Source organism: Cornus florida, unplaced genomic scaffold (assembly GCF_030987335.1).
Source record: "Cornus florida cultivar Cherokee Brave unplaced genomic scaffold, ASM3098733v1 CherokeeBrave_3.0.0_Hap2_Chr01, whole genome shotgun sequence".
Classification (NCBI taxonomy): Eukaryota; Viridiplantae; Streptophyta; class Magnoliopsida; order Cornales; family Cornaceae; genus Cornus; species Cornus florida.
The window spans coordinates 103,742,486-103,814,574 of NW_026775571.1; the positions used below are offsets into that span (position 1 = coordinate 103,742,486).

At 34.3% G+C, this 72,089-nt stretch overlaps 3 protein-coding genes and 1 long non-coding RNA gene across 4 annotated transcripts; 3 read left to right on the forward strand and 1 right to left on the reverse strand.

Moving 5' to 3' along the window:
• The first annotated feature begins 2,432 nt into the window (after positions 1-2,432).
• On the forward strand, positions 2,433-17,302 carry LOC132279474 (subtilisin-like protease SBT5.6). Its single transcript, XM_059781464.1, has 10 exons — positions 2,433-2,733; positions 2,953-2,969; positions 11,022-11,214; positions 11,594-11,782; positions 13,849-13,960; positions 14,813-15,374; positions 15,498-15,595; positions 15,676-16,030; positions 16,330-16,543; positions 16,770-17,302. Exons 1-10 carry the CDS (start codon positions 2,685-2,687, stop codon positions 17,300-17,302), a joined length of 2,322 nt encoding a protein of 773 aa, XP_059637447.1. The 5' UTR covers positions 2,433-2,684.
• Positions 17,303-18,629: 1,327 nt separating this feature from the next.
• Positions 18,630-33,654, forward strand: LOC132310741 (subtilisin-like protease SBT5.6). The gene is made up of 9 exons (XM_059808707.1): positions 18,630-19,017; positions 19,101-19,293; positions 25,308-25,496; positions 26,274-26,385; positions 29,402-29,963; positions 30,111-30,208; positions 30,293-30,647; positions 31,891-32,104; positions 32,366-33,654. Exons 1-9 carry the CDS (start codon positions 18,946-18,948, stop codon positions 32,893-32,895), a joined length of 2,325 nt encoding a protein of 774 aa, XP_059664690.1. The 5' UTR covers positions 18,630-18,945; the 3' UTR covers positions 32,896-33,654.
• Positions 26,812-28,462, reverse strand: LOC132310757 (uncharacterized). The gene is made up of 2 exons (XR_009482697.1): positions 28,093-28,462; positions 26,812-27,060 (listed from the first exon to the last, which is right to left on the reverse strand). It is a non-coding gene; the product is annotated as an uncharacterized LOC132310757 (long non-coding RNA).
• Positions 33,655-41,276: 7,622 nt separating the features above from the next.
• Positions 41,277-42,066, forward strand: LOC132312447 (protein S40-1-like). The gene has a single exon (XM_059810858.1). It carries the CDS (start codon positions 41,360-41,362, stop codon positions 41,753-41,755), a length of 396 nt encoding a protein of 131 aa, XP_059666841.1. The 5' UTR covers positions 41,277-41,359; the 3' UTR covers positions 41,756-42,066.
• The last annotated feature ends 30,023 nt before the right edge of the window (positions 42,067-72,089 follow it).

A 72,089-nucleotide genomic window follows, 5' to 3' on the forward strand; every position in this document is an offset into this window, starting at 1 on the left:
GAAGGAACTGAGTAAGGGATTGCATGAGCATTCAAGTCATTTTGAGCATTTAGGCATAATTTCGATCGATCCAAGTTTTGGTTCGATCGATCCAACTATGGACTTGATCGATCCAGCTCTCATTTTGCACCCAACACTTAGAAAAATTTTGGACCTACATCCAAATTCCAAAATGCATGCTCTCAGGATCTCTAAATTTTCAAAAGTTCGATCGATCGTAAACCATTTCGATCGATCGAACTACCTTTCGATCGATCCAACATGTGGTTCGATCGATCATGAGTCCCAACACTTAGAAAAATTTTCAGGCTTCATCCATTTTTCAAAAATGTATGCTCTCGGGACTTTTCAAAATTTTTCATGTTCGATCGATCGAATTCCAAGTTCGATCGATCCAAGGTTCCAACACGTGTCAACTCTTGAGCCCTTAAACTTGTACATTCTTTATCCTCTTCGATCGATCGAAATCTTTCTTCGATCGATCGAAATATTGCATCTCATTAATTTAATTTCCTTTGATTTTTCAAAATTCAAAATTCAAATTCAAAATAAAAAAAAATAAAAAAATTTAGAGTGGAGACTTAGGTTCGATCAATCGAACTCGATCGAACTCTGCATATCGTGCTTTTAAAATAAAACCGAGTTGGATCGATACACTTGGATCGATCCAACCTCTAAACAAACCCTAACCCTAAGTCTCCCTTTCTCTCAATCTCAAGCTCAATCCAGCCAACCTCCATCCCAATCATCTTCCCCATTTCCGGCGAGGCAATTCTGCCAAGGATAAGCTCCATTTTCATCGCGGCTTTGCCCCTTCTCTCTCATCTCATCTCTCTCGGTTTAGAGGTAAACCGAATGCAATTTTCTTGATTCCAAGCTTAAATTGATGCATGTTATTGATTGTTTATGTTAAATCATGTTCAATATGTATGAATCATTCATTGTTGAAGCTTCAATTTCATGATTACATGCTATATAAACACACATGCATTCAGCCGAACCAAAATTGGGGGTTTTTGATTTGATTTGAAGTTGGGGAGTGTTTGGATGTTGTTGATTATATGAATGGTGTGTAGATGGGCCCTTAAACACGTTTGTGTGGGCCCCGTACTCTAGATCTCACAGATCTGCGACTTTTCAAATTCGGCATTCGCACAGTTCGATTGATCGAACTTGTGCTTTGATCGATCGAAGTAGTGAACTTCATTTCACTACCTTCGATCGATCCAATCTTGTGTCGTCTTCATGCTATCTTTATATGCACAATGCCTGTGATATTCCATATTGGATGCATTTCATAGATTCATGTCATCTATATTTTGTCTATCTTATTTGACATGAATATTTCTATATTATGCTTCAAATTATTTATTCTGGTACTGATTTCCATTGCAAGTTTTTCTGTTTGCAGACCATGGATACAAATGCCACTTCTTCTGCTTCTGCCATTTCTGAGCCTCATGATCCGATGCCTCGCTTTGAAGAGCGATTTTAGATTCTTGAGGATATGCTAGTTACCCTTAGAGCTAACTTTGCTACCCTTCGTCTGACTCTAGTGGCTGCCCTCAGGAATGAAATTGCTTGCCTGCGTGGAGAGATACTGACTGCTATTGAGGGCCTCACCAGCGAAATCCACACAGTCCACCTTACGCATCCCGCTCCCTCTATCTGATATCTTTCTATGCTCTATATCTCTGATATGCCTCTGCCACATTTGTGATACTTTTATTTTTGTAGCCAGACCTATCGGCTTTGACTCTGGATGTACACCATAGTGACTTCAGTGAGAGAGTGCTGCCCAATTTTTCAGGACCACTCTTACACCTCTCTCTCTATTCTCTATTTATCCCATTTTACACTTGCATCCCGATCATTCATGTCTAAAGCACTGGTATATTCTTTCCTTTATTCTCTTCACACATTGAGGACAATGTGCAGTTTAAGTTTGGGGGTATTGGTGGATGTTTCAGTGTTGCTTTAAAATTCAAAATTTGAGCATGTCTTGTGTATTTGAGGGATATTTCTATACTTGGTCCATTTCTAGCTATGATTTTGATCTTTTGAGGACTATATTGCTTAAAATTTAAAAATTACTTGACTTGAGAGTCCAATACTCCTTGTATGCCTTTTGAATGCCATTTAGGAGTAAATTTTTCAAAAAAAAAAAAAAAAAAAAAATTACTATCATGCTTGCACTTGTGGTCCACATCATCTTGATTCTGTGATTGTTTTGAGATTCATTCTAGGATTCTACACTAGCACCGGCGCACGCTAGCATTTAATTGTGGGGTACATGCTTTGTTGATTATTGAATTGGTTATATCCCAATTGGGCTAGTAGTGCATTGAAAGCTTTCATTCTTGATAAAGGTGGATAACAACCCCTTTTCATTGAGTAGCCGGGATTCTTGCTTCATTAAGCAGTGAACTTCTCGCGCCGAAAGGTGGAGGGCCCAAACTCTAGGTTAATAATTGAAAAAAAAAGAAAAAAAAAAGAAAAAAGGAAGTTGCAAAAGCAATAAAAGTGAGGACTTCTCCCAAAAGGCGAGAAGTGGGAAATGATTAGATGGTTGTTGTCTTGATTTGTAGCCTAGTTGATTTGAGTTTGTAAGTCCGTTGGGGTGTTTTAACACCTAATACCCTAAAGCCATCTGGTTTGGGAGTCATTGACCTAAAGCTCGCTACATGAATCTTCTAGAAAGCTTAAGAGATCAACACATTATACAATATTTCCATCTTTGATCCTCAATAAAAAAATTAAAAAAAAGAAAGAAAAAGAGTGAAAAGAATAAGCGCACCTAGAATAATAAAGCTTTAATAAAAGGTCCACTCTCTTATCTTGATGATCGGTACTAGATTTGTGTGCTAGTTTGAGGGTAAGGATGTGATTACTTCTCTAGTTGGCTAAGATAGGAACACACTTGATGCCGGACCTCTCACATGGATTCTAGACTTGTTTCGATTTTCATGATCATTTTCTTGATATGTAGAGGACCATACTTGCTTGCTTGATATTGAAATTTTGGGAGATTGCTTAGAAACGATTGAAAAATTGCATACTTGAGGTAGTTTTTTCCTAATGCTTGTTTGCAATATTGGTGCCTCTTTTGAAAGAATGAGCTTAATGTTTGTGGGTACCATTTCTGGAAACCCTCACGAGACTTTACTCATCCACTAGGGGTAACCTAGGGGTTTAAAAGGCTTGTTGCATATGCTAAATGCAATCGTGTTCCCTAGGAAAATGGTGTTATCATTTTACTTGCTTTCCAGTTTATACTTGTATAGTTGTTTATTTCATTCCTTTACTTCTTAGTTCATTGCTAGGGACTAGCAATATTTAAGTTTGGGGGTGTGATGAGCACTGAAAAGTGCGTATTTAAACCCGTTAAGCTTAAGCATTCTAGTACCTTTATCTATCTTACTTTGCCGTTTTAGACTTATTACGTGTTATTTATATTTTCAGGCACTAATCCCAAAATTGAGCTAGCTCAGCCAAATAAGAGCTTAATTGAAACAATCCTGAGATAAACCAAAGGAGGGAGCCAAGTGGAGAAAGAAAGGAGCAAAAAGGAATCAAGTTGTGCAGCTGAAAAGTTCAATCGATCCAACTTAGAGTTCGATCGATCAAACATCTATGATCGATCACAGTACTTCTCGATAGATCCAACATTGGCCTTTGCTGAAATTCCAAGTTCGATCGATCGAACATCACCTTCGATCGATCGAACCCTATGTTGTCCTATTCAAATGATTGATCTTATCCACAGTTGTACGCCTACCAACCACTTTTGTCTTTTTCCCCATAAATATCTTGAAAATATCCCAGCCTTGTCATTATCCGGAGGAGTCAGACCACTTCGATCGATCTAAGATGCAGTTCGATCGATCGAACCCATATTCGATCGATCCAAGTTAAGGTTCGATCGATCGAACTTCCTCCAGCGAGAAAAAGTTAAAGTCCAGCTCATTTATTCCGTCCTTCATCCAATGATTGGAGAATATGGCTTGCACGACCACAGCTCATCATGGGGTGTATTTGACCTACCTATATAAGGAATATGATACACTTTTTGAGGGAATCTCTTGTCACACATTGAAAATCATCTTGGAGGCTATTCTTGGAGAGGAAGAAGGGAGGAAGCTAGAGGAACCTTTGGAGGAGACCTTCATCATCAAGGAGCAGATTTTCACCATGGATTTAGCCCTTGAGGGTTGGAGCTTCATCATTATGAGTGGCTAGACATCCTTTTGGGGCTAGAGTTAGCCCCAAACATGCTTTCTTTACCTAATCTTGTGTAATTTTGAGGGATTTGTGTTGTAATGCATATTTTGACTCTTGAACTTATGAAGATCTTGATTATTCATTGAGTTCTATGGATTAATGCTTCTAATTTATCATTTTCTCTATCTATATGTCTATGTATGCTAGAGTAGATGCTCACCTCTAGATTTAATGTTATTGATGCATGTCTATGTGTATTAATGCCTTTAATCTTGAGATTGTCAAAATATGAAGTTCTTAATGTAATGCTCTTGTTATGTCTCTAGATGGTTCATACTTATTCCTTGATGGATTGTGCTTCTCTTTTAAGTAGTGTAGTGTTAGTTGGTGAAACAATTCATGCTTGTTCTTTGATGTTCCATGCTTTTGAATGCAAGAAGCATATGCTCTAATATTGTGGTGTAATGGAATTTTGAGCTTAATGAAGGATTAATGACTAGTTATGATATGTTGTATCTTTCACATGTGTTTAGACAATTTATTCCTCTCCCAATAGATATTTTGTACCTCTCACATGATGTTTAGATAATGCATGTTTAACTAAATCATCCTTATGGATTGCTTGGACTATGAGCTTAATGAAAGATTCAATGACTTGAATTGTTATTTTGTTATCTTCACATGATGTTTAGACAATATATTCCTCTACCAATAGATATATTGTGGCCTCACACATGTTGATTGAGACAATTTGCACTTGTTGAGTCACCCTTACCAATTGAATGTCTTTTACACACACAACATTGTTGCAACACATTCATTTCCCTCATTAGTCACTTGATTATGGTTTGAAATAGTATTGTTTGGTGGTGATCTCTAAACCCCAAGACCTTTCCTTCTTACTTACTCTTTATCTTATTGCATTGCTTTATTATAGTTTAGCTAATTTAGTATAATCAACCAACCAATCAATTGTGTGATCACTCGACCTACTAACTCTAATTACCATAGTTTCACAATTCGATACACCATCAAATCCCTTGGGACGATCCCTACTCGCCCTATCTATATTTTATATAGAGAAAGGTAGTAGTGGCTTTCTATAAATGTAAAACTTGGCCACCTCCTAAATTCACAACTCTTCAAGCTTTGTTGGTTGTGGCGACTCCATCAAGGAAGCCAACAACAGAACACTATTATATGACCTCTATTCTTGTGTCCAGCAGGGCTCTGCCAGATACCACACAACGAGATAGGTTGAGAATATACAATAAACCATTACATCTAAGACAAGGGAATAACAATTTATAATCTACTAAAGCATGAAAACCAATTGAGTTGTCTCAATTGCTCATAGTTATATAATCAAGAAAACATTATATATTAAAATAAAATCTTAGAGTTAAAACAATCAAACCATAATATCAGATTGGGTTACATCAGTGCCCTAAGAGAAAGATTAGCTACTTATGACGATGTTGGATGTCATCTGTGTTGGAGTTATCTCCATCGTCACGGACGGTACTTTTCTTTTCAGCATCTTCACTTTCAAGGTTGTAGAAACCCTAAAAGTCACCACGGTACCAGCCTTCTGAATAACACCGTAAGAAGAACTGGAAATTTTTGGACCTCTTCTATTAAGGTTTACGCCTTCTTTTATAGAAGAAAATAAGGATCTGGTGGGCTTTTAGGTCTTCTGGCCCATCTGGGATAAGATACGGCTGATAAAGAGAGTAATCCCGTACTTTAAATCTGACATGTCATGGAAGGCTCGAGTTTTAGGAACAGAGGCTCGAGCTTTAAGGTTCAGGCTCGAGCTTCTTTGGATTGATGCTCGAGCTTCAAGAATTGGTGCTCGATCTTCACATTGACACTTAACCAATTTTCTTCTACTATTTTCTGAAGCGTCTTTTTCTTCAACACTTAGAATATTTTTTGGATTGAAATCAGTTAACATTGCTCGATCCAAGCTTCATGGGCTCGAGCAATAAGTACCAAGCTCGATCATTTGGGACTCCAGGCTCGAGCTTCAATGAATGGTGCTCGATCCTGAAGGTAAGGCACGAGACCTGGGAGCATAGCCTTTCAATTAAAATCAACTTTTCAACTTCCGATGCCTCATGCTTGAGCTTGAGGGTCAAGGCTTGAGCACCCTTAGGTAGGGCTCGAACATCCTAAGGTAAGGCTCAAGCACCAAGGTACAAGGCTCAAGCTTTAATGCCTTGTTGACTTTTCTTCTTTTCTTTGTTGTGATGCTCGAGCCTTAACACTTGGGTTCGAGTTCCGGGGCTTGAATTTCTTCAAACTTCACCATTTAAGCTCTCGGCTTGCTCTGAATGACTGGCAACGACTCTGTAAGTTTCGATATCATTATAAAGTTCCGGTTTTAACCATTTCTCTGGGAAAGCACCTGTAAACATACATTAAACATAAATCAGTCTAAATATGGATAGAAGTATCACTTTAGGCCTTAACATACGTATATTTAGGGACTCGAATATGCATATATTCAGCGCTCATCACACCCCTAAACTTACATATTATGTTTGGGCTCGAATATGCATATATTCTTATCATTTTACAATTTTTCTTGAGCTTGGCATGCCTTGCCTTTTATTTACAATGAGAATCAGCCAAATCTATGATGTTTTATTACAATCAGAATTCAAGAGCAAGGATAGGATGCCCTTTGTTTTGACAAGAGATGAGTACATGAAAAAGCAAGGAATTCAGATACTTGAAAAGAGATGGCAAGTGAAATGATCAGTTTTGAAAGAATTGAGAGTTCTAAGTTCCCTAATTACGACATCACTAATCTATATATAGTATATTTTAGCAAGTCATGCTTTATACAAACTTCTGGTGAAATTTAACTGCAAAGGTTATGGATAATGAATGTGACTTTGTTATGAGTTTATTATATTTGGGAACAGATGAAAATCAAAAGTGGAGAGTTTACACCATTGGAGACAACATCATTTGGTTAAAAGTTCGTTCTCCTGACTACTCACATAGATATGTATGGACTTCACGATATGATGAAACCCACACATGCTCATGTATGTGATCGGAGAGTAGGTTGTCGTCAATTACATATTTTTTAATTTGAAAGATAAAACTTGAACAAACAAGAGTTTAAAGTAACTTTTTGAAAAAAGTATCCAATGAGTATTTAGGATTCTTGAATAACAGTTACTAGTACATGAAAACTTTTGTTCTTTTCCTTTCTTCAAAATGGTGGTGATAATTACTTGAAAAAATTTCTCTCATGTATCGAATTATTATTTGAATTTTTTTTTTGAATGTTCTCACCTGATTTTCAAACTCTTTAGCAAAGATGTGAGATGAGAGTCTTTGTCCTTAGACTTGTCCTCTTCGTTGAAAACTTATAGTTCATTGCACAAAATAAGAGGTTAATTAAAGTATTTACATTAAAATTTATTGTTACTGACCAAACTGCCCTTTAGCCTTTAAGAAATGGTGTGCATACGTAGTGTAATACTACAACAATTGTAAATTTGATGAGATGGGATTTTTAATATAATTGTAAATGTTTTTCTTAAAGCTTCAAGTTTACATTTTAGATTTTTCTAATTGCGGATTTGAGTAGTTTTTCATTTCTTTTTAAAAATGCTATACAAGCCGAGTGGGCATGGTCCAGGTTTTTTTAAAATCAAGTGAAGTAATATTAAAAAAATTACTAATTAAATAAACTATTCAGTGTGATCTCAAAGTTTTTCGTTTATTTGAACTATAAGCTCCACATCGCATCGATCAACAAAGGTGGAATTAATTTGACTAAACATGTCAATCTATAAGAAAACTTGAGTTTTTTTTTTTTTTTTGAAAGGTAAGTATATTAAATAAGAACAAATGTACAGACCCATTGTTGGGCCGGGAAACAAAATAAGGCCTAAGCCCATTCTGATTACAATAAGCCGAAGCTTAGCCCAAGTTAAGTGAACCCAAAGCTATTTAGGACAAAAATATGATTTTTTATTTTTAATTTTTTTACCCCACCAAACTATATATTTATAGTGGTCGATAATTAACATCTATAATCAATTTAGAAGTGTGCCAAAAAAAAAAAAAATTATATCAGTCAATTTAGAAGCAACATTAATTAAATTATTTGGAAGCAATATTATTATTATTATTATTATTTTGGAAGTTAAATTATTTGAATGTTGGTTGCAATGGAGAGCTTGAGTTCATTTGACTTGCAAATGGTATATGTTTTAAATAATCAAATTTAAAATATTTTCTAAACCAAATCCAATAATTATCTACCAATGCTTCAACTTTTTGTGAGATAATTGAAGCTTCATTGCATGGAGTTGCATGCATGGGACTAGTGAGGAGTAGGTTTTTTTTTTTCCTTTAAAAAATATTATTGCTAAATATTGGTACTCCAGACAACAAATATATATATACACACACACACACACTTTTTACATAAACATGTCTCTCTCACCCACTCATGGTGTTTATAGAACATTTAAAGAAACGACACTATGGCTATGGCTTTGGTAATTAAGAGGAAACAGTATTTATATTTTCTTTTCATGTGCAGGTGCAATATATATCAATATACTGAGCCTTTTTGTCAACACTCGTTTCATTATCACATGAAACAGTTTTTAGAATCCATATTATACATTAATATATACGTTAGCTAGGTTCTCCCTCTCTTCAACTCACTATTGATCTGAAACCCTAAATATTAATCATCTCTTCCTTCAACTGACCTTTACCACCTTCATTGCTTGTCACCTCCTCCATTCTCAAATCCTAATATATTACATCCAATCTTTAGAGATAGTTCTAGCTGCCTCATTCGTTGCTTGCCATCTTTGTTGCAACCCCATTTCCAAAATGATTTAAGAGGCCGACCAATTAAATACACTATAGGAATTCAAAATTTTGAAATTTATCATCACATGTTACAATCTAAAGCCAAATTGATTTCCTTAAACTCCATTGATAATTGGAGTCTTACAATTGTGGTTAATTAACTATGTTTGGGCTAATTGTTTAGCTTCTTCTTTGTAACGGATTGTAATATGAAGGATTTGCAATAGAAAATCTCAAACGTATAAAGAAAAAAAAAAAGAAAAAAAAAATCCTTTTGGATGATCCGCAAAAAGATCCAAACAAATTTTATTAATTATTTAAAAAAGTTTTTGACACGTGTCATGTTTTTATTAGTCCATGTCAGCATCAGAAGGACATTCATACTTATGCGGCCTGAGGCAAGTATTGTTCTAATTAATATTTACATAAAAGAAAAGATAATAAAAATAATTTAAATAAGAGATGAAATTTTTAATAAAAAAGAGTAAAATAGTCTTTTGTGATGGAGTTGTCCTTAATTGCAACAAATCAATAGTTCAGGAAGGTAATTTTTAGTTCATGAAATTATTTGCAAAAGGATAATAAATTAGGGTTTTTTTTTTTTTTTTTTGCTCTTAACCCTATTAAAAAGTAATACTACTACATAAACTATTCAATGTGATTTTAAAGTTTTTGCATTTGTAAATTATAAACCTGGCCTACTTCGACTTGATCCACAAAGGTGGTATTAATTCTAACTAAACATGTCAATCAAAAAGAAAACTTCAGCTAAAAAAAATTGATGGTGAAGAAAAGTATTTATTTATTTATTTATTTTTATTACAAGACAAAAAAATATTAGAAGTTAGATTAATAGGTGCAGAGAGTCGAAGTTTGGCACTCCAAAATTCATCGGAGACACTAACTCACTAAACTATCAAAGCATGTACATAGTCAAGAAAAGATGACTATAAGAAAATTCGCTGTCTTTTACCAAACCAAGTCATTTCTAAAAAAAAAAATTATCACTAAATTTGGGCTTCATCTACAAAAATCCTTCCTAATTTGGTGGTACGAAGGATCCTTCGCACACTTATCAATCTATATTATAGTGATAATTAACTTCTATAATAATTCTACAAGCAACAATTAAATTATTTGGATGTTGGTGGTATGACAAAGCTTGAATGCTACAGATGAAAAGAAAAAAAATTAACGGCTGAATCATTCAAGGGGCGGAGTTCATTTGACTAGGAAATGGTAAATGATTTATTAAATAATCAAATTAAAAATATTTTCTAAACCAAATCTAATATTTATCTACGAATGGTTCAACATTTTGTGAGATAATTGAAGCTTCATTGCATGGCGTTGCATACAACTACTAACGAGTAAATTTTTTTAAAATATATTATTGGTACTCCAAACAACAATATAATGTATATATACGTGTGCGTGTTTTTACATCAACATATCTCACGCACTCATGGACATGGTTGGTGTTTCCATACCATATAAAGAAACGACACTATGATTTGTTAATCAAGAGGAAACAGTCTGAAAGATTTATCAACATTTTCTTTTCACGCGCAGCTGCGCAGACATATATATATATAAATGTACGTTTGTTGATTAGTCATATATGTAGTTTCTATTTGAATAATTAACCTACACATATTGGCAAAAACCCAAGTTTAATTGTTTATATAAAGGGCATATTTATAAAGTTAAGAACAAATTATCAAACCGCTAAACCAGTCTCAGCTTGTCAGATCAAAATGATGAAACATTCCATTGTATTTTGTGTTCTCTTCTTTCTTCATGTTTTTGGCTCATTTGCCCAACGCCAGGTTCAATATTGCTTCTTTATATATATATTTTTCAATACCATATATATATATATATATATATATATATATACATATACATACATACTTTAATTTTGTGATATATACATGTAATTGCAGGTTTATATAGTATATGTTGGAGAACATAGCGGGGAGAAAACGTTACATGAAATTGAAGAAGCCCATCACTTGTATCTTCTCTCAGTAAAGAATTCTAAAGAAGAAGCAAAAGCTTCCCTTATTTACAGTTACAAGAACATCATTAATGGCTTCTCAGCATTGCTCACCCCAGACGAAGCTGCAAAGTTATCAGGTATATATGTACTTGTTTTTCCCGGGTAAACAGATATATATATATATATATATGTACTGACATATATGTTAATTTATGTAAAGTAGTGGTCAGAATATCTCTGTTTGTTCTTCACATGGTGAAATTTCTTTGTCCATCTTTACTGTAGACATAGACCATACGATCAAACCAGTAAACCTTTGTATATTATGCGGTGCATGATTTACATATTTATGTCATTTCTTGACTACAATATTTGTGCTTGTGGCAACAGTATAATATATATGAATGTTTATATATGCTATATATGTACATATAATGTGTGCTTTGTGCATGTATTTTATACTTTATGTGGTTAGAATTCAATTATTTATGTGCTTAATTAGTGCTTGTTTAACAGAAAAGGAAGAAGTGATTTCAGTGTTTCGAAGCCGTCCAAGAAGATACAGTCTTCAAACCACAAGATCATGGGATTTTGTAAACTCACTTGAAGCAGCAGGAGATTCATTGAACAATGCAAATAATTTCGGAGAATTACAGCATAAAGCAAATTATGGAAAAGATGTCATTGTTGGGGTCTTGGATAGTGGTAATCTCAATTGAAAGAACTTACTGCATTTATATATTCTTCAATTTATTTCGATCTATCCTTTTTTTCTTTCAGTGAATCATCAATTCTATTTTATGATCATTCTTTTAATACCAGAACGCAGTTTTTTTTTTTTTTTTTTTCCTCTAAAGAAATTAAAGAAGGGCTATTTTAGTATTAGAGACTTTATAGGGTCACCGGAGTTGGTCTTAAGAACCCATAAACTCAAGGCAGAACCCATAAACTCAAGGCACAATACGTCAACTTTATCATTACTCCCAAAGTCAATCCTTGTGTGTATTATTTTTTATTTTGTTTTTATAAAACTATCAACTATTATACATAATAATAATAATAATAATAATAATAATAATTTGAAACAAACTTAAATTAGACCTATTCTATTCTCTTAATTATGCCCTGTATTTTTTGTTTGGGAAATTTTTAGATATGTTATAAAATACTATATAACAACAATCATCAAATTTAATCCAATAATGAGCCTAGAATTTAAATAACATAAATAACTCAATAATAGAATATTAACTTAATAATATAAAATTTATATGACAATAGAATTTAAGAAAGTAAAAGGACAATAGTAAAATAAGAATGAAAGAGCCAGCTTGATGAGGCAATGTTTAAACATTGACTTAAAGTTGATAATCCTTCATTTCATGCAGGTGTCAGCTCCAAGAAACAATCAGTTTACATTGACATCTCTACTATGTGCACGACCACATAAAAATTAGGTCTAAATCTATGTGTATCAAGTTAATAAGTAAAACACAACTCCTCCTTTCTACCGTGTATGGGAGTGTAAGTGACTTTGATAAACTTTAACAAGGGATTTAAAAGAAATAAACACTATACTATCTAATATATTTAATATAACCTTAATATAATACCTTATTATTATATTAAATCCTATTTATATTTTATATTAAAATATCTATAACAGTTTTTACAGACACCCACTTGCCCAACATGAAACTAAGAATGGGAATTTGTATTCACGGGTTATAATTGCATCATGTCAATATAAGGATATTCTATTAGATAGATAAACCCAAATTCGACCTATTTAATAATTATGTTAGGAACCCTTAACACTAACCTGATCTATTTATTAAATGAGTTAATGTGTTAACCTATTTAATGACCTGTTAATCAAAACGAGACATTTAATATTCAATCAAATAATAAATACTAAAACAATTTGTCACAATTAACCCAAATATTCAAAATAAGAAGAAAAATCATAAAGCCTAGTCAATGTTTATGTTAAAACGGTTTAAGTATCCATATTAATTGGGTTTAAGCAGGTAACATATTACATAGGTCATATTCATAATTATGACATGTTGAGTTAAATATGTATAAATGGATTACACGTGTTGAACCCCCTTAATCCCAACCCGATACGGTTAACTAAACGGGTTAATTGTATCAATCCATTTATAACTCGAGTCTGTTTAAGATCAACTCAAGCCCACTTATTTTGAGTCGTGTTGACACGTCATGTTATAATTTGTCACCCCAACAAGAATCCTTGACTTTATATATATATATATATAAATTGTCAAAAAAAAAAAACCCACTTACTCATTTCTCTTGTGAGGACTCGACCCTTACCTCCCCGTTCCCAACTCATTTGTCAATTTACCGGCGGCTTAAACTTTCGAATCAAAGTCTCTCCAGTGGAATGGTAGTTCGGTTCCATCGCATTAAGAAAGCACCTTACAAAAAAAAAAAATTTGTGATGTTCCTCATTTCATTTTTTTTTTTTTTTTGTTAACTTAAAACTTCAATAAAACTTGTAAAAAAAAAAACTCATTTACTCATGCTCATTTTGCTCTGTAGGGATTCGAGCCCTCACCTCCCATGCAACCCATATTTGCCTATTTGTCCAAAACTCAAACCCTCACCTCAAAAGGAAGAGAAGATACCACTAATTGTAATATAAAAACTCACTTTTAACCTTTGTCCAATGGGGGACTGGATTCATCTCCTAACTCCCAACTCAAGAATTTATATTACTCGTTGACTGTGTGTTTTTGTACCAGGTGTATGGCCAGAGTCGCAGAGTTTCAGTGACGAAGGGATGGAGCCAATTCCAAATTCATGGAAAGGAATCTGTCAACATGGAGTTGCCTTCAACCAATCTCATTGTAATAGGTGATTTTCCATTCTTTCACACGCACACACATATGTCTCATTTTAATTCTTATTAATTAGCCATAGAACAGAGATTGCTATTTCATTTTTCATTAATAATTAGTTGGGTGTTCAAGGACCATTATATTTTTTCCATTCTTTTCCCTTTTTCCTTTCCTGTAGCATTTTGTAGATATGAGACATTAAATGTTTCTTAAACTACCGTTCCCATTCTCAATTAGGGCACAATTAACAAAAGATCAATTTTTAAGTGCAAAAAGTTCATAGAAAGTTTGCATGGTATTTAGAGGTAGAGTTAAAAATACACAGATAAATACATCTGAAGTGTTGTAATTTGATGTAGTATAATAGAAGATTTTGTAAGATGAACTATATGTGAATATTCTTAATTAAATTGATGGATAACAAACACGAAAGTGGGAAAACGAAATGGGTAGAGTCAGATTATCTGTAATAATCGTAAGTAACATCAATCAAGATAACCGTCTGTTACGAAGCACCCTATTGGCTCCTAGGAATTTGGAATTGGAAAAAATTCAGTTTAAACTTTGATGCTAATGGAAGGTACAGATAGCCTATGATGCATGAAATTAAAGACACAGTTGTAGATGGACAAAAGTATCAAGAAGAATAAAAGGTTAGATCAAATTTGTTCAGTTGCCCCAATTAGTTGAGTATCATGTTCTACTGCATCACACAGGTCGAAAATTACTTTCTATGAATCCCTGCAGCTAACATATGATCTCAAGCTAATATGATGAAATAAATTACCACCTTTACACCTCTTGTAAAAGATGACTTTGTTGTTCATTTACATTACAAACTTTGTTTTTTGTGTGAATATCATTGCAGAAAATTAATAGGTGCTAGATACTATTTAAAGGGTTATGAAGCATACTATGGTCGTCTCAACGATACAGAGGACTATAGGTCACCCCGTGACAAGAATGGCCATGGAACCCACACAGCTTCTACAGTTGGAGGCCGACAAGTTCCTAACATTGCAATGTTTAATAGATTCGCCAATGGTACAGCCTCCGGTGGTGCCCCACTCGTGCGTCTTGCCATCTACAAAGTATGTTGGCCGATCCCAGGGAAGCCTAAAGGGAATGGAAACACCTGCTTTAATGAAGACATGATTGCAGCCTTCGATGATGCCATTGCCGATGGTGTTGATGTGCTTAGCATCTCCATCGGGGCATCCAATCTTACTCCATACACAGAAGATGGGATTGCAATTGGGGCATTACATGCCATGAAGAGAAACATTGTTGTGGCATGTAGTGCTGGCAACACTGGCCCTGCCTCATCAACTGTCAAAAATGTGGCACCATGGATCCTCACTGTTGGGGCAAGTAGCATAGACCGAGTCTTTAGCTCGCCTGTTGTGTTAGGAAATGGCATGAAAATTGAGGTAACACTCACTCATGGAACAAATTCTAAACTCCAATAGAAAAAGAAAAGTACTTTTTTGAACATTTTGTTGATTTTCTTTCCTAGATTTTCACCATCTTATTTGTTTTGTAACCTGTTATAGGGACAAACGATAACCCCATATAAGTTGCACAATATGTACCCACTGGTCTATGCAGGAAATGGAGAACTACCTGGCACAGTTACGAATAGAACAACGGGGTAAATATTCATTTGCCTTTGTTCTTGATTTTTGGATTGTTATTTTGTATTCCTAATGACTTGAATTTGTTAATCTTCAGACAATGCCTTCCTGGTAGCCTCTCCCCAGATTTAATGAAAGGAAAGATTATTTTTTGCTTGAGTGGAAACATTGGAAATGCTGAAAAAGGTTTGGTGGTGAAAAGAGCTGGGGGTGTTGGTATGATTGTAGAGAACCCTGAGAATGGCATCGGAATATTAGTTAATGCTCATTTACTTCCTGGAACAACAATATTTTCCAACGATTCAGCTACAATTCTCAATTACATAAGCACTGATAAGAATCCAATGGCAACAATAATCCCAGCGCGAACAGTTCTTAACACTAAGCCAGCACCATTCATGGCAGCTTTCTCGTCCAGAGGTCCAAACGGCCTTGATCCTAATATTCTCAAGGTAATTTATAGTACTAATTAGTGTTCAGCTTATAGGTGCCATAACAATATAAGGAAAGAAATGCTCAACTAACATATGTCTATACAACAGTGAGTCTTGACAATGCTTGCAACTTTTAAGTATATTATGAACCATTGATTTGCAACTACAAACTCATTTTTCACACCTAAATTTGCAATTTCTTTTCGAAGAACTATATTTATTTTAACATCGTATCACTTGTATTTAAATTTAATGACCACCAACTTAATTGGTTTTTTGATTTCAAATTTAATGATCGCCTACTTGATTATTTGCAGCCTGACATTACTGCTCCAGGATTAAATATCTTGGCAGCATGGATTGAGGACACCTCCCCCACATATTTGGCTGATGATCATCGAGTAGTCAAGTACAACATTCTCTCTGGCACTTCCATGTCCTGCCCTCATGTGGCTGCTGCAGCTGCACTCGTCAAAGCCATACACCCTGATTGGAGCAGTGCGGCTATAAAATCTGCTCTAATGACCACTGGTACACAAACATATCTATAATAGTAAAAAGTGCAAGTACACGTGAATGTGCCTTTTGCATGGTTTGTCACACAGAAAACAGTTCTCAAGAACCCGAAAAAACAGAAAATTGTTTTTCAGGCATATTTTTAACCGAGTTTTAAAAAAACAGTACTCTACCAAGCAGGCAATGTTCACGATTATCACAATCTAGTGTGTTGATTACTGCTATTATTTTTCTTTTGCAGCCGGAGTAAACAATAACATGGGGACGCAGATGACAGATGCATTAGGGAATCTCGCAACCCCCTTCCAGTATGGAGCTGGCCACTTCCAACCAACAAAAGCAGCTGATCCTGGTCTTGTTTACGACACCACTTACAGGGACTACCTTATCTTCCTCTGCAATTTTAGTACTGGTGTCAATAAATTTGAACCATCATTTCAGTGCCCAGAGCAATTGCCTTCATCAAGCAATCTAAACTACCCATCCCTTGCAATTGCCAAACTCAATGGCACCATGACTGTGAACAGGACTGTCACAAATGTCGATAGCAGTGGAGGTGTGTACACTTTGACAATCGAAAAACCAGTTGGATATTTGGTAGAGATCTCTCCAACAATTTTACAATTTAACCATTTAGGGGAGAAGAAGAAGTTCACCATTACAGTCAAAGAAGAAAGTGGGATGAATAAAACAGGTGAATATGCATTTGGTTGGTATGTGTGGAGTGATGGGATTCATATAGTAAAAAGTCCCATTGCAGTGTCCTCAGCATAGCTTTGTTGTAGCAATTCTGTATCTTTCTTATGTCTTCTTTTATTTTCCATTTTTTCCCCAAGGAATATACCCAATTTTTTTAAAAAATTCAATTTATTTTATTTATTGGTGTTAATTTTCTTTAATTTATGGAAATTTCAAGTCTGATTATTGATTTGGTTTTTTATCTGGATCCAATCAATCGGTTGGGCCAAATGTTTTTCTTTTCCTTAAATTGGGCTGGATCTGAACACCAGCCCAACACTGTACATTTAAACCTATATTTATAGAATTGATTTGACCTTCGCGGGAAATTTTTTGTTTTGGTGTGCATACATAGTGAAATTGCAACCTTTGGTAAATTGATCATCTTTTGTGGGATTTTTTCAGATAATTGTAACTATTTTTCTTAAAGCTTCAAGCTAGTTTTAACATAACTGTAATTTTAGAACTGTTAATGCGAATTTAAGTAGTTTTTCACTTCATTTAAATGTCAACCATATGAAAAAATTACTACTAAATGAACTATTCAATGTGATCTCAAAGTTTTTTTTATTTATTTAAAGTATAAGCTTGACTTCGCATTGATCAACATAAGTGGATATTATTAATTCGACTAAACCCTATAAGAAATAAAAAATTGATAGTCTAGAAAAGATAACTATAAAAAAATTAGCTGTCTTTTAGCGAACAAGTCCTTTTAAAAAAAATTATCACTAAACTATTTGATTATCACTAAATTAGCTGTCAAGCCTGTCAACCTATATGACTTTTTCTTTTCTTTTTTTTTTTTTTTTTGACACCACCAAACTATATATTTATAATGATAATTAACATCTATATTCAACCTAGAAGCAACAATTGAATTATTTGGATTTTCTTTTCTTTCTTTTTTTATTTTTATTTTTATTTTTTATTTTTTCCTTTTTTGGAAGTTAAATTATTTGGATACTGGTTGCAAGGGAAAGCTTGAATGCTACAGATAAAAAGAAAAATAAAGGCTGAATCAGTTATGGGCCCGGTTCATTTGACTACCAAATGGTAAATGTTTAAATAATCAAATTTTAAAAAAATTCTAACCCAAATCTAATAATCATCTACGAATGGTTCAACATCTGTGAGATAATTAAACATGGTATGAATATATTTAGAGTAAAATTTTAAATATTATTGGAACTCCAAACAACAATATAATATATTTAGAGACAGCTACAAATATATGGAGTTTTGTAAAGCTACTTTCAATTGATGGAGTCAATGTCAAGACTACCCCTCTTCCCGAAAGCTTCGCAACCCTTTTTAAAATTATGTATGTGTGTGTGTGTGTGTGTGTGTGTATGTGCGCTCTTTTTACATAAACATGTCTCACCCACTATGACTTAGTGGTAATCAAGAGGAAACAGTCTCAAAGATCTATACTTTCTTTTACATGTGTAAAACTATACATACACACACACACACACACACACACATATATATATATGAAAATTAATGGCTTTAAAAAAATATACGTTTGTTGATTAGTCATACTAATTAATGAAATAGTAATCATTATTATAGTGCCGTTTTGTCAACCGGCCCTCGTTGCCACCAATGTTTCTAAATTGCATCTCCGCATTCATAAGAATCAAACCAGTCTCAACTGGTTTAGCTTAGAGATCAAAATGATGAAACATTCCATTGTATTTTATGTTCTCCTCTTTCTTCATGTCTTTGGCTCATTTGCGCAACACCAGGTTCAATATTGCTTATTTTTATATATTTTTCAATTCCATATATTTATACACTTTAATTTTGTGAGATATATATATAATTGCAGGTTTATATAGTATATGTTGGAGAACATAGTGGGGAGAAAACGTTACATGAAATTGAAGAAGCCCATCACTCGTATCTTCTCTCGGTAAAGAATTCTAAGGAAGAAGCAAAAGCTGCTCTTATTTACAGTTACAAGAACATCATTAATGGCTTCTCAGCATTGCTCACCCCAGATGAAGCTGCCAAGTTATCAGGTATATACATACTTACGTAATATACATATATGTTGAGTTGTAGCCGGAATATTTTTTTTGTTCTTTACATATTGAAATCTCTCCGCGTAGATGGGGACCTGGGGTACGACACCGGTGTCGGACACCTGTCCGACACTCCAAAAACGTATCTGCATTTTTTATTTTATTTTTTCACAAATTGGACTTGCGGAGGACACGCGATGACATGCCAGGAAAATATATACTGTTGGAAAAATAACTCCTTCCAACTCACTCAACAATCGACTTTTGTTGAGAGTTAAATCCCTCCTTCTTTCTAAAATCTTATTCCTTCTTTCTAAAATCTTATTTTCTTATTTCCTTTACAAACCTTTCACAGCCATCGTCTTGGACCATGCTTTCTGATTCTTTAACATTTCTTGTTTCCCACTTTCTTTTGCTTTTGTCTTTTTCACACAACTTTTCTAGAAGCTCACATTAACTTTTTTTTTTTTTTTTTCATTAGATTAATTTTAGCCACATTTCTAACAATCTCCACCCGGACTAAAATTCATCTTCAAGTGATTTTCCATAATTCCACCTCAAATGAAGATCACTCCATCTCGAACAAAACTTCATCCCCATTGGTATTCAATTGCTCACGATCATCCTCGATCTGCTCTGTCACTCTTCACATCAATCTTCTACTTTGATCTTCAGGATCAACTACAGGCTTTGACCTATCATCGGCTTTGATACTAATTATTGAGAAAATAATTTCCTCCAACTCACTCAACGATTGATTGTTATTGAGAGTTAAATCCCTCCTCCGCCGTACGTTTCTCAAATCTTATTTTTTTATTGCCTTTACAAACCTTTCACAGCCATCATCTTGGACCATGCTTTCTCATTCTTTAACATTTCTCGTTTTCCCACTTTCTTTTGCTTTTGTCTTTTTCACACAACTTTTCTAGAAGCACACATTAACTTTTCTTTTTCCCTCATTAGATTAATTTTAGCCACATTTCTAACATATACATATATATCTGAGCAATATGAAGTCATGAGGATAGTTGGAAGAGAGAGAAAGGAAAGGGAGCGATGAATGAAATTCAGAGGACCACTAAGGCTTTTAGGCTATGCATTTTAATATATATATATATATATATATACATACAGGTTGGTTCTTATACGGTTCAAAAGAACGAATTTTTCAGCGGATCAATAGTCAAATAATCAATTACACGTTATTACTTTATCAGACTTAACCATAGTTAATATTTGTTACTTTAATAATCAATTTACCGTAATTAGTCAATACATTTATTCAATCTTTCTCCTCCTTAATCTCTTCCATCTTCCTTCCAATCTCCAACAATCAATTTGTAATCATTGCTTATGAAAAAATCCCCCTAAATTGAAAAGAAAAAAAATTAAAAGAGAAAAAAATTTAAAAAGCTTATTCACTAACCCCAAAAAATTGGTATCTTTTGAGCCTATGAAAAAAACTTATTCAGTAATTATTTCACACTTCGTTCTCAATTTGCTCTTTTAACTCATCAATGCGATCTTAGTTATTTTCGATTAGAAATTGAGCATCATTCAGAAACTAATTTAAAGATTGTCCCACGTGTATCTAGAGTACAGAAAACCAATTGGCATATTGGAAACATATGATAGATTAATGGCATGAGAAGGAGTTTCCAATTTACATTACAAATTGATAAATAAGGTATAGTTTGATATACCTGTAACGATCCAAAATGATACCAAAAATATAATAATAATAATAATAGAATAAATAAAATTTCAGCATGACCTCCACCGTAAAAGTCCCTCTACAACCTGTTGAAATACATAAAAAAATGCAATGGCCCCATTGGGCCTCAAAACAATCTATCATGTTCTAACGCACAAATACAATAATATACAACATCCCCAAAATCAACACATACATATAAAATGTCTCGTTCCTCCATCACATACAAACAAGGAATCTCTTTAATTAAGTTACAATCTATGAAATATATTTATTTACACAATTCTACCATTACAACATTATACAAGTTACACTTAATTTTTATAAAAGGTACATGATCATATTTCTATATAAAAGACAACAAAATAAGAGTTCTAGTCCAGTCTTAATTTACGATGCGCTGTCGCCCGCCCTGTAATTAACGACCCGAACCCGAGGGTCCGAATCGCTAACCAGGTCCTTACCCGAACCCGAGGTCAACTAAAGACGTTACCGTCATTTCCTATGGTAGTACATAATATACGTGTCATCCTAGGGTTTATAAATAATAATAATAATAAAATGAGACCATACCTACAAAATAGGTCAAACAGTCCACTAACCCATCAAAACCTGTGGAAGAGCGTCATTCACCACTTCCTTTCCGTATCTTGAAAAATGTTAAAATAATGGGGTGAGCTAAACACTCAGTAAGAAGTGTCTAAGACACACTTCTTACAACCCCGTGAATCCACATAAGGAATAGAATACAAGTAAATGGGATCATGTCTTGGGGAAAACAAGTAAAACAACGATAATATCAACAAATATATACGCAAGTCGTCTAACCACCAAATGTACAATGTATGCAAATGAAATGCCTTGCCATGCCATGTCGCTTTCCATTTCCGAAACAATACCGTTTCAACTTCTAAACCGTTAGTGCAATCCGACCCAAGGCACCTCCAATGCGTCACGAATGGAGGATTGACTAACTATCCACGACCACAAGGCACCTCCAAGGCATCGAATCCGGCCTAGTTAGCTCAACCATACTCCCTTCTAGATTACACTAACTACACGGACCGCTAGGCACTTCCTAGGCGTCCGGTTTTCACAAACACTTTTCAAAAAAAACTTTTTCCAAAAACAATTTCATTTGTTTTTAAAACAAACTTTTCCCTTTACTTTCTCAATGGTAATGCATGAATTATGCAAATCCTTCAATGCCATGACAATATAGAAATCTCATTCACATCATTCAAGCATGTTTAAAACATGAATTTTCACACAATATCACATTCTCATATTTCTAAATCATGGCATTTTACATACTTTCAATTCGCAAATCCAACAACTTAAATACATAAGGTATAAAACAAAGTCATTTATTTTCATAACTACAACATCACTTTTCATAGTAATTTAAAATCATAGGACATATAATACATCAATACTAAGCATGCTTCTTCACCACAAGAATTTAATCATATTCATAAGTTCACTTAACACATAACATGTCTTTATCACCTTAAATACCAACAACCACAACAAACATAATCAAGATAATTATAATTAAGCATGCTTAGAGTCAAATTAAAGGAAAAATTCACAAGAAATCTAAGAAATTGTGGATTAGAGCACCCTTACCTCAAGAAATGAAGAAAACCCTATTTTCAGCCCAAAAATTGAATTCCAAAGGGTGACCAAATTGAACTTTGCTCCGATCAAAATAACGGCCTCAACGAGCTCTCCAATATTGCCTTAAGAGGTACTATCAAATTCACAAAGGGTAAGGCTAGATCAAGCCTTGAATTTGTGGCAAAAGAAAAAGAAAAAAATGCAAGACATGAGGGAGAGAGATAATCTGCCGAGAGAGAGAAAATGGGTTTCATTTGTAATGGCTTAAAAGAATGAGGTGGGTCCCACTCACTTTTTTAAAAAAAAAATATCACCTCTAACTTTATTATATATATATATACACATTATTCACTTACCACCACACATACATATATATAAATATATAAAAATCACAAATATTACACACCCATTCTTTTTCCAAACCTGAAAAATGTTAAAATAATGGGGTGAGCATAAGCTCAGTAAGAAGTGTCTAAGACACATCTCTTATGATCCCGTGAATCCACGTATAGAATAGAAAACATGAGAACGAGATCATACTATACTGGGAATGTAAACCATACCCACGACATCCAATATAAACACAAATATCATTCAAGTCAGAAATACACCATGTATGCCAATGAAGTGCAATGCCATGCTCATATCGCTCCCCATTTCCGAAACAATTCCGTTTTAACTTCCAAATCGTTAGTATAATCCGACCCAAGGCACCTCCAAGGCGTTACAAGGGAGGGGTTAGTTAGTCTTCCCCGACCACATGGCACCTCCATGGCGTCATCTGGGTAGCTCAACCACACTAGAGTCTCTCTCTAACCCCCTCTAGATCACACTAACATCATGGACCATTAGGCGCCTCTTAGGTATTAGGGTTTTCGTAAACACTTTCCAAAAAAAAAACATTTTCCCAAAATCATTTTATTTGCTGTCAAAACAGTTTTTCCCATTTTCCTTTCCCAATGGATGCATGAATGTTTCATGCTTCTAAACACAATTCAACAATAAAATTCTACATGCTCTTCAACATCGTCATCATTTTTTTTTTTTTTGATAGAAAATTCTAAACAATTATTTCATAACCACAACATCAATTTCCATAGCAATTGAGAATTTACAAGTCACACAATATACCAAAATTAAGCATGCTTCCTCACACTAATGTAAATAGTCATGTATATAACCCAATTAGCATGTAAAACATATCCATCATTTTGAGCACATACAACCACAATAGTAATGAACAAGATAATTAAAAATTAAGCATGCTTAAGGTCAATTTAAAGAGGAAAACTCACAAAAATCCAAGAAGTCATGGATTACAACACCCCTACCTCAAATTGATGAAAAGCCCCATTTTCCCTAAGTCCAAGCTCTAAAATTTCGAAACCCCAAGGTGCACCAAATGAGGAATTGCTCCGATCAAATCGAAGATCATGATGCGCTCTTTAATTTGCCGCAAATGGCACTTAAAAACTCCAAAAGACGAAGAAGAGATCAAAGTTTGAATCTTTGATGAGAAAAAGAAAAAAAAAAAAAAAAATTCAAGAAATGAGGGAGAGAGAGAATACCTACGGGAGAGAGAGAAAATGGAGACCAAACTTGGTCTCTAATGCCTTTAAGGATAAGTGGTGGGTCCCACCATTATACCTTTTTAAATAAAATTCTCTTTTTTTTTTTCTTTTTTTTTTTCTCTTTTTCTACACCACAACTATATATATGTAAAAAAATAAAAAAATAAAAAAAAAAATTCACAAACATTACAATACCTGTGCATGAATTGCTGGGCATGTAGTATTAAAGTTCTTGTTAATGATGATCTAAATTAGAGAAACTGTGAAGTGGTAAATGGGGGGGGGGGGGGGGGGGGGGGTTATGTGCACTTGATATGGCCTCGCCAAAATGTTTCTGCATGATAATTTTCAACCACCGAAAAAAGTAAAAAAGAAGTTGAGTAATAGAAATAGTTTTTGAGATATTTTAAAATTTTGAACGTCGATTTTCTATACCATAAACTATTTTCAAAATTGGGATGATGAGATTAGATATTTAATTGTATTTGTGCATAAAATTTGAAGGAAATTATAATGTGTGAAAACGTAAATGGGAATGAAAACGAGCAAATTACTAGAATAAAAATATGGAGATATTTCTTATTTATGTCTTAGAAAATCTAAATTTGAAGATCTTTTATTGTTTCCATACCAGAATTAAGCAATATATACTTTCTGTTTGAGACTCCATTATTGAATAAAGGTATTGGCTAATTATGGTAAATTGACTATTAAGGTAACAAATATTAACTACGGTTATATCTGATAAAGTAATAACGTATTGACTATTTGACTATTGGTCCACTGAAAAATCCGTTCTTTTGGACCGCATGCCTTCCTGACCTATATATGCTGCATTTTATATATTTTTATTTGAGTAAAAATTAAAATTAATATATATATATATTATTAGTTTATTGTCGTGTCCTATTTATCATATCGCCCATCGGTGTCTTATCGTACCTGTGTTCCGTATCCATGCTTCATAGGTTCTATGTCAACCCAAATAAATCTTTGCTTATAATATGAACGTTTACATATACTATGTATGTAAATATATTTGTGCTATTTATGTATGTATGTATTTTTGTATTTGATGTGGTGCTTAATTAGTGCTTGTTTAACAGAGAAGGAAGAAGTGATCTCAGTGTTTCGAAGCCATCCAAGAAGATACAGTCTTCAAACCACAAGATCATGGGATTTTGTAAACTCACTTGAAGCAACAGCAGATTCATTGAACTATACAAATAAATTCGGAGAGTTACTACATAAGGCAAATTATGGAAAAGATGTCATTGTTGGGCTCTTGGATAGTGGTAATCTCAATTAAATGAAATTATGGCAGTTGTACATTCTTCAGTTTGCATTCTATGTCCCTTTTTCTTTCACTAAATCATGAATAATTGTTTTAAAACCAGATTGCATACAAATAGTGAAACAGCCAATTAATACCTTGGGTCAGGTTGGTGAAAGTCGGAGCTTTGCCCGACCCATGTGGAAGAAACACCTTACACCGTTATTCTAAGAATTTAATCGGGGGCAAAACCCCAAATGTGAAAAATATATCATTGAGTTACAATTCTGGGTGATTGTTGCATGTTAGTTATTTTTGTTTTGCATCAAATTCAGATGGAGAGGATCTTGGATTTTTTAAGGGTGGGTAGGCATACCTAATAACTTATATTTTTTGGTCAAATGGCGAGTGCCCGACCCATTATAAGTGTTATATTAGAACAAATTCAATTCTTGATCCGACTAGGGAGAGATAAATAGACAAGATGGTCCAACTCAAAAAGATAAAATACCACTAGATTAGAATCTCTTGTGGTGATTGTAATATATATTTAAGACTACAAAACATTAGTTTGAAAAGGAAGAGTTTCGTGTGTGTGTATATATGAATTTTTATGTTTTGATCGATGTTTAACAAGGCAAAGTTGCAAGCCTCTTCAATTTATTTTCCCGTTTAGAAGTGGAAACATGGCTTCAAAAGTGGCTATAACTTTCTTCACGGTGATGTATATTGATCGAGGGCTATAACATATTATACTACTAATTTTTATTGTGTGATGACACTGTGTTTGTTGTACAAGGGGTATGGCCAGAGTCCCAAAGTTTCAGCGATGAAGGGATGGAACTCATTCCAAATTCATGGAAAGGAATCTGCCAACATGGAGTTGCCTTTAACCAATCTCATTGCAACAGGTGAATTTTCATTCTTTCACGCGCGCGCACACATATATATGCCCCATTTTAGTTCTTAACTCAAAGTTGGAAAATCAAGCCATAGAACAGAGATTGCTATTATTTATTCTTCATTATTAATTATTTGGGTGTTCAAGGACCATTTTTCCATTATTTTCCCTTCTTGTAACATTGAGAAAATATGGGATATTAAATGTTTTTGGTTCTATTTAGTTTTCTTAAATTACTCTTGTAAGGCCCCTTAAACTGATACCAAATTCAAAAAAAAAAAAAAAAATTTCGGCATGACCTCCCCTAAAAAGGGTCCTATCCCAACCTGTTCAAATGAAAAAAAATGCGATGGCCTTTCAAGACCTATCCAACCTGTCCCAACACACAATACAAAAAAAATATAATACATTCCCCAATACCACAACATCAACAACCTCCCCAAGTTAGCCCATCATCGTCATCCCATTCAACTTAAGCATTTACATAGTCTTGTTGCCCTTCAAAATATCAACAAGAGTTATGATTTATAATACATGACCTTGTCTTGCAAAAATGAATACATGACATTTTAGTTTTGAGACTATACAAAAAAAAATGGGCGAAGATACAAAAGATAACAAAATACAACTCCTAATCTTCTTCAAGCTTGCGGGGGATTTTCATCCGCCACTTCTTTCCTATTTCCTGAAAAAAAAAAAAAAAAAAAAAAAAAAAAAAAAAAAAAAAAAGAAGAAGTTAAATAAATGGGGTGAGCATATTGCTCAGTAGGTGGCATCTAAGACACAGCTCTTGTGTCCCCGTGAATTCATACAAAGAATAGAGTAATAGAAATTGGGGTCATACTATGTCGGAAAAATACAACATCACATCCAAACTCAACATCAACAATACAATACAATGGAATGCAATGCGTGTCAAATGTTGCTCCCCATTTTCAAAATCATTCATCTTCACTTTCCAAACTGTTAATGTAACCCCCTTTGGTACTCCCGCAGCGCCGAGAGAAGGATTAGCTACTGTCCCTAGACCTTTGGTGACTCCGCAGCGTCATCGAGGGGCCCAGATAGCTCAACCACGTTAGGGCAATCTCCCTAATTCTCTCTAGGATACATTAACCTACCGGCCCGTTGGTGACTCCGCAGCGACCGGGTTTTCTCAAAATTCTTTTTATCAAAAACTTATTTCCCAAAATTCCCTTTTTTTGTTTTCAAAACATTTTCCCTTTTTCCTTCATGCCCAATGCCACGGATGCATAATGCACACTCATTTTATACTATGGAAATGGAGGGAACTATCATTACCCAATTAACATAGATCCACACAAATTTCCTGACAATTTATCAATCATCATAGTCATGGAAAATTCACATATCAAGCATGCTCTACACATAAATTAACAATTACACATATATAGGCATAATTTTCTAATTCAACAATTGTATCACTTTCACGGTCATTAATTTAAATAAGGCGTACTTTCCACATGACAAATTCTACCAAGTTACAAACACACAAGCATGTAAAATCAATATCTAAACATGTTTATTTCACAAATCTACATATACACATAAATATGAATCTCACATACAAAATCACATCATTTTAGAGGCAATCAACTTAATTAAACATGTTAATCATCAATTTAATCACATTTAACGACAATTAACAAGGAATAACTCACAAGGGAGCAAGAACACATGGATTAGGAACCCCTACCTCTTAAAATGCAAAAACCCTCAAAGTGGGTCTCAAAATTCAAACTCCAAAGGGTGCACGAAATCTGCAATTGCTGGTATAGATGTGTGGAGTTCGTCGTGGGCTTTGTTTTGCCTCAAACGACACCTTAATCCGGCATGAAATGAGAAAGCAATCTTGTTTCAAAGATTGGTTGTCAAGTGGAAGAAAAATGAGAAGAGAAACTGAGAGGAAAAGAATTGGACGGGGAGAGAGAAAGAAATGAAGGGAAAATGGTCTCTAGCCCATAAATTGGGTAGTGGTGGGTCCCACCACTATCCTTTGACTTTTTCTTTTTTCATTTGATTTAATTTACTCCACGTATGAATACATAATGCACCACCATGCAAATACTACATAAGTTACATGAAAATAAATACACCAAAAACAATTGGACTCAACCAAAATCCCACGCGTAAAAGTGAAATGACCAAAATACCCTTGCGGCAACAAAATCCCAAAAAATTGAAAAAAGGCTGAAAATCGGAAACGTTACAACTCTTCCCATTCTCAATCACACACACAATTAACAAAAGAATCAACCTTTAGGTGCAAAAAGTGCATAGAAAGATTGCATAATCATTTGTAGGGAATGTAATTTAGGGCTAGAGTAAAAAATACACAGATACATACATCTGAAGTGTTGTTTATTACAAATTGATGTACCGCAATTGAAGACTTTGTAAGACGAACTACACATGAATATTCATAAATTGATGGAAAACAAACACAAAAGTGGGAAAACGATTTCAAAAGATGCTTATTAAGTTAGAGTTAATTCATATGATATGAAAAGGAAATGGGTAGAGTCAGTGTAACATCAATCAAGATAACCTTGTGTTTGGAAGCACCGGGTTGACACATTGGAATTGAAATTGGAGAAAATTCAATTTGAACTTTAAAATAAACCTACTCCAATTCCAAATCCAACGCGCTGTTTTAGTGCTCCCAAACATAGCCTAAAGTGTATTTGAGACGAAGAGCTAGAGACTACACCAATTACTGAATGATCAAGATGCTAATGGAAGACACTGATAGCCTATGATACATGAAATTAAAAACAATATGGTTGTAGATGGACAAAAGTATCAAAACTATCCACTTTTAAAAACATTCATTTTTCTAAGTCATACTATTTGAACTATCTATTTCGTGTGAATGTTATTGCAGAGTATTAGCAGGTGATATATACTATTTAAACTATGTATTTTGTGTGAATATTGTTGCAGAAAATTAATAGATGATAGATACTACTATTTAAACTATGTATTTTGTGCGAATGTTATTGCAGAAAATTAATAGGTGCTAGATACTATTTAAAGGGTTATGAAGCATACTATGGTCGTCTCAACGGTACAGAGGACTATAGGTCACCCCGTGACAAGAATGGCCATGGAAGCCACACGGCCTCCACTGTTGGAGGCCGACAAGTTCCTAACGTTTCAGTCTTTAATGGATTAGCCAATGGCACAGCCTCCGGTGGTGCCCCACTTGTGCGTCTTGCCATCTACAAAGTGTGTTGGCCGATCCCAGGGGAGCCTAAAGTGAATGGTAACACCTGTTTTGGTGAAGACATGATTGCAGCCTTTGATGATGCCATTGCCGATGGTGTTGATGTGCTCAGCATCTCCATCGTGCCATTCGATCTTACTCCATACACAGAAGATGCGATTGCAATTGGGGCATTTCATGCCTTGAAACAAAACATAGTAGTGGCATGTAGTGCTGGCAATGCTGGCCCTGCCCCATCAACTGTCAAAAATGTGGCACCATGGATCATCACTGTTGGCGCAAGTAGCATAGACCGAGTCTTTAGCTCGCCTGTTGTGTTAGGAAATGGCATAAAAATTGAGGTAACACTCGCTCATAACACAGATTCTCATGATCAAAGCTCCAATGGAACAATAAAAGCACTTTTATGAACATTTTATTACTTTTCATTCCTAGATTTTCATTTTTTCTTTTCTTTTTTTTTTTTTTGTTCTGTGATATAATAATAGGGACAGACAATAACCCCATATAAGTTGAACAATATGTACCCACTAGTCTATGCAGGAAATGCAGAACTTCCTGGCGCAATCAAGAATCAAACAATGGGGTAAATATTCATTTGCCTTTGTTTTTGATTTTTTATTTATTATTTTGTATTGCTAATGACTTGATCTTGAATTTGTATCTTCAGACTATGCCTTCCTGGTAGCCTCTCACCGGATTTAGTGAAAGGAAAGGTTGTTTTTTGCTTGAGTGGATTCACAGCAAACACTGAAAAGGGTTTGGAGGTGAAAAGAGCTGGGGGTGTTGGTATGATCCTCGAGAACCCTAAGAATGGCATTGGAATATCAGTTGATGCTCATCTACTCCCTGGAACAGCAATATTTTCCAATGATTCAGCTACGATTCTCAATTACATAAACACGGATAAGAATCCAATCGCAACAATAATCCCAGCGCAAACAGTTCTGAACTCGAAACCTGCACCATTCATGGCAGCCTTTTCCTCAATCGGTCCAAATGGCCTTGATCCTAATGTTGTCAAGGTAATTTATATTACTAATTAGTGTTCATTTTGAAAGATTTAAATATTTAAGTTAAACCTTCTCTCACAGCTCAAACTTTTTAGAATAGATGGTGTTAACATGGTATCTAAATAGGCAAGGTCTTGATAATTAAAACATGGTATCTGAATAGGCAAGGTCCTGATAATTAAAATTGAAACACGTGTTGAACTGAAAGAGGGCCACATGTGAGAAGTAACAGGGAAGGGGGCCCCCCCTAATTTTTTTTATTTTTTTTTTTTTTTGATGTAGGTGCAAATAAAATAGTATAGCATATATGGTATAAAATCTATACTTTGCCTAAGAGAATTTTTTTTCTTTCTTTAATTAGCATTTAACAAAATATAGTTTATATATAATCTAAAATAAGTGATTTAATTGACGACTATAGAACCTCGATAAAAATTTAATGTGGCTATCTACATGATACGTTCCATCACTTCTTTTTTTCTTTTTATTTATTTTTATTGGAATGCTTTTATAAAAATTCTATAAGAAATTAGTTTTTACAAAATCTAGAACAAAAATTTCATTTGAAGTTTTGAATATCAACAAAAATCGATGATTTAAGAATCTAAATTCTTATTTTATTAATTTATTTGTGTTTTTTTTTTTATCATTGTTATTGTTTTGTTAAATTTTTAATTTTTTTTATTTTTTTTTTCTTTTCGGTAAATAAAGAGAGTTATTTAATTGAATTTTTTTTATATAATTTTGGAATAAATCTTATTTGCGTTTGTTCAGAAAGTTTGATAAAAAATTTATTTAAATAACTAGTTTTTTTTTTTTTAGATAGATATATTTTTGTATGAATATAATAAATAGTAAAATATTTTTGCCTACATAATATTTTTTTTTTTTCAAAAGTTCTAGTTAGGTAATGTTGTTTATAATTTTGGCCCCCCAACCTCAAAATCCTGGCTCTGCCTCTAAACAGTAACATAACAAAATAAGGAAAGAAATGCTAAAACATATGTCTATACAACAATCAGTCTTGACAATACTTGTTAGGGTCTTGTGAACCATTCATTTGCAACTACAAAATCATTTTTCCACCTTAATTTGGATATCATTAATATCTAATCCTTCTTCCTAAATCAATTCCTTTTTGAAGAAGAAGAATATTTATTTTAACAACATATCACTTGTATTTAAATTTAACGATCACCAACTTAATTGGTTTTGTGATTTCACATTTAATGATTGCTTACTTGATTATTTGCAGCCCGACATTACTGCTCCGGGATTAGATATCTTGGCAGCATGGAGTGAGGAATCCTCTCCCACATATTTAGCTGATGATCATCGAGTAGTCAAGTACAACATTCTCTCTGGCACTTCCATGTCCTGCCCTCATGTGGCTGCTGCAGCTGCACTTGTCAAAGCCATACACCCCGATTGGAGCGGCTCTGCTATAAAATCCGCTCTAGTGACCACTGGTACAAACATATCTATATTTGAACATATGCAAATGCAAGTGATTGCGCCTTTTAGGGTCGTTTGTCACTAATAAAACAGTACTCAAGAAAAGAGAAAAAAAAAAAAATTATTTTCAGATAATTATAAAAGATAGTTTTTAGAAACTGTCTACCAAGCAGGCAGGATTGTCACGGGCTAATTGTTAGAGTTGTGTGTGTAACTAGGCCACTATTTCCAACACTAATTGTGTTGATTTTATTTATTTATTTATTTTTTGGCAGCTGGGGTAAACAATAACATGGGGACCCAGATGACAGATGCATTAGGAAATCCCGCGACTCCATTCCACTATGGAGCTGGCCATTTCCAACCAACAAAAGCAGCTGATCCTGGTCTTGTGTACGACGCCACTTACATTGACTACCTTCCCTTCCTTTGCAATAGTAGTGGTGTCAATAAATTTGATCCATCATTTCAGTGTCCAGAGCAATTGCCTTCATCAAGCAATCTAAACTATCCTTCTCTTGCAATTGCCGGACTCAATGGCACGATGACTGTGAACAGGACTGTCACAAATGTCGGTGGCAATGGAGGTGTGTACACCTTGACAATCGAAAAACCAGTTGGATATATGGTAGAGATCTCTCCAACAATTTTACAATTTAACCATTTGGGGGAGAAGAAGAAGTTCACCATTACAGTCAAAGAAGAAAGTGGGATGAATAAAACAGGTGAATATGCATTTGGTTGGTATGTGTGGAGTGATGGGATTCATATAGTAAAAAGTCCCATTGCAGTGTCCTCAGCATAGCTTCTAGCTTTTCTTTATCTTTCTTATTTCTTCTGTTATTTTCAATTTTTTTCCCCAAGGAATATATATAAATAGAAATATTTTCAATTCTTTTTTATTGGTGTTAATTTTCTTCATGTTATGGAGATTCAAGTCTTTTTTTTTTTTTTCAATCATCCCAATTTTATTATTGTTCATCTTAGCTCATAATGGTTTAGGATCACCTTCATTTGTATATTAAAACTAATGGCCCAAACAAGCCGTGTAAAACATTGGGCAATTACAAAGGACCCTAGAGAGGCCCAAAAACTACTGAGAACCCATAAAAGGAAAATATATTTAACTGAAGCCCAAGCCCAATATATACACACACACACACACATATATATATATATAAACTGAAATTATGTTCAATCACCTTCCAAAAAAAAAAAGAAGAAAGAAATTATGTTCAATCTTATGGGGGTTTATCTTTGAAAAAACTACTCAATTGGCTCAAGAGTCAAGACACCACTTTTGTACGCAGGCGTACCACCTTTAGTACGTCTTTAAAGGGTTATAAGAATAATTTGGTCATTGTCTTTAGATGACCAATATGAATATTCATATAATTTTAAATATTTAATTTTATTTGACAATTTTTTTTTCAAGTAGAATATTTTTATTTTTTTATTTTTTGATAAAAATTTAGGTCAAAGTTAAGATCTAATTCATCTGGTATAATATATAAAATAACTTGTTAAAAATTGATAAATAATTTTTTTTTGATTAAATTTTAATATTTTCTTTTCTCCTTAAATACTTTAAAACAACCAAATACTAAAAAATAAAAGTTTTAAGTTTTAAAATATTTTACACAAAATAAACAAATTACACTGAATTTTTAGCATTCAAAATAGCTGTAAAGTTGAGTATTAATTCTATCTTGACATTAACATTGACATTGACATTGACATTCTAGCTGCAATAGTTCCTGGTTTTTAGTCATTCAAGACTCAAGTGATGAAGCTGACCCTACCGCCACTAGTTGTAGTACACAACTTAAACACCATCTGTACTACCACCACCACCTATAAAACCACCTCTTTCTCACCAATGCCACCATAACTCAAGACATTATTGTCGCTGTGTCACCACCACCACTTTCACTGTTACAACCACCATCAATCATTTGCTACCACCACCACTCGGGATTTTATTCTTTATATAGTTTGATTTTGAAATATCAATTATGAAATAAATGATTTTTTTTTTTCATTTTTTTAAATGATTTCCAATTTGAAGCCAAAATTATTTTTTGAAAAATCTTTTACATGTGCAAAAATTTTACTCCGTACATAAAAAAAAAAGTGTTTTATGCCAAAAATATATTTTACACATTAGTATTTGAATTAACTATCTTCAAAAACATATTTACCATTACATTAAGAAAATTTCAAAAATTATCGGTACCAATTACCAAGACACCTGATTGATTAGTTGGGTGTCGACAAGTATTAGCAGAATACTCTACTATCAAAAATGATTTTTATAACAATTATATATCAAAATTACCTGATCAATTAGTCGGGTCTGGACATTAATGCTAATAAAAATGCTCTTTGTTTCAAATATACATATATATATAAATAAATAAATAAAAGCAAGTTTTTGGGGATGATTTAATTTTTGAAGTAACAGTTATAAATCACATAATTTTGGAGAGTCCACAAAAAGATGTACGTTAACATAACTCTCATCAAACAATACAACCAAGTACCAACCAACCACTTTGAATCAATTTGTCGACCGCTTTTTCTGACTTCATCACAAAATTCATGTTGACAACTGCGGACCTAGCTAGTTGCTATTTTTAAAGTGTTGTTGAACAACTTTTTTAACTTTCATTTCAATTTATCACATGCATATATTACCATGCTAATTATACAACATTATCCAAACAAAAGGTTTGTCTTACCTTTTTCTCAACATACTTTCCTTGTCTTATTCTATCAAAATTATTTTTTAAAAAAAAAAAAAACTGAGTTTATTTATATATTATTCACTGAAAATTGAGATTTGCAAAAAATAAATAAATTTTGAAGAGTGAAAATTACAATTCTGATGACTGATTTATGTCACTACGAATGATCTTATCGTGATATTATTAATATTTTTGACTTCATGCAACTGATTAATGATTACATATCTCTACCATTTTTATATAAAATAAATAAATAAATAAGCAAACTAATAGTATTTCTGAAACTTAATTAGTTGTCAACTGGAGTATCTTTCTTAAATTTATATATATATATATACACACATTTCAACTTATCTAACTTCTAGTGTTGATTTTGACACTAAGTTTGGAACCCAAATTAAGCAAGCTAACGCGTCCATTCGCCGAATCTTATAAAGTCGAAATTAAACAGTGATTATAGGGTTTAGTGGATAAGATTGAAGTGATTATTATAATAGTATATCATATAAGTTAACATAATTTCAATATCTTGAAATCATGTAAAGAAACGATTGCAAGAAAGTGACCCTTCCAAGCCATTTGTATCATATGTTTAATAATGCGTGTGTAGTCATTTTCTTCAAAAAGCACATTTACACGCAATTACCAAATTAAGGATAAAACCTTCCTCACATGCGTCACTTTTCTGTTCGACCACCTCGATCTCTCTAAAAAGTAAAACGCCCCTCTCTCTCTCTCTATATATATATATATATATATGTATGTGTATATAAAAGTATATATGTGTTGTTTGCTCCCTAATGGGAAATATAAGTATATATGTGTTGTTTGCTCCCTAATAGGAGACTTCTACATGTATAATTCTATATGATTAAACTATGAGAAAAACAAGGGGTGGAGCCAGGATTGCAAGATTGCAAAATAGAGTGGACTAAAGATAAGAAAATTTAAAGATGAAGACAATAAAAGTTGTGTAATATTAAAAAAATTTCTTGTAAAAGTGAAATATGGTAATATGGTCTTATTTTCATATCCAAGTAACTAGATTATGAAATTAATCATATTTTACTGAAGATCTGATCCAAAAGGACCTAGAAACCCAATTTACTAAGTTTAGATCTTAACTTAAAATCAGGTATAAAAACATTTTTGTTATCCATCATCAAAGTATTCATTGGAATTCGTTTTCCGGTAAAAATAAAATAAAAATTATCCAATTGAATCTTGAAGATCCATTCAACTATTAATTGATAAAGGTGTTTAGATTTTGAAATAAAACTGTCCATGTTCTAGGGAATATGGGTTTAAGTCATAATTTAAATGAAAAGTTGGATGTTTTGTCACTTTTTAATAGTTGTAAACTTTTTGAATTATGGTTTTTAATTAGTATAAAAAATGCACTTGCTTAAGGGGGAAAAAATCAAAGATAAACACATGAACACTTCGAAGAAGAAGGACAGTAACAACATATAGCCCAGATAAATATATAAACAGTTAGGCTTATAGGTAAAGGAAAAGTAGTACTATAAATTAATTACATATGCACCGGACTTATATGTACAATAATATTAATTTTTTTTTTTTAAATTGGTATTAGGCTATAACCCAGTTAGCACATTAATAGTTCCTCCCTTGCGTGGAGCAACAGGCATTTCAAGCAGAGAATAATTGGGATTCCTTTTTGTGTGGTGTGTGACGGCATCGCAATATACGTGTCGGGATATGAGTGGTTTGTCGTGAGGGCAACTGGTTGGACCTCGGAAAAGGACGACGCGGACAAGAAGCCGACGGATGCGCCGAGCAGCCGCCTCGTCACTTTACTCCTACGCCTTCTATCCACTAATCATTAGATTGGCTACAGCTTTTTGGTGTTTTGTTTAGCTTAAGATATACGAGTATCAGCTCACCTCGGCTATATATCTATATATTATTGCTCATGTATTACTCTCTCTGTTAAACGATCTCCTGTTCAAAATTAATTTTAAAGCTGAGTTGTTAAGCAGAGCTAGAGTTCCAAAACCTACTTTTAATTAATCAACACGCGTCAAATATAGGAAAATGAGACTCTCTATTTCTTAATCACTTATATTAATGACCAATTAAAAGTATTCTGTCCAAATATTCTACCTACCTCTTTGACCCAAATATCACTATTCCTCTTTTATTACATGTCAATCAAAGTTATTGAGGAGTTAGTAAATATGTAAGAATAATGTAAACTTTATTAATTTTTTTTTTTTTTTTATTTTTTTTTATTAATGTGTCTAGTGTTAGTTGCTCGACCAATGATCCCGAACTCGTATAATAATTTATCATCTCTATTATACTTTTTCTGAATCATGTAATAATTTTTCCTCTCTATTACGCACCGATATAAAGACACATAAAAATAAAAAATAAAAAATAAAAATAAAAACCGAAAAAATCCTTAATACCCCTTAAAAATTAAAATTAATGTTTTTATTTTTATTTTTATTTTGTCTTAAGGGGCAATTTAAGTATTTTAATGTTGAAATTGATAAAAGTGTTTTTATTTGCTTAATTTGAAAAATGGTAGTGGGATTTTTTAACTTCGAAAGGGTATTTGCACATATATAAAAGGAGAATTTTTTTTTTTTTTGTTAACTGTACCCCCTGTATTAAATTGGGCTTCAATCCTCCAACAAGAAAAAATTTGTCTTGCATGGTGAAAGTCTTGCTTTGTACTTCCAAAGAAAAAAAAAACGTCTTTATTTATTGCATGTATAAAAAGTCTTAAGTGGCACACGCTTTACCAATTACAAACCTTTTACGAAGATGAAGAAAGTAAATTGTGCGACTTTGAAATATATCAACAAAGCCATCTACTTTTGTGGTATATCTTTCTAATATGATTTATAATTCTATACATCCTAAGCAAGTGCGTGTCAATATTATTATTATTATTATATATAGCTTCTTTCTTCGCTATGCGTGTCAATATTATTATTATTATTATTATATATAGCTTCTTTCTTCGCTATACATCTTAAAAAAAAAAAAAAAAAAAATGGGGGAAGAAATATGTGCGAATGGATAAACACATTTGACTTTTAACATTAATTGTGATGATTAAATATTGAGTTAATAATCATATTCTGATAACGACTTTCCATAATCCAGTAAATAAGCTTGCGTTTTGCCCTTCTCTTCCCACGTTATGGACTTTCCTCCATATATATATATATATATATATATATATAGTATACAAGACTGACCAATAATTGAGTAGCTTAAGCTGTTTTTAAAGTTTAATTAATCAATTAAACGTTGTTAAAGACCAATAATGATAAACGTTGGTTAATCAATTAGAAAATGGAACTTTTAATTTCATAATGATCATTTCATGTGAATCATGAGAAGAAGTTATCTAAATATATATCTTTAATATTTAATTTTTCAAAAGTTTAATTCAAAGAAAGGAACATAAACTTGCATTATTGTTTTAATGCGTGATGAGACATTTTGTGGAATTAAGTTAAGGATGACACCATTATATCACATACCAACCCACACAGGTTCAAACTTCCAACGTACCCCACCAATCTGTGGGTCCTCGTGGTGTAATATCCACCAAAGTAATAATGGTGCATTTATGGTGTCTTATCTGCAGAAGAAAAACGGAGGATGTTAGGGAGAATTAATTCGGTATGCTTTATGCACGGTGCATGGGTTATTAGGTAGTTCATTCTTACTTGCATTGTGAATGTATCAACGCGTGATGTGTACACACGATTTTGATATGCCCGGTACACCGAGTACATTTAATATTTATTTAGTGATTGAATGTTGTATGAGTGAAGACGTGTATTTCATTATATGATATTGTTCATGTGATATTTTATTAAGTATTTCTTTATTTAAAGAATGTATCATTGTATATATACAAAAAACCTTTTGCATTTATAATTTTAAACTAATCAATTAATATACATGCAAAACCCACTGCATTCTTTCAAGGAATTTGAAGTCCGGACATTTCATGACTTTTAAAGATGAGAACATACTACTAAGTCGGAACCTTTAGTAGTTTGTTCTTTTTTTCTTTTCTTTTTTTTAATTTATAAAAATCTCTTTATTATATTAATTATATGATAAAATAAAGAATTTGTATATTTGTTATAAAAAATAAAAAAATAAAAAAAACTACGGTTTAAGCAGATTTAGGGGTCTTAAATTACAAAGTAGTCAATTTTTAATGTTTATTTTTCACTTTAAATGAATTAACTATGTTATATAACATTTTAGAAATATTGATGATTTATTAGCCAAGTACAATTAAGAAAGAAAGAGATAGTAGATGTCTTGTCAATTTGTTGAAATAAGTTCAAAACTCTTGTAGATATCTATAATCTATGCATCATGTCCTATTTTTATGTAGAAGTTACAGGCAAACATTTGAACGAGTTTTTCAATATTGATAAAAATTAGAGATAAAACCTAATGCTTACTAATTTCTTAATCTAGCTTTCAAGATTTTCTTTTTCATATTAAAAGAGTTCTGTAAATATTTACACGCACACATTAATTTTTACAATGAGATTTAAAAATGAAAATTCTATAATTGACGATATTGTGATGACGAAAAAAAAAAAATAGAGATATATAGTGATGTACTCACACACTCTCATCACAAGTGTAACATTAATGTTGAAGAATATGTTATACACTAATTAAATACTTAATTCTGAATAAATTAAGCGCTTATTCAACTAAGTGATTTTGATATGACAATTTGAAGTAAAGTCACTTAAAATAAATTACAATTTTAAGTAACATGGTTATTACTTATTACTGAATGCTGAATATTAAGAAGTCAAAAAAATATTAAAAAAATATTTATTTTTTCATTATTATTTATAATTTTTATTACTTAAAATCAGCTTTTAAAATTTTCAATACTTAACTTTCAGTACTAAATTTATCTATCAAATAAACACCACCACACACGTGCATGAGACCATTCTTGTGAAATTAAGATAAAGATGGCATCTTTGTGTCTCCTAACAACCCATAGAAGAACTTTCCTACGTATCCCCACCAAAATTAATTGCGATGTGGCCCTCTGTGGTTTCCACAGACGACTCCTGGACTACAAATATATCACATTTCAATCTGCGGGTCCTCGTCAATAATCCACATTAAAGTAATAATGGTGCAATTATGGTCACATGCATGCATACCATTTTATATCTATTTATATTTAATCGTGGTATTCGAGTGATAAAATGTTTTTAAATTTATATTCTAATTCCTTTCTTCTTGTCACCTATGATCTTTAGATTTGAATCCATTTCTATCCTAATTTCCCTAATTACTAGCTCTCCCTGTTAGGAGGAAAAAAAAAATCAGCTAATCAATTAATATATAGTTTTAAAGATTTTTTTTAAATTAAAATATATGTACTGACTAAAAAATATTACACCCTCCGTCTCATATTAGTTGTAATTATATGAATTTTACTATAACTACTTTACTTTTAATTACTTATGTTGTTTTGCATTATTTAGTAAAGTCTATAAATGTATTTATTCAACTAAGTATATTTAATAACATAATTTATCAATGAATGTTTAAAATTTAAAAAGATATAAAACAAATATGCATTTATTAATTATTATTTAAAAACTTCAATATTTAAAATTCAACCCTTAAAATTTTTAATACTTAATTTTCAGTTTAATCTTGTTTAGAAGAAAAGAGGTATATCACAGGACTAATGACCCATTCATCATCATCATGGCCTTATTTTCATATAAATTATTGACTAATATCAATATTATTATTAACAAAGAAGCAAAATCTCAAAATTTTATAAAAAATTATATTAGTAAAGGAGTAAAACTAATTCATTTGGATAATAAAAACATCAAAAAAGAGAAATCATATTCGAATTTCACTTATCTAGTTCTTTTTTAATGAAATGACAAAATTACACTCCATAATTATAAAAAAAAAAAAAAAAATTGCATTCTACGTTCAATGTACGTATTTAATTAATATTGCACCATTTGAAATAGAGTATAGTAATAGTGAAAAATAAATATAAATAAGGACAGGTAACAAGTTAAAAAGACGTACAAGAATGAGGCAAATGAAACAGCCAAACGACAGGACAAAATCAAAGCCAAAATTAGTCAAAAGTCAATTCAATAATATAATTCAATAATCAATAATCAATAATCAATAGTTATGTGTTTGCTATTAACACAAGCTACAAGAAAACCGTGAGCCATAAGAAAAGGAGCTGTACAGGCAACCGAGTAACTTAGAGAGAGAAACAACAACTTAGAGAGAGAAAAATGAAGCGAACAAGTTAGCGGGGACCGCACACAAGTGATGACATGTGACGACACATCCAAAGTGTACTCACTACGATTCAGATTCCTCTCTTCCTATAAATGCCTCCCCATTTCCTCCCTTTTTCCAATTCTCAATCTCCAAACACCCCCCATTTATTTCTCTCTCTAATTTTCTATATCTTTTTTCCATACCCATTTTCCGATGGAAGAAGAATTCCAAGAATCCGAGGTGATTTTCCCGGAAAATGCAGAAACCAATAACGATGTGCACAACTTCTCAGCTCACTATTCGAATTCACGTGAACTGGGTAAGAATAAACCGAAGAGAAAGAAGAAAAAGAAGAGGAATTCACTTCCGGTGAATATCCCTGACGCTTTTGCTGAGAATTCGTGGTTTCAGTGCGTGGAATCGGACTTCTTCGACGACGAGTATGGCGACGACGGAGAGATGATTCCACCTCACGTCATCCTCGGCCGGAGAATCGCCGGAAAAATGGCGTTCTCGGTGTGCACCGGAAATGGGAGGACTCTGAAAGGAAGGGACTTGAGCGAAGTGAGGAATTCAATTCTGAGGATGACTGGTTTCCTCGAAACGTAACACCAATAATTTGTTTGGTAATCGACACACAAACCAGCAAAGGAAGGGAAATGTTCTACATGATTGTTTTTATTTATAATCTTATACATAGTCTCTCTGAATTCCCTCATTTGTTGTAACAGAAAACAAAATTGGAATTTGAAAACAAACCAGCAAAGGAAGGGAAATGTTCTACATGATTGTTTTTATTTATAATCTTATACATAGTCTCTGTGAATTCCCTCATTTGTTGTAACAGAAAACAAAATTGGAATTTGAAATTAAAATGTTTTTTTTTTTTTTTTCCGATGAATATATTTAGACTTAACTTAGTTGTATATAATTATATGTATAGTTGTATTTTGTTTTTATTTATTCATTCATTTATTTTTCTTTAAATTTATAGGTTTGTTATTGTGGTGCAGCTTAATAATACAGATGGGTGTTTTGGGTACCATGTGGTATTGCTTAAACACTGTTTCTTCAGATTCTATTTGGATTCGCAACATAACCAGCATGAACAGGGTGTTATATATATATATAGAGAGAGAGAGAGAGAGAGAGAGAGAGAGAGAGAGAGAGAGAGATTTGCTAGCAACTCATTGAGGCGTTGAGTTCATAGATTTAGACCCAAAGTTTTGGACTTGGATCGAACTAGGCAACTTGTTTAATGTTTAACGTAATGCTTTGAGAAGTCAATTTTGTCCTTGTTTGGGGAGAGTTTTTCATGAATAGTTTAAAGGGTAATTTTGACTTTAGTGACTTAATTGGGGAGGGGTGTCCTAGCCTGTTGGTCTGTGTATCCTAATCTGTAAGTTCATTTCGGTGCATCTTACTTTTTAAAATACTATTTGACTTAATCTTGTATTACAAAATATAATTAACATAAATAATATATGTTCATACTAGGAGAATCTCAACGTAATTTGAACATGTGATTTTCATATTATAAACTAATAAAATGAAAGTGGGTAATTTAGCTTTGATTTTTATTTTTTACACTGCATAACAACCTAAATCATAAATATCAAAGCAAATATTTTCCATAATATAAAAATAAATAATTGATAAAATTAAAGGGTCAGTTCATTTTTTCCCAAACGCTTAATCAATGAATTTTTGAATTAATAAAAGATCATTATCAATATGATTCAACTAATCGAGAGACTACTAAGAACATAGTCACTATAATGTAATATTTGTACTATACATGTAACATTTGTATTATTTGTAAAAATTGTTATATGTGTATACTTTCATGTGATCAAAAATATTTTGAAAAGCTCCCAGGGTCTTGACCGAGTTAGTAAGGTAACGACCTGAGAATGCTCATGTTATAGGTTTGAACCCGTCCATCGCCATTATAATTCTCGACTGAAATTGTTGCTGAGGTGTGGGACCGTTGACAGCATCTCCGGTTTATAACCTGGGGTGGATTCCGAAGGGACGCTGCCTAGGTGAGTTCCAATGCCAGTCAAAAAATAAATAAAGAAATAAATAAAAATAAAAATATTTTGAAAATCTAGGATAAACTATTCATGGGATCATTTGCGGCGATCAACTTCTTGAACAAGATGATCAACTTCAACGTGTAAAATTATATTAACATTATAAAATATTGTATGTGTAATTGATAATTGTGAAGCATTACCGATTAACATTAGTAGACTTGACCAATTACATCAGTCCAGATGATGTAAATTTTTAGGGTTATTTTCACTGATATCCCCTTAAGTTTAGCCAAATATCAGTTTCAAACATATTTCGAAAATAACTATCACTTAGGTCCATTTTCATTTTCCGTCACGGTTTCCGTTAAAAATATGAAAAAAGATAACTTTGCTCCTAATTTTTTAATCACATTTATTCAAAAATATCAGATAACCCAAATGACTATTATACCCCTAATTAAACTCCTACCTACCTACCACAATCCCGCCAATACACATTATTTCTCTCTCTTCTATTTCTATCTTCTCTCTCCTCTATCTCTATCTAAAGGGGACGGTTTTATTTTGAACATGTGTACATTGGCGGTGCAAACTTATGGAGAGTTTGAGTCAATTCAGTCGTTCCGAACTACGGTGAGCTCCAACAGACCAAATCGGCGAGCTTCATTCCAACCATTGTATCAAGTGAAATAAAAACCCCATTCTGACGAGCTTCGGTCCATTCCGACGAGCATTATAGGTGGCCAAAATAGCTACAACGAGCTTTAACCCAGTTCAAGTGAACTTCGACAGAGGTCCACTTATGCTCCAGTGACATCTCATACAACTTCGACCCACCTAGGCTAAACCCACTTCGGGGAAAGAGGAAAGAGAAGACGAAAGAGAGCTGACCAACTCTTGGTGTCCATTTCTCTCTCTCTAATAAGCCATTTCGTCTCATCTCTCCTCTTCCCCTGAACTAACACAAAATGTGAGAAAATAATGTAATGTTTATGTTTTGTTAATATATATATATATATATATATATATATATATATATATATATTGTAAAAAGGTGTGATTTTTTTTTTGTTTAAGTGGTGGGACCCACTTTCCACTTAATTGGTTTTAGTGGCCAAGAGACCATTTTGGCCTCATTTCTCTCTCTCTTCCCGGTACTCCCTCTTTCTCCCTCTCATTTTCTTTTTTTTTTTTCTTTTTCTTCTCTCAACAATTTCAAGCTTTGATTCCTCTCTCAATTTTGAGAGTTTGTTGGTGCCGTTTGAGACAAATTGGAGAACTCGTTGTGATCTACACGTTAATAGGAGCAATTTACCATTTTGCCCAACCTAGATGTAATACCCCGTAATTTTAAAGAATGTATTTAAATTAATTTTGTGTTAGGTTAATTAATTTTATTTATTTGTGCATACTACATTATTATATTATGTTCATTTAATTGTGCATGTAAAGTAATTGTGTATGTTAAAATAGTAAATTTATTCATTTAATTATGCATGTATTATTAATAATAATTTTATTTGTTGGTTATGCTTATATTAATCATTATTAGCTAATTAAAGTATTATATTTGTGTTATATAGTATTATGATGTTATAATGTATTCTTTTGTAATAATAATAATTATATTAGTTTAATAATAATAATAAAAAAATAATAATATAATAATCATATAATAATAAAAGTTTATTAATAATAATATTAGTAATAATAATAATAATAGTTATAATAAATCAATGTAATGATGGAAAATTAAATACTAGGATAGAATTTCATTTACTATGGTAGAATGGTGGATCAAATATCTTGATTAAAGATAGCATTGTCTTAAAGCCATATAGGTAGGAATATGAGAAATGGGTGAGAAGTTATTATAAATTAGATATTTGTAATATTTATATTATATATTTTGTGTATAAATTAACTAGCTTGCCTTAGAAAAAAATAAAAGGGAGTTAGAAGCAAAGTATAAATTCTAGAGAGCTATTTTATAAGAGTGAAAGGAAAAGAGAAAGAGAAAGAAGCTTGGACCGGTGTAGGCAATTTTACCCGACTACGCGCAGACCGGCGGATTTATTTTAAATCCAAAAAGGCAAGTTATTATCTACTTTTCCCCTTTGAATTAATAAATTAATTGTTTAGCTTATTTTTATGCATAGAGCCAAGGTTTGGAGGTTAATAAATTATTAATTTTATTTTATTAAATTAATGGAATTTTAATTATATAGGATGGTATATATTTATTTAATGTCCTATGAAATTAATAATGGCTAAAAATAATTAAATACGACTTTAGGGATTTTTCTAGAATTTTCTAGATTTTTCCGGGCATTTTCTGCAATTTCCGGCGACCTTCCGGCGAGTTTTCCGGTCGCCGGCAGTGGGGGAGACGACCGGAGTGATCCGGTGCGACGCGGCACACCATAGGAGGGTGTACGCGCGCATCCTGGCCATTAGTGGAGTCTGATTGATCCGGTGCATCGCGGTCCATGATACCGCGGTACACCCGGATCTGTGGGCGTTGGATGGAGGGAAGATAGGGTGAGATGATCCGGTGTGACGCGAGTACGGAATCCGGATGCAGCCAACCAACCAGGAAGTGACACGTCAGCAAGGCACCCTTAGTGCGCGCGTGGGAGCGCGTGGCTGATGCCAGACGCGCGTGGAGGCGCGTGGGAGAGTGGGGAAGGTTGGGCTGCGCGTGGGGAGGCTCTGGGAGGCGCGTGAGGGCGCGTGTGGGGTCCCTACAGCTGCTGGAAATTACCAGAATACCCTTAGGGCCTGTTTTGTAAATTCCAGAACCTTAAACTTGGATTTTTAGGTACTGTGTTGGTAATTACGGGTTAACGGGCCACGAAATTATTATTTTAACACCCGTTACTTATTCTTATGGCTGATTAATCTTTTCTAAGCATTTATTGGCTCGTTCGCAGTACGGATACTAATGTGATTTATTTAACGACATTGTTAAATATAAATAGTGTTATTATCGTATTTAATGGTATCAAACATTACTGTTAAATTAAATAAGGCCATGGTTTTAATCAGATAAATTATCCATGATATCTTATAGGATGTTTATACTGTTAATTGATATATAAACCATGATTATTATGCTGTGTGCATTTCAGGAAATAAATGGACTGTTTAATTATGTCGCATTTATATTATATGGATGTGTTGCCATATAGAACCATATGAGCTGGCTAATAAGTTTAGACTCATTTATACCTTATGCATTCGTTGCGATAGACAGATGTGTGGCTGTCGGGGTATGTGGTTTAATATTATTGGCATGTGTTGCCTAATTGACATACTCGGTATATTTATTAATATTATTGGCATGTGTTGCCTAAATTGACATTCTCGGTACATTTATTAATATTGTTGGCATGTGTTGCCTAATTTATATGCTCAGTATATTCATCAGTACTTTGCGAGGTGTTTTCACTGTGTAGTTCGTTATAGTCTGCGTTGTCAGTACCGTACACCATGTATAATAGCTGATTTCCCGGGTAGGGAAAGGCGACACTTGACCACCTAGTGTGAGTCTAAGTGATCACCGTCTATTCTGGTTGAGGTCATGTTATACATCGGATAGTTCCCGTAGGATGTATACAGATATAGTACTCATCCGATTCATAATGATTAATTTATTTGATTCTCTGATTTGGGTCATAGTAGAGAGGACTTGCTCGTGGGGTTGACCCACCATTGTTGTTATTTCAGGATACGGTCAGTATCCGTTTCAAGGCTGAGGTTAGCAGTGTGGGACCATCATCCGAACTCATCTACTCCTACGATCCAGTTCAGGGTAGAAGTTTTATGTATTACTTCAGTTTCAGTTTTTATTTACTATTGACGTTGAACTCTCAGGGTTATATTTATGGATCCTTGACATAAGATTTCCAAGTTGTAATGGAGTACTGTATTAAATAAAAGATGGATGGATGTTGTATTATTTAGTGTTCCTTTCCTGTCTAAATTCTTTTATTATCATCATTTTGTATTCCATGCTTGTATATTGCCAATTGTTTTTGATATCCCTCGTTTTTCATGTATAAGCCTGATCAACTTATGCGTGGAAAATGTGGGGGTGTTACAGTTGGTATCAGAGCATTCCAGGTTCGAGTGTCTTAGGGATCTGTGATTACTATACTTCCGCGTTGTGTATTCTGATAATTAGAGCCTAAGTATTAGGGTTCTTTGTATTCTTTTAGTCGGTCCATGATAATGTACTGACGTTAGATTCTTTCTGAATTTAATAGAAGGATGTCTCGGCGTGGGACAAGGAATGCGAACCGTCATCGCAGTATTTCCCCAACTCAAAATGAGAATCAGGAATTTTCTCCTCAAGTTGCTGATATCATTGCACGAGCGGTGGCAGCAGGAGTAGCATCTGCTCTACGAAACCAGCAACCTCCTCCGATAGTACCTGTTCCTGAACCAGTGGCACAGCCAATGTCATGGGACAAAGTTCGTCACTCGTTCATCCGGGGAAATCCACCGACATTTGCGGGGTCCACAGATGTCTTGTTAGCATATCAGTGGAAACAGGAGAGCGAGCGTCATCTTCGGATGGTAATCTGTACCGAAGTGCAGAAACAGATGCTGGCTACGTTTATGCTGATAGGCAATGCATTGCAGTGGTGGGAGTCTGTTACTACTGTCGAAGACAGGACCAGATTGACGTATGCTGAATTTCAGACTCGCTTTGACGACAAGTATTTTCCTATGTCAGTAAGATCAGCGATGAAGACCGAATTTCTGGATCTGCAACAGGAAGATATGACTGTGGCTGAGTATGAACAGAAGTTCATAAATTTGTCATTATTTGCACCAGAGGAGGTCAATACGGAAGAAAAGAAGAGAGACCGCTTTGTGAAGGGGTTAATATGGCCGATTAAAGTGGTGATCTTAGGTAGTCCAGCATATACTACTTATATCCAGGTGGTTAATGCCGCCTTACAGCACTGCCAGATGAGGAGTGATTACCGGAAGTCCAAGGGAGATAAGCGGACTAACCGAGACTACCAGACAGTGGAGAAAGGAAGCAGCAGTGGTACCAGGTCCAATGATCGGGGCAGATTTCAAGGACATCAACCTTGGAAGAAAAACAAAGGAAACCTAGATGTGCAGAGGGATGGAGTCCCTAATCAGGGTAGACAAGGTGGGATACCTCAGACCGGACAGGAACAGTGGTCGGGAAATCAACAGAGAAGGCAGGCAGGTCCTTTTACGGGACGTTGTTATCACTGTAGAGAGATTGGGCATCCGGCCAAGATGTGTCCCAAAGCTAAGCAGGGACAGTATGGGCAGCCGAGACCTAATCAGCCGTTACCTCTACCGGCCCCACCGATGCCACGTGGGCAAGTTCAGAATTTTCCGGCACTTCCAGCACCACCATTTCCTCCGGGACAACCTCCACAGCAGTTGCACCATGGCAGAGTTTATAACTTCATGCCACATAATATGCAGGCTCCTCAGGCTATTGAGGGTATGTTTTCTATACATGGTAGAACTGCTCGTATACTGTTTGACACTGGTGCATCACATTCTTTTGTGTCTAGATCTTTTGTTATCTTATCTGGTATGACGACTCAGTTATGTGACCAACCTCTTAATATTTATACACCATTGGGAGTTGGCGCAATTTTACGAGAGTATAGCGGTGATATCCTTATAGATATGGGCCGGCTTCGATTTCTTGCAAATTTGTTAGTGTTAGATATGCATTCGTATGATGTTATACTTGGGATGGACTGGTTATCTCAGTACCATGCTCAGGTTAACTGTTACGAAAAGTCTATTGTATTTTCCATACCAGGACAGGAGATGTATCTTCTTGTTGTACCACAACCTGATAGAGGGCCTAGCACTTATTTATTCGTTCTTGAGGAGGACTCACAGGAAGCGACTGCGGTATCTCTTGACAGCATCCCGGTAGTACAGGAATTCCAGGATGTATTCCAGGAAATTCCAGGCTTGCCACCGAGTCGAGAGATAGATTTCGTTATTGATTTAGCTCCAGGCACTACGCCTATTGCTAAGGCGCCGTACAGAATGGCACCAGTGGAGATGCGAGAGTTGAAAGATCAAATTCAACAGTTGCTCAGCCAGGGATTTATTCGCAGGAGTACTTCACCATGGGGAGCACCAGTACTGTTTGTAAAGAAGAAGGATGGATCTCTTCGTCTTTGTATTGATTACAGAGAACTGAACAAGGTCACTATTCGCAACAAGTACCCGTTGCCCAGAATTGATGACCTGTTTGATCAGTTGAAGGGAGCTACTTACTTCTCAAAGATCGATTTGAGGTCTGGTTATCATCAGCTACGAGTCAGAGAACAAGATGTTCCAAAGACAGCATTTCTCACGAGGTACGGATCTTATGAGTTTCGTGTTATGCCTTTCGGTTTGACGAACGCTCCAGCTGTCTTTATGGACTTGATGAATAGAGTATTCAGAGAGTACTTAGATCAGTTTGTCATTATTTTCATTGATGATATTCTGGTTTACTCTAAGTCGGAGAAGGATCATGCCAGACATTTACGCACAGTGTTGCAGACACTTCGAGAACATCAGTTGTTTGCGAAGTTTGAGAAGTGTGAATTTTGGCAGAAAGAGGTTAGATTTCTGGGTCATGTAGTGTCAGAAGAAGGGTTAGCAGTAGATCCAGCCAAGGTTGCGGCCGTTATGGAGTGGGGACAGCCCACCTCACCGACAGAGATTCGCAGTTTTCTGGGATTGGCGGGGTATTATCGCAGGTTCATCCAGGGATTTTCCAAAATTGCGGGTCCACTTACTCATCTGACTAAGAAGAATGTACCATTTGTATGGGATGATTCTTGTCAGACTGCTTTTGCTGAATTGAAGAGTAAGTTAACTTCTGCACCTGTCTTAGCCACACCTCAGAGTGGAATCGAGTATTTAGTATTTACCGACGCTTCTCTAAAGGGTTTGGGTTGTGTGTTGATGCAAGAAGAGCGACCAGTTTCTTATGGGCCTAGGAAGCTTAAGCCTCATGAGCTTAATTACCCGACTCACGATCTAGAGCTCGCAGCAGTGGTTTTTGCCTTGCGTATTTGGAGGCATTATCTTTTGGGAGAGACTTTTCGATTGTTTAGCGATCATAAAAGTCTACAGTATTTGTTCACACAGAGGGAACTGAATATGAGACAGCGCAGATGGTTGGAGTTCGTGAAAGACTATCATTTCTCTATTCAGTATCATCCAGGGAAGGCGAATGTTGTAGCAGACGCACTCAGCCGCCGACCCTATGTCAGCCTTTCAGCTTTGTTTACAACAGAGTGGGATGCTTTGAAGACTGTTGATGAGTTAGCAGACGCTTTTATGGCATGTGTGGTAGTAACTCCTTCTATCATTCATCAGGTCATTCAAGCGCAACTCTCAGATCAACAGTGTATTGATCGGGTTTCGGAGTTAGCCTCCGGAGATGTTCCTTTTTATTCTATAGGGACTGATGGAGGATTGAGGTACAAGGGACGTTTAATTGTGCCTTCAGCTGATAATTTGAGAAATGTTGTGATGAGAGAGACACACACTTCTCAGTTCTCTGTACATCCAGGGGGAGACAAGATGTATCAGGACATGAAACGCCAGTTTTGGTGGGCCGGCATGAAAAGAGATATAGCTATCTTTGTCTCTAAATGTAGCACCTGTCAGATGATTAAGATTGATCATCAGAGACCGCCAGGATCGTTACAGCCACTTCCCATACCAGAGTGGAAATGGGAGAGTATTTCCATGGACTTTATAGAGGGATTACCTACTTCACAGCATAATCACAACTCTATTTGGGTCATTGTTGATAGATTGACCAAGTCCGCTCACTTTCTGCCTGTTCGTTCAAACTTTACGTCAGAACAGTATGCTAAGCTGTATATTGCAGAAATGGTGAAACTTCATGGAGTACCATTGTCCATCGTATCAGATAGAGATCCGAAGTTTGTATCGGGATTTTGGAGGAGCTTTCAGCAGGCTTTGGGTACAGAACTTTATCTTAGCACTGCTTATCATCCTCAAACAGATGGACAGACTGAGCGAGTTAATCAGATTTTAGAAGACATGTTGCGGGCATGTGTTCTTGATTTTAAGGGCAATTGGGAGGAATATTTGCCGCTTTCAGAGTTTGCTTATAACAATAGTTATCAGAAAACTATTGGTATGGCACCATTTGAGGCTTTGTACGGCAGACCGTGTAGGTCTCCTGTCTGTTGGCTTGGAGTTGGTGAGAACAACTTTCTGGGTCCTGAATTTATTAAGGACACGTCAGAAAAGATCGCTATCATTAGGGATCGGATGCGTACAGCTCAAAGCAGACAGAAAAGTTATGCTGACCGTCGAACTCGTGCTTTGGAGTTTAAGGTTGGTGATCAGGTTTTGCTTAAGGTTTCTCCCATGAAGGGAGTAATGCGGTTTGGGTCAAAGGGTAAGTTATCGCCTCGTTTTGTGGGTCCTTTTATGATTACAGATCGGATTGGGGCAGTAGCTTATCGTCTGGCTCTACCAGATAATCTTCATAGGGTACATAATGTTTTTCATGTATCTATGCTGCGAAAATTTCTACGGGATGAAGATCGATACCAACACATTGATGTGGGTGAGATTGAGTTGCAACCCGATGCAACCTATTTGGAACAACCTTACTGTATTCTCGATCGTAGGAATCAGATACTGCGCACGAAGACTATTCCATTAGTACGTGTACAGTGGAGTCATCATAATGCTACAGAGTCTACTTGGGAACGGGAAGATATTATCCGTGCCAAGTATCCAGAACTTTTTACTACAGGTATGTAGTGAATTTCGGGGACGAAATTCCTTTATTAGGGGGGGAGAATGTAATACCCCGTAATTTTAAAGAATGTATTTAAATTAATTTTGTGTTAGGTTAATTAATTTTATTTATTTGTGCATACTACATTATTATATTATGTTCATTTAATTGTGCATGTAAAGTAATTGTGTATGTTAAAATAGTAAATTTATTCATTTAATTATGCATGTATTATTAATAATAATTTTATTTGTTGGTTATGCTTATATTAATCATTATTAGCTAATTAAAGTATTATATTTGTGTTATATAGTATTATGATGTTATAATGTATTCTTTTGTAATAATAATAATTATATTAGTTTAATAATAATAATAAAAAAATAATAATATAATAATCATATAATAATAAAAGTTTATTAATAATAATATTAGTAATAATAATAATAATAGTTATAATAAATCAATGTAATGATGGAAAATTAAATACTAGGATAGAATTTCATTTACTATGGTAGAATGGTGGATCAAATATCTTGATTAAAGATAGCATTGTCTTAAAGCCATATAGGTAGGAATATGAGAAATGGGTGAGAAGTTATTATAAATTAGATATTTGTAATATTTATATTATATATTTTGTGTATAAATTAACTAGCTTGCCTTAGAAAAAAATAAAAGGGAGTTAGAAGCAAAGTATAAATTCTAGAGAGCTATTTTATAAGAGTGAAAGGAAAAGAGAAAGAGAAAGAAGCTTGGACCGGTGTAGGCAATTTTACCCGACTACGCGCAGACCGGCGGATTTATTTTAAATCCAAAAAGGCAAGTTATTATCTACTTTTCCCCTTTGAATTAATAAATTAATTGTTTAGCTTATTTTTATGCATAGAGCCAAGGTTTGGAGGTTAATAAATTATTAATTTTATTTTATTAAATTAATGGAATTTTAATTATATAGGATGGTATATATTTATTTAATGTCCTATGAAATTAATAATGGCTAAAAATAATTAAATACGACTTTAGGGATTTTTCTAGAATTTTCTAGATTTTTCCGGGCATTTTCTGCAATTTCCGGCGACCTTCCGGCGAGTTTTCCGGTCGCCGGCAGTGGGGGAGACGACCGGAGTGATCCGGTGCGACGCGGCACACCATAGGAGGGTGTACGCGCGCATCCTGGCCATTAGTGGAGTCTGATTGATCCGGTGCATCGCGGTCCATGATACCGCGGTACACCCGGATCTGTGGGCGTTGGATGGAGGGAAGATAGGGTGAGATGATCCGGTGTGACGCGAGTACGGAATCCGGATGCAGCCAACCAACCAGGAAGTGACACGTCAGCAAGGCACCCTTAGTGCGCGCGTGGGAGCGCGTGGCTGATGCCAGACGCGCGTGGAGGCGCGTGGGAGAGTGGGGAAGGTTGGGCTGCGCGTGGGGAGGCTCTGGGAGGCGCGTGAGGGCGCGTGTGGGGTCCCTACAGCTGCTGGAAATTACCAGAATACCCTTAGGGCCTGTTTTGTAAATTCCAGAACCTTAAACTTGGATTTTTAGGTACTGTGTTGGTAATTACGGGTTAACGGGCCACGAAATTATTATTTTAACACCCGTTACTTATTCTTATGGCTGATTAATCTTTTCTAAGCATTTATTGGCTCGTTCGCAGTACGGATACTAATGTGATTTATTTAACGACATTGTTAAATATAAATAGTGTTATTATCGTATTTAATGGTATCAAACATTACTGTTAAATTAAATAAGGCCATGGTTTTAATCAGATAAATTATCCATGATATCTTATAGGATGTTTATACTGTTAATTGATATATAAACCATGATTATTATGCTGTGTGCATTTCAGGAAATAAATGGACTGTTTAATTATGTCGCATTTATATTATATGGATGTGTTGCCATATAGAACCATATGAGCTGGCTAATAAGTTTAGACTCATTTATACCTTATGCATTCGTTGCGATAGACAGATGTGTGGCTGTCGGGGTATGTGGTTTAATATTATTGGCATGTGTTGCCTAATTGACATACTCGGTATATTTATTAATATTATTGGCATGTGTTGCCTAAATTGACATTCTCGGTACATTTATTAATATTGTTGGCATGTGTTGCCTAATTTATATGCTCAGTATATTCATCAGTACTTTGCGAGGTGTTTTCACTGTGTAGTTCGTTATAGTCTGCGTTGTCAGTACCGTACACCATGTATAATAGCTGATTTCCCGGGTAGGGAAAGGCGACACTTGACCACCTAGTGTGAGTCTAAGTGATCACCGTCTATTCTGGTTGAGGTCATGTTATACATCGGATAGTTCCCGTAGGATGTATACAGATATAGTACTCATCCGATTCATAATGATTAATTTATTTGATTCTCTGATTTGGGTCATAGTAGAGAGGACTTGCTCGTGGGGTTGACCCACCATTGTTGTTATTTCAGGATACGGTCAGTATCCGTTTCAAGGCTGAGGTTAGCAGTGTGGGACCATCATCCGAACTCATCTACTCCTACGATCCAGTTCAGGGTAGAAGTTTTATGTATTACTTCAGTTTCAGTTTTTATTTACTATTGACGTTGAACTCTCAGGGTTATATTTATGGATCCTTGACATAAGATTTCCAAGTTGTAATGGAGTACTGTATTAAATAAAAGATGGATGGATGTTGTATTATTTAGTGTTCCTTTCCTGTCTAAATTCTTTTATTATCATCATTTTGTATTCCATGCTTGTATATTGCCAATTGTTTTTGATATCCCTCGTTTTTCATGTATAAGCCTGATCAACTTATGCGTGGAAAATGTGGGGGTGTTACACTAGAGATTTCGAAATTTGGGCAATTTTTGGGGGTTTTTGCATCTAAGTGAGGTAGGGGTTTCTAATTCACATTTTCTTTGATTTTTTTGTGAATTATTCTTTTGTGTTATATCATGCTCAATTAATATAAAATCCTTATAAAGTTGCTTAAATGTTGTATATGAAATATATGATTGTGTGCTATTTGGTATTTGAAGGTGAAACATGCTTAATTGATGAAAATTTATGCCCATTGTGTCTTTAGTGCTAAATTTTGCGATTAGAAAGTATGAAGTATATTTTAGAAATTTTCTTTTGTTGCAAAACATGTATATTATTGAATATTAACTTGGTGAGTATGAATTTCTCTAATTGCACGGCATTAAAATTATGAGACATTCATGCATGACATTGGTGTGATATCCCCGGATTTCCGAATGCTGGTTGGCCAAGCCCACGCCCAATTACCCGAGGATATCAAACCAATTAGCAATAAATGAACACAGAATACAATTAAGAAATCAGGAATAAATAAAACAGCTGAAAAGAAATTAGAATGATAATCTAAATATTAAAATCTCAGAATAAAATTTTATAAATAAAGAAATATTCTGATACATCCAACTCTCTATTTCTAACACAACTTGGGAATCCATCTGGTGAACCCCTAATAAACTCCAACACTGAATTCAACAAACTGAAGAACTCCAATGCTAAATCCCGAAGAAAACTCCTACGTCGTCGGAAGAATGAGAAGCCGTATCTGCTCAGCATGAACAAGCTCTAAGACCTGGAACCGTCCGTTACTTGAAAAATAAGAGTGGGTCAGGTCCACGAACAAGTTCTATCCTAACTACAATCCAAATAGAGACCCGATACGCAGATAAATCTTAGATGTCTCAACTATATCTATATAGTCCGTAATAGATAAATATATATCCACACTATAGGACTTTCACTAGACTACGTTGAGGGTCTCAACCTGAATAGAAGGCAACATGCAAAATGCACCTGAGTGGGCATGACTACCTAAGCCTAACAAGGTATACCTCAACCAATATACCTCGCTACGTATCCTACTGCATATACGCTCCCTAACCGTCGACTATAAGACTCAAACTCAGATCGCGGTACCATAATTTATATATATAAATTCCCATCCAAACCAACATAGTGCCACTCAACTGTCCGTTGCCATGACACGACATAAAATTAGGATTTAAATGTTTTAATTAAATCCCTATCATTCCTATTAACAGAAAATATAAACAACCATCCAATATGTCGTTCAACTGTTTTAGTTGACTGGACATGAAACCATATAGGATTTAACTATTTTAGTTAACCCATTCCGTATGTATGAATATGTTGGAATTAACGTTTTGATCTAATCCGTCCCTCCGTATGTCACCGTTCCATATCGATACATACCATGCATATGATCCGTAAATGATGCAACACTTTAAGCAGTACATCAAATAAATCCAGATAATCCATGTAGTTAATAAATACATAATTGAAACAATTCATCAACTAAACACCCAGAATCCATCCATGTAATTAACGAGACAAAGTTTAATGTTTCATCAAGTTAAAATCCAGAAACCATCCCTGTCATTGATACTTTAGTTCATCTAACTTAAAGTTCAATCAACCCCTATTACAGTCCAGCAGATAACAATCTCAACAATAGTAAAGTGTCAATTTGCACATCTGAAACAAGATAAAATATAACTCAGAAAATCCAAAGCTCTAATCCATAGTTGCTAAAACAAACAGAACAATTTAACAACTAAAATAACAACCCCCATTTAATTAATGAAACTAAATTTACTAGTTCCTTAATTAAGATCCAACCTATGCACAAATAAGGTCTAATCGATACATGACCCTATTATACATCTAAAAATAGATTTTATAACCATCCTAAATCCCATTAAATTGCTAAAATTTAGTTAAGCAATTAATCCGTCTTTCATCCATTAATAGTATAGAAAGTTTATCAATTTAATACTGTTCGTCCCACTGACTCAGAGGCCAACCATGATTAATCTAAGATCTTAATAACACACAAAATAAACCCTTTAATCCCTCTGTGAAGTCCCAAAATTTTCAGAACGTTCAAACCTCACACAATTCAAAACAGTGCGTCAAAAACAATATCAGGAAGAAGTTTTGAGGTAGAGCCTGCTCCAAAACTTTGGGAGCAGGCTCTAATCAGCCTGAAGCCGGCTCCAATACCCTTGGAGCTGGTTCTAATAGAGTGGGACCTGGCTCTTTGCTTCCCAGAGCCGGCTCTCACTCTCCGAGAGCCTTCTCCGTCCATTTTTTTGCTCTGTTGCTCCGTCTCGACTATCAGCTTCGTCTCCGGCCATTCCTAACTTTTGGTTCATCTTTAATATTGAGTTTAAGAGTCCTATTTACACCTAATATCATCCCCGTGACTTGTTCACAACAGTTAAAATCAATTACAGTGGTTAAAATAGTTATCGATTTAACATGCTTTTAACGCAGACTAGAACACAGAGATACAAGAACTATAACAGAACAATTCCATGCATACAGATATCTGATTTAACATATAACAAGCATGTAAAATTTAATTAATGATTAATTAAAACCCTAGAGACAGTCTAAGGATGCACAGAACACTGGCAAAGGGAGAGAAAAAGGAAAGAACTTGCCTTTATAGTTTTGGATGCAAAACTCTGTTGCCGTCATTCTAAGTTTTTTCGGCGATCCAACTCACTGTTAAATCTCCTATTGCTCCATCTTCCTTTCTCCTACGTCCATCCTTCATGCCACGGCCAAACCCTTACCAAAGTGGCTCTGTTTGTTTCTCACAACCTCTCTCTGTTCCTCTCTGTTTTCTCTCTATCAACTGTACGTGAGAAGGATTTACCTATCGTTCCAACCCTAAGCCGACATAATGATGTATTTATAGGTTTAGAAAACTAAAACCCTAAGTTTAATCCGAGAAAGAAAAGAATAACCACAAAAGTTATATTCTCAGTCGGCTAAATACATGAGAACATACGTAACCCTAAAATTATAACATATATTAAATTATGATTAATAAAACCAATTTAATTATTAATAAATACCAATAATTAAAACTACCCTATATACATATATATCCATATATACATGTATATACTTCCATGGGTAAAACTGTACCCATTTACATTATTCAAACAGTCCGTTAATCCTATCCAAGTCCAACCTTGTTTTAAAGATAAATAAATAAAATCACACATTTCATTACACATTCAAATGCCACCTAAGCATATCATTCAATTAAAACAAACAGTACAATTAACCAGTTAAACATTTAATAAAAATACACTTAAGCACACACAAATAACTAAAATATAATAAAATAAAATAATTAATTGCCAATTATATTGTTTTGAAACATTTCATTACACATTCAATTGCCACCTAAGCATATTATTCAATTAAAACATACAGTACAATTAACCAATTAAACATTTAATTAAAATACACTTAAGCACACACAAACAACTAAAATACAATAAAATAAAATAATTAATTACCAATTATATCCTTTTGAAATTAGGGGTATTACATTCTTCCCCTATAACAAAAGGAATTCCGTTATCGGAATTCACGAAATTCTGAATTATTTTCATTAAAATTCATTTCCATTCCATTGTGGATGCTGCCGCTATGCATGAGCTCTACTGAATTCCAAATCCTCCAAGGAAACTTATGAGTTCCATATCAAGGAAACATAAAAGTTATGCAACACGTAAGTTGTAGTAAGCAACTTCCTATCTTTACCCAAATTGTTTAAACTGGGTACAGATCCACATTCCTCCAAGGTACATAGCATAGATGTGTAAAACGTCTATGCATCTCATCCTAAAATTTTAAACACACAAGTCGATAGACAACCCCTAAATGAAGAAACAATCCCTATAAAAGGCAATGTAATACAAAAAAAAAAAAAAAAAAACCTGACCTTCCTCCATAACGCACCTTGCTTCCGATATAGAAGACATTCCCAAATCAACTGTTTCCTATTCCCATTTTGATTTAGGTTATGGCAAAGATCTCCAACGATCTCCGGTTATCCATCGTCCACCTTTCAAACAAATGTTACTCGTATAGACAGTTATATACATGTCTATTCCCAAACCTGATCCCTAGAACTGACAGTTGATGTCTTGATGTTCCTGATAACCATCCGAGTGCATTGAGAAGAAGTGTCGATTGTGAAATCGCATTCATTCTGACAGCACTAACAAAACTACAAATCGCCTGTCAGTACCTTAAGCTCTAACTGAGTAAGGTACACCTCCACAAAGATCAACCCCAATATATGCAGTTGACTTCCTTATTTCTTGTGATAACAGCCCGTGTCATTGTTATACAAGCGAAACTGCCACTGTGAACTCAACAACGAATCGCAGGACATGAATATCCGATCGGTTTTGAGAGCATCCACCTTCCTATTCCTTTCCCCCCGGACAGAACTTAATTCAAAATGTGAATCACCACATTGAGGCATCTAAGTCGTCTTGTAATCCCCTCTATTCATACAAATTAATGACCCACCAGTTCGCAATAAACTAGAATTTAGCTGATTTAATAAAGAAATGAACCAACATCCCAACCAAATCCTGACCCTTTGTAAAAGTTAGCAACCCCTCACCCAAATCCGTAAAAAGGGTCTATTAGTTGAACATAGAAAATATCTACAAGGGTCTCGTAATCTCGAATGGTCCATGGTATCCAGATCACCACGTCCCTCTGCTTGCCGATCCTCCAAACAATTGCTTCATACCATGAAGCATTTTATGTTGCACTGGGATGAATATAGAACTAAGAGATGTGAATCTCAGTCCTTATATCCCCCTTCCCGTTTGTCTTCAGAAAGTACCAACTGGTCTGGTGTGATACCCCTCAGATTCGAGACACGGGTTGATCAAGTCTGACCCGAGTCCGAGGGATATCAAACAATTAAAGTATTTTAAATCGAACACGGAATACAAAATTGATTTAAGAAATAAAAATTTAAAAGCTGAAAGGAACTAGAAATAAATATCTTCCAAATATAATTATAAAAAACCAAGTTTCAAAACCTCTGTAAGTTTACAACTCGGAAATCCATCTATTGGACCCCTTATAAAATTCTCAAATAGGAGTTTAAATCATAGAAATAAATTCTACAGCTAATATAGAGAAGATTCCTACATAGCCGGAGGAATGAATATCTGTATCTGCTCTGCACGTCCAAGCTCTAACCTTGGAACTAACGAACACCTGAAAAATAAAGGAGTGGGTCAGGCCCACATGCAAGTCCTGATCTACTACAATCCAAACAGTAATCCGATATGCAGATACATCCTAGGAAGACTCAACCATATCTAGAGTAGTCCATATATGTATATAGTGCACACTAATAGAACGCTCGCTAGTCCAATAGGTTTGTCTCAGCCTGAATAGAAGGCAACATGCAAATACGCACCCTAAGGTGGGCATGAGTACCTAGACCTACCAGGGAACAATACCTATGTCCAGTTATCCATCCCAAGCGATATACGCGCCCTAACCATGGTCCTGAGACTCAAGCTCATACCATGGCACATAAAATAAATATATAAAGTCCGTACTCCTAATACAAAATATCATCCATCTATATAGTGGTCTGATATATGTAGCACAAATTCATCCTGAAACCATAGTAGTTCATTCACTTTATTTGATTGACATGACACAAGTAGGTGATGGACTTAACATTTATGGTTAATCCATACCTTAATCCAAATTGGGTCGGACTTAGTGTTTTGAACTAATCCCTTCCCAATATAGGTAGGTCTTAGTGTTTTGAACTAAGTCATCCCTAATATGACACCGTCCCATACCGGTTCATATACACCCATATAAGTAGGACTTAACCTCTTTATGGTTAATCCAACTCATTCCAAATTAGGTAGGACTTAGTGTTTGTACTAATCCATACCCAGTATGCCACCGTCCCATACCGGTGCATACAATCCTCTAGTTCCATAGTTAATAACACAGCATAAACATGTATCAATTAATTTCCAAAAGAAACATAAATATAGTTTAACATATTTACAACCAATTTATGCATCCAATATACCATTTAAATATCACATTACAGTGCTTTATATATATATGAAAAGACTGTACATGTAGTTCCTCCAGTTAATATAGTTGACGGAACAGTAATAAATACCAATCCACCATACTTTAAGATTTGCATATAAACAGTTTAACATGTGTACAACACATTAATCATCCTACATAAGGTTTAGAAATCCCTTTCCAGTCCCATTTTATTAAGTAAGACTGAAACCTACCACTCCTCCTGCACAACCATATCTGATGCAATAGTTGATAAATTTAAAACATCCATTAATTCCATTTAAGCATACTTAATCTTCTAGATAGATAAACATATGCTTATAACATATTTGAACATGCTTGATAAATTTAAACATGCAAAAGAATCCAAAACTTTGCCCAAAGCAGTAAACAATTTACAAAGATTTCAAAGACAACTTCACATATGCAGTTTCTTCGTTTAACCTTAGGTTGCTTCAAGGTTCAACACAATACCATTAATAATACTTCCAACCATTTTTACATCCCTGGAACTATTAGACAACCCAATTTTACCTACTGAAACAACCCAGTCATCTTCCATAGGTCCAGAAACAACCCAAAATCACGCAGAAGCAAGAAAAGAAGCTGGAGCCGCCTCCAGAATATTGGAGCCGCCTCCCTTCTTGGTGGAGCCGGCTCCTCCCTCATTGGAGCCGACTCTACCCTTGTGGAGCCGGCTCCAATCCCTTGTGGAGCCGGCTCTCACCCCCTAGAGCCGGCTCCCTCCTTTGGTAAGCCGGCTCTCCTCCTTTGAGAGCCGTAATTCCTTCTCTGGTTGTCTTCCTCGCCTCCGGCTAAGTTCAAAACCTATTTAGTATTTTAAAACCTTGTTCCAGTGTTTATACACTATCCTAGATTATATGAGAAACCCCCCAACATGCATCAATAATCCCAATTAACCAAGCTTGAACCCAAGACATAGCATGCATTAGTTCATAGTTCTTTAAAAATTTGCACAGTTTGCTTCACGAGATTTATTTCCGTTTGAACATGCATACAAGATAAATTTAATCATTAATCTGTTTTTAATCTTGGTTTAATCCTTAGAGTCTTTCTAAGCCTGTACAGAACACAGATTAAAGAGATAGAGTGGAAACAGAACTTACCTTCAGTTTCAGACTGTGGAACTGCAGACCTCTGTCAACTCCGGCAACGATGGTTGTCTCAACTCCCTCTGCTGCTCCTAATTCAATCCCCAACCTTTTCCTTGAATTCTTCCTTCAATCCCCAAAGGTTCTCTCTGAAACTCTCTACAACTCTCTGTTTTTCCCTCTCTAAAAACCTGATACGTGAATGCAGGTTGTGTGATGTTTGTTTGCTAAACCCTAAACCCACATGAAGAAATATATTTATAGGCTTAATTCTCCAACCCTAATCTGTATATAGCTAGAGCCCTAATGCAAACCCTTAGTCGGCCCATGCAATTGTCCAAGTTACAGTACACGGCGACTTAATACAACTTAGGTCGGTTACAGTAACTCCAACCCTAACTGACATATACGTAAATCAACTTGATTATATAATTTAACGTTTAAATAACTTCCACAGAAATATAATCCTAATCTAAAATAAATTAACATTTAACTTAACCCAATTCAAAATAATCCAATAACAAAAACAATAATATTAATAAAAGAAAACAATTAATTCAAATAAAAGGACAAACAAGCAGATAATCAATTATCAAACAAATAATCCAATAAAATGACACATAACAAAATAAAATGCAATTAAATACAATAATTAAATTCCAGAACTGTCCTTTTAAAATTAGGGGTATTACATCTGGTACCACCAGCTTCCGTCTGCACCCATTGCTTACATCGAAGCATTGTCAAAAGTTAACCCTGCAACTGTATCTATGCATCACCAGTTAGTAATAAACTTGCCGATAATAAAATTAACCGGTAATTCCATTTATCGAAGGTCAACTCATTATGACTTTTTCACACACACCGTGCACCACTTCCTTATATAGGTGTTCGGTCTCACCTTCCTGTCCTTAACACATCCTACTTCTCTATTATAGGTAAGTGTCAAGTTAACTCCTTGTCTCGTTTCAACTGAATATGAAACCTTTCTATCCTCCATATAGTCATAAACGTCGAAGCAACAGCTAATTGTTGCGAAAGATAACCCTAAAAAAAAAAATTCACATTTTATATAGTGTAGAAAATTTGGTTCCTCCTCCAAGTGCAACCCCAGCAACTCCTCCAAATGACACCCTTGTAAAATAATGTCTAGATCACGAATAGACTGATAAAGCTTTCATCAGTCAACTATCCTCCCTCGGCGTCATTCTAATAAATACCTACCAGTATGAAATCCTCCATCCGAACCACAATGGCATTACAGTGATCTTTACCTACCACATCCTCACGAATCCCCAAAGCATTAACAATCACCATTATTATAGCGTTGTAAAAACGAATCCCTACCTAGTATATAACATATCAAACTAATTATTTTAGATTATTTGACTCGTATTAATAGTTTAACTATCCCATCCTAAATAGCATACCATATTGATACATATCCAGGTCCTATAGATTGGCTAGAAGTTTGTATTTCTACCCAATCCTATGACCATACATTCACAAATCCTAACGTACATAGCGCTATTACCCATGTCATCAAAATAATAGTTGGTTGATCACATACTTGTGTCCCTAACCAATCCATACTCCCAATCTGAACTAATTAACAAAAATGGAACATGTAATAACAAAATCGAAACACATAACAATCAAAGATGAAACACGTAAATACACACAATACATAAAACAACCAAAATATAATTCTACTTAAGACATACTCCATTCCAGAGAAGAAAACCTCATTTGAACTCAAGTTCACAAAAGTTCATTCCATAGTTTCATTGGTAGTCGTCCAACCTTGAAACCTATCCGCTAAATGTAGCTAAACTGCACAATCATTTGCTTAAGCAAATATCCAAAGGCTTAACCCTTATCCTCCTTATACGCGGAATGCAAACCGTCTATCGTGACTTTACAAAACAACTTAGAACGTCACAACCTAATCCCCATACGCTCCGAAATATGATATAAAATCACGACTTCGTTCTGATAAGAACTCTATCAATTTCGACCCTCCAGAAGAGTACTTTTCAAATAATTCCCGGAGAGACGATACAAAACTTTAACTATATGTAGATTGGTTCACCCCAACCCTATTAGTACCATTCACTATACTGCTGGTGAATGAGAGCACACTTGTGTGATCTTTCATCCTCAAACTTCTATATCCCCTTTTTTTGGATACGCGGATATCTCCTCCCTTAGGATCCTTTTCAGAATCCTACTCTTTGCTTGTCTCTTTTTTTTTTTTTTTTTTTTTTTTTTTGAGAACAACTGAAGTTGTGTTGGTCCCCATATGCGGTGACCTAACACCTACACTTTGATCCGTTCTTGGCGTATACTTTCTAAGTGATACCAATCTTGGAACTAAACCTTTGATCCCAAGTTCTGCTTCTAGCAAAAAAACTCGACAACCTACTCCTTTACTCCTTTGGGTCCGTAACACTTTTGCCTTGAACCTTATCCTCCTCCTAGTGTCAACCACTCTGTATCTATAGAATTTAATTGACATCAACTCCTCCTAACGAACCGTAACGAGAGTACAACGAATCCTAATATGGCTCTAAGGTTTTAAGAGACGCAACGCGGAAGTTTTATAACGAAAACACTCCTAACGACACTAGAACCTGGAGTGCTTCGATACCAACTGTGATACCCCCGGATTTCCGGATGAGGGTTGGCAAGGCCCACGCCCGATTACCCGAGAATATCAAACCAATTAGTAATAAACGAACACAGAATACAATTAAGAAATCAGGAATAAATAAAACTACTGAAATGAAATTAGAATGATAATCCAAATATTAAAACCTCAGAATAAAATTTTATAAATAAAGAAATATTCTGATACATCCAACTCTCCTTTTCTAATACAACTCGGGAATCCATCTGGTGAACCCCTAATAAACTCCAACACTGAATTCAACAACTGAAGAACTCCAATGCTAAATTCCGAAGAAAACTTGTAATACCCCTAATTTTAAAAGGATAGTCTCGGTATTTATTTATTTATTTTTATTGTATTTTTTTTAATTGTTTAATTGATTATTTGACTAATTGTTTATGTGTTTAATTGAATTAAGTGTTACTTGATTAATTGGCTACTTATCTATGTGTTATTTGTATTTTGTCTAGGTGTTATTTGTATTATTTGTTTAATTAGATTGTGCTCTTAAATGATGTATTTGATTAATTGTAATTAATTATAAATTAAATGATTAAATGTTTTATTTTATTTTATTTTATGGTTATGGTTAGTGGTAATGGACTAACTAATTGGGTCCCATGGACTACTTGAATAGGAGGTTGGATGGATATAGATAATTACCCATGGATAGTTGTATATGTATATATATAGATATATATGTATATACATATATATAAAAAGGAAAGTAATTTATTAATATTATAGTAACTTTAGTATTAATAAATAATCTGATGTATATATTTTATATATTTATATAATAAGGATATATATATATTTTATACGTAACATATTTTAAGTTACCTTTTAATATTATGGTAACTTTAGTATAAATAAATAGTCTGATGTATATATTTTATTTATTTAATAAGGATACAGATAGATTATATACGTAACATGTTTTAAGTTACTTTTTAATATTATGGTAACTTTAGTATAAATAAATAATCTGATGTATATATTTTATTTATTTAATGAGAATATAGATAGATTATATACGTAACATGTTTTAAGTTACCTTTTAATATTAATGGATTGAGTATTAATAAATAATCTAATGTATATATTTTATTTAATTAATAAGGATATACATAGATTATATACGTAACATATTTTAAGTTACCTTTTTAATATTTTCATTTTTTTATTTTTCTTTATTAAGTTGACTTGGATTGGGAAAAGGAATAGGGTTATTATTTAGCCTATAAATACACAACTATAGGTTGAAAAATGTGTGAAAATATATCACGTAATATATTCTATAGAGAAAGAGTAAGAGAGAGAAGGAGAAAGAGGAAGGAAGGAGGAGAAAACCCTGTAGAGTGAAGATCAAGGAAGAAGAAGTTTAACTTTCGATTCGAAAGTTTAAGGCAAGTTCTTCTTCTATCTCTTTCCCTTTGATTCGTGTTTCTGTACATTCCTAGGAAATTCTAGAATTTATTAAACACATAAAATTAAATAATTATGCATGTTTAATTGGGTTAGAACATAGGTTTTATGAAATTGGTTTATATCTGTTCTTGTGTTATGAATTGATAAAATGTATGATTTTGATTTGATTTCTTATCTGAATTTTTACATGTTTAAATTATGTATTTTTCATATCTGTGGAATGATGGAACATAGAAACATGCCTAGGATTCTTGAACATTAAATAAGGACTAGGTTTGGGTTTTAATAAATTTAAATAGACTTAATCATAATGATGCTTGCTATTTGAATGTTTTAAACAAACGAATGGATTTAATCTTTTAAAATATTTTAGCAATTGAGATTAAATGTGTCGGATGAATTGGATATAGAGAATCCTTATTTAGCGGTATAATAAAATATCATCATGTATAAGATTCAGTTTGTGTAGGACATATGATATAGGAAGTTTAAAGAAATAATAAGTCATTCCTATTATGTGATAACTTGATATCATATTTATCATAGTTATTTATGGAATGTTTGATGTATTTCCTTAATTGTTACATCAATTGTTGGATTGTGTGGTTTAATGCACCGGTATGGGACGGTGGCATTCTAGGGATGAATTAACTTATTAGTTAAGTCCTACCTATTTTATATAAGGGAATGGATTAACTAAAATGTTAAGTCCTACTTATATTTAAGTCAGGTCAGCTGAACAAGTTGAATGACTTATGGAGGATTATTTTATTATATAAGGGAATGGATTAACTAAAATGTTAAGTCCAACTTAAATTCAAGTCAGATCAGCTGAACAAGTTGAATGACTTATGGAGGATAAATTTATACTGGATAGGATGGTTACTAGATTTTATATATATAAGTATGGTGCCATGATATGAGCTTGAGTCTCAGGATCAATGGTTAGGGCACGTATATCGCCAGGGATGTGTAGCTAGATATAGTGTAGTTGTGTACCTTGGTAGGTCTAGGTACTCATGCCCACTATATGTGCGTTTTGCATGTTGCCTACTATTCAGGTTGAGACAACCCTATAGTCTAGTGAGGTTCCTTTAGTGTGTATATATATATATATACGGACTACTAGTTACTGTTGGATTGACTAGGATGTATACATGTATCGGATCTCTGCTTGGACTGTAGTAGAGTAGAACTTGTTTGTGGGCCTGACCCACCATTATTTTTCAGGTGTTCGTCACGAGTAGAGGTTGTTCGTGCTGAGCGGGGATCAGTCTACTTCATTCTTCCGATGCTACATAGGAGTTCCTTTATGATTCAGTTTCCTGTTTTAGATTACTGTCATTTGTTTAGTTTGGATTTTCTAGGGGTCCACACAGTATGGATTCCCGAGTTATTTTTTGGAGAATCAGTTGTATCAGAAGAGTTTATTAATTAATGAAAATATATTATGAGGTTTATTTTTAGATTATCATTTTAGTTTCTTGTCAGCATTTTATTTATTCTTCTTTATTCTTTTGTACTCTGTGTTCTTTTATTATCAATTTGTTTTGATATCCTCGGGTATTCGGGCGTGGGCCTGGCCAACTCGCATTCGGAAATTCGGGGGTATCACAAAACTCCTACGTCGTCGGAAGAATTAGAAGCCGTCTCTGCTGGTGAGCGCTGAAAAGTGCGTATTTAAAACCCTTAAGCTTAGGCATTCTAGTACCTTTATCTATCTTACTTTACTGTTTTAGATTGATTTCGTATTATTTCCATTTTTAAGAACTTATCCCGAAAATAAGTTAACTCAGCCAAATAAGAGCAGAAATGAAGCAATTCTGAGATGAATCAAAGAAAGGAGCCAAGTGGAAGCAAAAAGAAGAAAAAATGTGGAAATCAACATCTTCGATCGATCTCAGATCAAAGTTCGATCGATTCAACATGATTGATCTCAGCACTTCAAGATAAATCAGAGCCATAATGACATTTTCAGAGATCTTAAAAGTTCGATCGATCCAACATCATTCTTCGATCGATCGAACTGCCTTATCCTTATCCAAATGATTGATCTTATCTAGTTATACCACCCTACCAACCACTTTTGTCCTTTTCCCAAAAATATCTTCAAAATATCTCAAATTTGTCTTTATCCAAAAAGCGCCGCCATTGAAGATCGATCCAGCCTAAGTTCGATAGATCTCAGCCATGTTCGATCGATCCAAGTCCAAGGTTCGATTGATCGAACTTCCTCTAATGCGAAAAAGTTAAAATTTTAGCTCACAAAAAGTTGTCCTTTATCCAATCATTGGGGAATATTTTGTGCACGACCCCAGCTCATTTTGTGTGTCATTTTGACCTACCTATATAAGGATAATGATTACTTTTTACACTATAGCACCTCATATCACATCATATCATCTCATACCTAGAAAGAACTCTTGGAGAGCAAGCTTAGAGGAGGAGGAGGCTAGAGACACCATTGGAGACTCTTCATCAACCAAGGAGCAAATCTCTACCATGGAGTTAGCCCTTGAGGGTTGGAGAAGCACTACCATGAGTGGCTGGACATCCTCTTGGGGCTAAAGTTAGCCCCAAGCATGCTTTCTATATCTTGATTTTGTGTATTATTGAGGGATTAGTGTTGTAATACATGTTTTTGCACTTTTATATATATAAATCTTGTTTATTCAATGATTTATGTGGCTTAATGCTTCCAATTGATAATTTCATTCTATCTATATGTTTATGTATGCTAGAATAGATGTTCATGTGTTTGTCTCTATTTCTTGTGTTATTGATGCATGTCTATGTGTATTAATGCCATAGATCTAGAGATTGTCAAAATATAGTGCTTAAATGAATGCTCTTGTAATTTTCTAGATGGTTCATGCTTATTTCTTGATGGATTGTGCCTCTCCCTTAGCTTAATTAGTTTAATTTCATGTCATTAGCTTAATTGTAGTGTAGTAGTAGCATAGTTGTTAGATGGGAGGACAATCCATGCTTGTTGTTTGATGTTCCATACTTTTGAATGCAAGTAACATATGTCTCTAACCTTGTGATGTATTTGGCTTGTGAGTTTAATGAAAGGATTAATGACTTGCTAGATATATTGTGTTTTTCACATGCTATTTAGACAATATATACTTAATTGCTAGATATATTGTGCTTTTCACATGTTGATTAGACAATATATACTTAATTGGTCACCCTTACTAATTGAATCAACCAAACACACATACACATTAATATTGCAACACACATTTCCCTCATTAGTCATTTGTTAAGGGTGTAAATAAGCATTGTTTGGTGGTAACCTCTAAATCCCAAGATCTCTCTCTCTCTCTTACTTACTCTTTATTGCATTCAATTATTTAGTTTAATTTGCTCTCTAATTTAATCAACCAACCAACCATTTGTTTAATCACTCGACCTACTAACCCTAATTGTGATTCCACAAGCTAGTACGTGTAATACCCCTATATTTAAAAGGATATTCCTAGTATTTAATATATTGTTTAAATTGCATTTTTACTTGTTTATTTGTTTTATTTATTTATTTATTAATTGATGATTTTTGAATTAATTATTTTAAGTGTTTTAAATTATTTGATTAATTGTGTTTTTATATTAATTGAGTAATTGTAGTATTAAATGATCCGTTACTTAACTAGGGTTCCCTAAGAAGTTACGTGAGTATCTTAACATAGACTGCTATATGGGCCGATCGACTGGAGTTATACGATAGGGCTGTAATTAAACAAGGATTAGGGTTTAGTGTTTACGCCTATAAATACAGTGATCACGTTGGTTTAGGGTTTGGGGGAAAAACAAAGTGTTAGTTCTGCAAAACACAGAGAGATACAGAGTAAGGTTTTGAGAGAGCAGAGCAAGTTTGTGAGGTTTTTGACTGAGGCTTCAGGGTTGGACCTAGGAGAAGGAAGGACAAAGGAGGTGTGGTGGTGGGTTTACTAGAACCAGAGGAGGCTTTACAGTGGTTCGTATTGCCGGAACAGTAGACACGACGCCGGGATTTCATAACTAAAATCAAAGGCAAGTTCTTTTCTTCCTCCTTCCCGTTGGCCTGTGTTCTGTGCACCTAGATATACTCTAGGGTTTAATGGATCAATAATTGAATCAAGCATGTTTTATATGTCAAATTAATCTTATCTTTATTTTGAATTAGTTAGGTGATGGATTTCTGAAGTTTCATTACAGTACTTGTGTTACCTAAGTATGCTTTGTCTGTGGAACTTGTAGTTCTGTAGTTGATTTTAACTACTGTAAACCCATCTTGGGGACTATACTGAACATAATTAGGACTCCTAAGAAAACTTTAAACCCAATTAGACAGGTTGCAACTGGCCGGAGACGAAGCAGAAGGTTGCAGAAACTTCAGACGGGGGAAAGGGCTCTCACAGAGGGAGAGAGCCGGCTCCATGGAGAAGGAGCCGGCTTCCTCCTAGAATGGAGCCGGCTCTAGGTTACATAGAGCCGGCTCTAACCCAATGGAGCTGGCTCCATGGTTTAAAGGAGCCGGCTCAACTCCATTTTGGAGCCTGTTCAATCTTTTAAAAGAGCAGGCTCTTTCCAGTTGATGCGTTCAGTGGGTTTTCAGCTACTGTTTGGGCACTTGGGGTTCAGGAAAAGTTTTGAAACTTTAATGGGGGTTTTAAACAAATACTTTAACATGAAATCAAAGTCTTGGATTGCATAAAATACCCTTTTTTTATTAATGGAATTAACAGTGCACAAATTAACCACTTTGCATGCGGTTAACGGCTGGAAGGTAATTCATTGTCTAGTTCTAATTTGCTAATTTATGGTGCTAAAATTGGATTCTAAATTAAATTTTAGATGCACGGAGAAGTCTTTTAATTGATGAATTAGACTTATGGATAGGCTAGGGCTCTGTGCTAAAGATAAAACAGAGTACAAGTATGCAACTCAGTACGTTGTTACCGGATGGAAGGAAATAAATTGGTTAAATTAATTTTAACAATTTACTGGACTATAATATGATTATAGAATTGATTTTAAATACGTGATAGAGTCAATGATATATTAGATTTGATCTATGCATATCTGGATGTTAATTGTTGAGTTATGAAATCACAATATGCAACTATATAGTTTAATGCTTGGATTTAATTGCTGGAACTTTAACTGTTTTCCTGCAATTACTTGGATATTGGTTTTGGATTATATATATGTAGAATTTTAATTACTGAATTAATATATTCTGTCAATTATATGGTTATGGAGGATTGTATGCACTGATATGGGACGGTGGCATACTGGGGACGGTTTAGCTCAAAATGCTAATACCTAACATATCGGATGAAAGGGATGGATTGTAAAATATTGAATCCTAAACCTTGTTTAGTCAGATCGACTGATTAAGTTGAAAGACTATCTGGATTAATTGTGTTTGTGTGTAGTCGGATCGACTGATTAAGTTGAATAACTACCTGGATTAAATGTTGGTTGTGTTTAAGTCAGATCGACTGATTAAGTTGAATGACTAAACTGGATTAAAATTCTTATGTCAATTCAATAAACAATAAAATGGCATACCTTGGGTTAGACGGACTTTATATATATGTTATGGCACCACGATATGGGCATGAGTCTCAGAGTCGTTGGTTAGGGAGCGTATATGCATTGGGATGCATAGCTGGATATGATGGTTGAGGTGTACCCTGTTAGGTCTAGGTATTCATGCCCACCTTTGGGTACGTTTTTGCATGTTGCCTTCTACTCAGGTTGAGACCCCATTATAGTCCAGTGAAGGTCCTCTAGTGTGGATATATTTATGTATGGACTAGATAGATATTGTGAGGTATTTAGGTGTATCTGCGTATCGGGTCACTGTATGGATTGTAGTTAGATTAGAACTTGTTCGTGGGCCTGACCCACTCTTATTTTTCAGGTATCGGACGGTTCCAGTCTT

Excerpts from the sequence above, each read along its gene's own strand:
- LOC132279474 (XM_059781464.1), top strand. The coding sequence starts at position 2,685 with ATGAATCTTCTAGAAAGCTTAAGAGATCAACACATTATACAATATTTC. Across the intron at positions 11,783-13,848 it reads TGTTGGGGTCTTGGATAGTG|GTGTATGGCCAGAGTCGCAG; the intron begins GTAATCTCAATT and ends TTTTTGTACCAG. Across the intron at positions 13,961-14,812 it reads AACCAATCTCATTGTAATAG|AAAATTAATAGGTGCTAGAT; the intron begins GTGATTTTCCAT and ends ATATCATTGCAG.
- LOC132310741 (XM_059808707.1), top strand. The coding sequence starts at position 18,946 with ATGATGAAACATTCCATTGTATTTTATGTTCTCCTCTTTCTTCATGTC. Across the intron at positions 29,964-30,110 it reads GAAATGGCATAAAAATTGAG|GGACAGACAATAACCCCATA; the intron begins GTAACACTCGCT and ends ATATAATAATAG. Across the intron at positions 30,209-30,292 it reads ATCAAGAATCAAACAATGGG|ACTATGCCTTCCTGGTAGCC; the intron begins GTAAATATTCAT and ends TTGTATCTTCAG.
- LOC132312447 (XM_059810858.1), top strand. The coding sequence starts at position 41,360 with ATGGAAGAAGAATTCCAAGAATCCGAGGTGATTTTCCCGGAAAATGCA.